The 51,653-nt window shown below is 53.8% G+C and overlaps 13 protein-coding genes across 13 annotated transcripts; 6 read left to right on the top strand and 7 right to left on the bottom strand.

Moving 5' to 3' along the window:
• Positions 1-3,074: 3,074 nt before the first annotated feature.
• On the bottom strand, positions 3,075-3,664 carry D7B24_002865 (uncharacterized protein; the record flags this gene model as incomplete). Its single annotated transcript, XM_028637062.1, has 4 exons — positions 3,075-3,148; positions 3,399-3,415; positions 3,488-3,594; positions 3,647-3,664. The coding sequence occupies 4 exons, from the start codon at positions 3,662-3,664 to the stop codon at positions 3,075-3,077; spliced, it is 216 nt and encodes a 71-aa protein (XP_028490977.1).
• A 7,454-nt stretch (positions 3,665-11,118) lies between these two features.
• D7B24_002864 (uncharacterized protein) lies at positions 11,119-12,420 on the top strand (the record flags this gene model as incomplete). The annotated part of the gene is made up of 3 exons (XM_028637061.1): positions 11,119-11,227; positions 11,276-11,483; positions 11,592-12,420. 3 exons carry the CDS (start codon positions 11,119-11,121, stop codon positions 12,418-12,420), a joined length of 1,146 nt encoding a protein of 381 aa, XP_028490976.1.
• Positions 12,421-12,467: 47 nt separating this feature from the next.
• D7B24_002863 (uncharacterized protein) lies at positions 12,468-13,841 on the bottom strand (the record flags this gene model as incomplete). Its single annotated transcript, XM_028637060.1, has 1 exon — positions 12,468-13,841. One exon carries the CDS (start codon positions 13,839-13,841, stop codon positions 12,468-12,470), a length of 1,374 nt encoding a protein of 457 aa, XP_028490975.1.
• Positions 13,842-16,442: 2,601 nt separating this feature from the next.
• On the top strand, positions 16,443-16,878 carry D7B24_002862 (uncharacterized protein; the record flags this gene model as incomplete). The annotated part of the gene is made up of 2 exons (XM_028637059.1): positions 16,443-16,572; positions 16,622-16,878. 2 exons carry the CDS (start codon positions 16,443-16,445, stop codon positions 16,876-16,878), a joined length of 387 nt encoding a protein of 128 aa, XP_028490974.1.
• A 2,878-nt stretch (positions 16,879-19,756) lies between these two features.
• On the top strand, positions 19,757-22,209 carry D7B24_002861 (uncharacterized protein; the record flags this gene model as incomplete). Its single annotated transcript, XM_028637058.1, has 4 exons — positions 19,757-19,909; positions 19,963-20,629; positions 20,729-20,931; positions 21,091-22,209. 4 exons carry the CDS (start codon positions 19,757-19,759, stop codon positions 22,207-22,209), a joined length of 2,142 nt encoding a protein of 713 aa, XP_028490973.1.
• Positions 22,210-23,597: 1,388 nt separating this feature from the next.
• Positions 23,598-25,787, bottom strand: D7B24_002860 (uncharacterized protein; the record flags this gene model as incomplete). Its single annotated transcript, XM_028637057.1, has 1 exon — positions 23,598-25,787. The coding sequence occupies one exon, from the start codon at positions 25,785-25,787 to the stop codon at positions 23,598-23,600; it is 2,190 nt and encodes a 729-aa protein (XP_028490972.1).
• A 381-nt stretch (positions 25,788-26,168) lies between these two features.
• D7B24_002859 (uncharacterized protein) lies at positions 26,169-27,323 on the bottom strand (the record flags this gene model as incomplete). Its single annotated transcript, XM_028637056.1, has 5 exons — positions 26,169-26,356; positions 26,425-26,649; positions 26,709-26,810; positions 26,867-27,179; positions 27,273-27,323. 5 exons carry the CDS (start codon positions 27,321-27,323, stop codon positions 26,169-26,171), a joined length of 879 nt encoding a protein of 292 aa, XP_028490971.1.
• A 2,473-nt stretch (positions 27,324-29,796) lies between these two features.
• D7B24_002858 (uncharacterized protein) lies at positions 29,797-30,933 on the top strand (the record flags this gene model as incomplete). Its single annotated transcript, XM_028637055.1, has 1 exon — positions 29,797-30,933. The coding sequence occupies one exon, from the start codon at positions 29,797-29,799 to the stop codon at positions 30,931-30,933; it is 1,137 nt and encodes a 378-aa protein (XP_028490970.1).
• Positions 30,934-31,174: 241 nt separating this feature from the next.
• On the bottom strand, positions 31,175-31,609 carry D7B24_002857 (uncharacterized protein; the record flags this gene model as incomplete). Its single annotated transcript, XM_028637054.1, has 1 exon — positions 31,175-31,609. One exon carries the CDS (start codon positions 31,607-31,609, stop codon positions 31,175-31,177), a length of 435 nt encoding a protein of 144 aa, XP_028490969.1.
• Positions 31,610-33,533: 1,924 nt separating this feature from the next.
• D7B24_002856 (uncharacterized protein) lies at positions 33,534-36,928 on the top strand (the record flags this gene model as incomplete). Its single annotated transcript, XM_028637053.1, has 8 exons — positions 33,534-33,555; positions 33,620-33,710; positions 33,767-34,097; positions 34,162-34,379; positions 34,567-34,877; positions 35,127-35,443; positions 36,513-36,743; positions 36,794-36,928. 8 exons carry the CDS (start codon positions 33,534-33,536, stop codon positions 36,926-36,928), a joined length of 1,656 nt encoding a protein of 551 aa, XP_028490968.1.
• Positions 36,929-43,659: 6,731 nt separating this feature from the next.
• Positions 43,660-44,557, top strand: D7B24_002855 (uncharacterized protein; the record flags this gene model as incomplete). Its single annotated transcript, XM_028637052.1, has 2 exons — positions 43,660-44,350; positions 44,397-44,557. 2 exons carry the CDS (start codon positions 43,660-43,662, stop codon positions 44,555-44,557), a joined length of 852 nt encoding a protein of 283 aa, XP_028490967.1.
• Positions 44,558-45,759: 1,202 nt separating this feature from the next.
• On the bottom strand, positions 45,760-46,573 carry D7B24_002854 (uncharacterized protein; the record flags this gene model as incomplete). Its single annotated transcript, XM_028637051.1, has 3 exons — positions 45,760-46,119; positions 46,183-46,454; positions 46,540-46,573. 3 exons carry the CDS (start codon positions 46,571-46,573, stop codon positions 45,760-45,762), a joined length of 666 nt encoding a protein of 221 aa, XP_028490966.1.
• A 3,536-nt stretch (positions 46,574-50,109) lies between these two features.
• Positions 50,110-50,865, bottom strand: D7B24_002853 (uncharacterized protein; the record flags this gene model as incomplete). Its single annotated transcript, XM_028637050.1, has 2 exons — positions 50,110-50,390; positions 50,457-50,865. The coding sequence occupies 2 exons, from the start codon at positions 50,863-50,865 to the stop codon at positions 50,110-50,112; spliced, it is 690 nt and encodes a 229-aa protein (XP_028490965.1).
• Between the last annotated feature and the right edge of the window lie 788 nt (positions 50,866-51,653).

The raw sequence follows: 51,653 nt of genomic DNA, 5'->3' as shown, positions 1-51,653 counted from the left end.
TAAGATGCGGAGTACGCTCTCACCGGTGCTGGAAGCGTGCCTTGGCTCCCTCACCGGTCGTGCCGGGTAAAGACGCAGAGCCCTGTCACCTCATCTGTTGTTCGTCCTCATCTTGATCTCGTGATCTCAGGGATTGAGGTGCCGAGGCTAACTGAAAAGCAAACATGCGAGGTATGCGAGTACCCTTTTCTCACAATGTAGCTAGCCGTTGCGCAAATACTTTGAGCCATCGTCTAGAGAACTCGACCTGATTCCCTCGGCTTTCCTCTCAGGGGTCAAGAATGCCGAATAGTGAACATGTGCGGAAACGCCAGCTACCTACATCTCCAGCCATGATCAATGTCGAGAGACAATGCGTTGATGTTACCCTGTGGGTCGGATAGTGGACTGCACATGTCAAGTTGCCTTATTGCTCCCCGCTCATGACGTCCATTGAAGAAACGTCGGCTGTTGAATGGGCGTCGCAGTGCATCAGAAACATGTCGTGCGCAATCGCGCCCCCGTAACATCATCTGTCACCCACATCCAATGGGGCGTACACGGTGCCTGGTCATTGGCAAGCTGAGGACTACGGACCGCAGCCTCCCAAGTGCCAGTTTGCTTTCTGTTTTATAGCTTACAGCCGCCCGAGACTGCTATTCACCAAAGACACAAAGCCAAGGCATGCCTTCACAGGAAAACGTGGCCGCCCCCACGGACAGAGTCATCGCACACCACCTGTACATGTTATCATGGCCAAGCCGAACCCCCACGCTGAAACACGCTGGTCACGGAAGGACGCGTTTGATCGAGTACGGTCACAAGAGGAGGCCAAGCTTTCACGCGGTTCCATTGCAAATTTCGCATTCCTGGTGTGATGTAGCGGGCACACCAATCGAGAGTCTGGAGAGTTCGTGATGCATGTGGTAACCGATAGGGCAAAGCACCACGATAAATGGCGAACGAAGCAACCAATGGTTAAAGTTCACTCCCTCCCATCCGACCAGGCCAGCCCCTCCCGATCCAACATGGGCATGGTGCCGCCCGCGTGCCGACCGCTCTCGTTTAACCTTGTAACCCCGTCCATGGTGTCCGCTGGGAGCTGCAACGGCCCGCGCACGGGTGGGTTTTCTTTCGCGCCAGGGCGGGCAGGGCACGCCATGACCGTATGGAACATGATTTCAAGGCTACCCACATGATGGGTCCCTGCGACCGAGAGCTCTACGTTACTGTAAAAGACCCAAGGCGCAGCGCCCTCCCCTGCCATCCCCTCACCTTCGGAAGTTATGCAAGAAAAGTACTGTGTCGCCAGTGGTCACGCTGTAAGCGAAATGGCTTGTCCTGCGAACGCCCATGACACCGCCAACCCGGGTACTGGCGCTGTCTGTGGATGGACGCCGATGGAGGGTGGGGACAGACTTGGACGCGCAGTGTGAGAAATGGCAGTCCGCGAGTTGCTGATGAACACTGGACATCTCATATGGCCATTGTACGACGTGATGGACGAGTTACGATACTCTGGAGCCCACAAGGTACCTACACAGGGAATGGGGGCTACTAGTCTGTTTACCGTGACATTCAGTCGCGCGGGGGTTTCCGTAGGGCACAGAGGGCGACGAATTGCATTAGTCCTCAAGCGGGAAATCTTGTCAATACCCTTCAGCCTGCCGACCTTAGCCATACGGGTACTTTGGGCGTGACGGCTTTTCCTTTGGATCTACAGTCCTCGTTCACTACACGTGCCATCCCGCTACAACCCGGTCAACCAACCACTGTGACGCAGATCATCATCAGCTCACCAAACCAGGCATGGCCGCGTCTGCGAAGGTTCGCCAGTCGCGGCTTTCGGGAAGATGACACTCAGTTGCCCTGCCCAGATAACAGACTTGAGAAAGTGTCCGAAAGGCGGTGACCAAAGTAGCCAAACGCCGGTCTTCGTGATCACCTCGCGCAAACGAGAGGGTGTGCTGGACCCGTTCGCGCGCTGGCGTGCCGGCCTACAGAAACGACGTTCTGCAGGAAGACGGCTGCTCACAGGCCCAGGATTCCCTTTTTCCTTGACTTACGTAGGGCATCAACAACCACACCGGCCGGCTGATTGTTGGGCAGCTCCCCTCCCCCGCTTCATCTGTCGTGGCCGACGACGAACAGTGATGGGCACTCGCATGAAGGGTGCATCCAAAAAGAAAACCATCATGAGATCTTGATCCCTCGTTGGTGATTGATTGATGGCTGCAGCTCTTGGCTGTTGCTTGCTGCTCTGTTTGCGCATGCCACTGATTTCTATGTGCCTGTGGAGGCCGTAAATGCAAAATCCCTTTCCCCCGTTTCCCAATCCAGCCTTGAAAGGTTCAACGATATGTGACCTGTCCGATCTCTTTGGCAGACACAACCATGGCGATGAAAGTGTGGTTTCCTGATAGCAGGAGAGCAATAAAAAAAAGACAGGGAAAAAAACGCTCTGAACGCCTCGACCCTTTCCTGACCACCGAAGCCCCCCAAAAAGCAAGACTATCCAAGACGAAAACTCCCCTGGCCCCTGAGAGAAAGGTAAAAACAGCAGAACCACGAAAGCAAAGTATTCCTCATGGCTGGCCCATTCCCCACAAACTTAACAAAATGAAACAGAAGTACAAGCTGTCTCGCAACAGCGTTGAGTTCCCCTGGTGCCGTTCCCTTGTGCTTCCCTACTGGTCCTCACAGCATCGCAAATGACTTCGCCGGGAACCTGTGCCTCACTCGCACCTATTGCCCCGAAGAGATGACGAGCGGAAAAGGCGACAGGTGCCAGTCCTGCAGCATGAGAAGGGGCCATTCTTTGGATTCTTTGGATACGCACGACGGGGCAATCATTCGTGAAGAACGGCGCCGGTACGACCGCACCAGATAGAAGCGCGGCGGGGGAGTATGCGATGATGCGAGGAATGACAGACTGGTGACATACCCCCCCGTAGTGTCAACCTGTGACTGCTAACGCCAGGCTAATGTGCCGAGACGGTGCTGGGGATGAAGGCCGTGTCTAGTCTTTTCCGACTTTCTTTTTTTGTCGCCAATTTTCGCATTTGATCTTTTTTAGGCGTTGTTTAGGGGCCGCTCTAGAGGCCGATGGTCTGGTTGTTACGGCGGATCATCTTCTCCCAAGGCTGAGTCTGTCGGGGTTTGCAGTGGCCTAGAGACTTCTGTTAGTCCTGTACACCCACAGTGATAAAGATGGCGACAGTGGGCGACTTCGGGATGTGGGGGGACTGTGTTCGCTATCCATCGAAGCATTGACTTCGTTCAGTGCACCTGCAGGTGGGGTGGGGGGGCTTGAAATTTGGGGTGATGGTAGAGTTTGATGGGCACTATGGCTGGGGAGAGGGATTCATGTCGTGCTGGAGGAATGACTGAACAGGGGTTAGAGAGGAGGATGGACGTACTACACTGTTCGTCACCCCTGTGTGAGACGGGTCAGTCAAAGCTTCCAAGAGGAGCAGAGCCAACACGGGGAGGGGGAAAGGATCTTTACCTGTACTCATAATGACTGACACTCAGAGGGCACCTCAACTGTGTCCTAAGATATTCCGGGCACCATCTCGACACGATCCAGCGGAAGTGGCCGCAGTGGAACTCCCTCTGTATCCTCATCAGCAACCCCCCTTCTAGGTGGAGGATCAAAATGTCCTACCTGGATCCAGTCACACATGTTGTTCGGTGCTCGTGTGTTGTTGTAGTAAATTCTGTTGACGTGTTTCTGCTCTTGTCGTCTCGTGCCTCCAAATAGAGGCGTCCCGGCAAAGGCAAGCGTTTTGGTGAGCGATAGAAGTGCTAGCTGGTCGTCCTGGCGGGGGGCGTGGCGGCCTGTTGATATGAGGAGAGGGGCGTTTGTTCTTCAGCTGCAGATGTTTTGCTGGTGCAAGCGCAAGTGGTAAGACTGCTAGAAATCACGCCGCCGTCAGTGAGGGAAGCAGCGGATATTTGTTTCGGGTGTTGTAGTTTGAAAAGAAACGTTCGCAAGGTGCCGGCATGATGCAAGGAGGGAGGGTGGGCGGCCAGTACTTATTTAAGCTTCAGTCTGCGCAAGTATGCTGGTTCACTGCACAGGCGGCGGAGGGCGCGTGGGAGGCAGCGTACCTACCTAGTCGGTGGGCAGAAAAACGGACTCGTGGTCGGGACTTGACATGGAGCTTGGGAAACGCCAGGATCCCTAGGTGACGGCCCCGGTGCCTGGATCATGCACAAACGGACGGAACTCACGCACTCGACTAACTACTTGGGTCGGTTGACGGCGGGACATTGGGAGGCGATGCTGCGTACTGTGTAAGATCTGCCGTCAACTTGGCCACTGCACTGGCCCCAAAGCGTCGGACAGTTCTAGCTCTCTCTCTCTTTTGCTTTGCGCTCCTCGGGGGTGGCAAGTATGGGAGGGAGAGCGAGAGGACATGGGGGTTGGGGATAGGCAGCCGATGTCTGGTGTGAGCTGGATGGAGAAAAGGCTCAGTAAACCAGGGGGATACTTTGGTACATCTCGGTCCATAGCTCGTCTACCCTTCGGTTCCGTGAAAGGGCAAGCACCACAAACAAGTGGCACACACATGATGGATCGGGCAGGAAGAGCATCGACTTCCAGGTACTTGCGGCACGTCGAAGCGGGCCTCGGGAGACGTCTGAGGAACTGAGAGAGACTCAGTCAGGGCCAGCAAGGTGGAGTGGAGGGGCTCCGTCAATTGGCGTGCAAGCAGGGGTGGCAGAACGCCCAGATGGCGGACAAGGGGGGGGGGGGTAGACTGGTGTTTTAGGGGCTTCCCGTTTAGCAACCAGCTCGTTCTCAGCTTGCGATTCGACGGACCCAAAGATTGAGATGAGAGACTACGGACTCAACTGACAAGTCGATGGAGTCAGGAGCCGGGGGGCAAAATGCCACCTCCCGAAACCCTGGGACGCTGGTGCCCGGAGAGTAACACGGACAGCGAGAGGTTACTGATCCACCAGACCAGAACTCTTGGGTCTCTTTCTTACTGTGCTCCGGTATCCAGGTAGTCTGGGCAGTCCTCCGTGGCGGTCACTTGGTATCTGCCCTCACTGGCGAGACGTGCCAGACAGGGCGGTCGGTTCTCCAATGCCTGTGGAGAGTCTGGCACATGACCAACAGCCAGGGTGCATCGATCTGCACGCACAGCCTGGCAGCTGGCTGGGTGAGCGCACGTTCACGCGGTCCTGGGTGGCTGGCCTATTCAGTTAGCCTCCCAGAGGGACTGAACCTGATACATTGACAGAGTTGGGGCGGGATGCGGTGTGTGCATCTCCCAACCTGGAGGGCCGGCCTGGCTCATCGTGGACGACAAGTCGGCGACCAAAGGTAGTATCTAGTGGTCTGGCGCGCAAGGATGGGGGCATGGACGGCATCTACCGACATGGCCAGGGGGGGCGTGGCTTGTGACAAATGAAGGGAATGGAGGGAGAGATGAGAAAGTGATGTGCTTCGGGCCCTTCAGCGCCCCCGCATCACGGCCTTCTCGAAGTCGTAGCGAAGTTTTGGCGTGTCGAGCGTTCGATATCTCGACTGACTCGAGCCAGGGGCGTTGTTTGGTCGGCTGTCCAGCCAGACTTGTCAGCATGTCTCGCTCCCGGTCTCTGCCTCGGGTTGTTCTACACAGGTAGCTGAGGTGAGGTACCTGTTCTTTATTGCTCCGACAGTCCGTCGCCGTCATAGTGTCTTGCATGAATAAGCCCAATATGGGTTCGAAACGGTTCTCACGGACTTGCTATTGCATTGTGGAGGTAAACGTTACTAAAAATCGATCCGGGGCCTTTCACGCCGAGATTATGCAGATCGTCCTTTTCGCGTAACACATGCAAGTTTTCACGCGCGGGGCCTTTCAATTCCTAACCCTCCCAAAGTCGAGGCGACCTCAAGCAACGTGGGATGAAAATGCGACCACCCTTTCGCTAAGTTACTAAGTACGTCACCAGAAACCTGGGCAGATTTATTTTAAAGGGCCATTACGAACGCCCGGACATGATGCTATCTGTTACCTTTCCTAACATCCAACAGCATCCGGGCACTACATGGTACATTGCCCACAGCGAGTGAATGACGGAGGTGGATCACCCACTCCCCCCTCTTCGGCGTCGCCATGAGACCCCTGGCCGACTCAGCGTTTCTCGAAGACGCAAAGAAGACTGCCAGGCGACTATCAGCGGGGCCGCGTCTCCCAAAAGCCGGCCCCAATTTCACAATGGCCCCATCCAAGTACGGCGCCATGTATCGTTGCAGGCCTTTTCTCGCCGTTCTTCCATCTGCGGGGCAGCAAAAAATACTGAAGAGACGACGGGCTGGGGTTTCTGCTCCTTAGTACTGCCCGAAATGGCAACGAAACCGCACCCATCATTTCGAGCATCGCGCCAACCAGGACGCTGCGTCGCCTTTAGATAAGAAAGACTCGAAACGAGCGTGGACCCAGGAGACTGGCCACTCGTCTGCTCCGTTCTTGGCGCGAGAGCGTCAGTTGGCGGAAGAAAGGAGAATCGATATTCAGCCATGCCGTGGCTCTCTCCGGCCGGTGTACCTGTTAGCAGCAAAGTTTTCCGTCTAGATGACAGTGAACCTAGACTGGACTGTCATCACAACTGGGGGCCAGGAGGCCCGAAGACCCAAAATACCGGTGTGCCATCAAGAAGCAGCTCGCATCCTTTACACGTTGCACCGTCCATGATTCTCCATGTCCTGGCCATCCATCCCATCCTACGCCTTGGGATGGACAGGTTTGACCCACCGAGCTGCAGCACTGGGCATGGATGGCATGGCTCCTCCCTCATCGACCGGTGTGCATGGGGCATGTGTACCAAAGGTGGTTCGGTCCCTGGTTCCTGGGGTGAAGCTGTACCGAGTAGCCTCCTTAACTACTGACTCGTCCCAAACCAACGGCTCGGGTCGTAGGGAACGGAACGGAACGGACTCGGGTGGAACGGGGCTTTCAAGTCCACATGGCACAGTCGAGAGTGCTACAGCGGCCTCAATTCTAGTACCACGAGATGGTGAACCACGGTGTTGGGGTGGTGACTGCTGCCGGTTAGCCTTGAAGTGAAATTCCGGCTGCATCACATCACGTTCAGCAAGGTACAGACAGATCGTCAGGAGTTTTCGGAGCGACAAAGGCCAATATCCCCCGTTCGCCCCGCGCTCCCACCACCGTCGTCGGCATATCGGCCAAAAAGCACCTGTAGATCAGCTGGTTGTGTTTGTGGTCAAGGGTCGCGTCATGTCCTGGCTATCAAACTGACGCTGCACCGTCGTCACCAGCCTGTCCTGCTGAAGATGCTAATCCGCCGGCCACCTTGCTTGATCAGGGACCTAGTGCAACACCCAAGTCCAGTCACCGCTGGTACCGGTCCAGGTGTTTCTCCATTCCCCAGGGCGTCCAGGACGCCAGGCCCCGGAAGATCTACACCGCCGCTGCTCAATTTGCTGTGCTTCTCGCCAGCAGAGGATCTCTCTCAGGCCATGAAATGCCTCAGATGTTCCCTCCACCTGCTAGAAGCGCGCTGCACCATGGCTTGGCGATCGAAATGCGGGCAGACCAGGCAACATATCGTTTCTGCTGCCCTGCGGGCGTCACACAAATTTCCCTGGGCCTCATCGAGTTCCCGATCAAGAGGGCGTCCCCACACTCGGTCTGGCTTTTTCCAGGGAAGTCAATCTGGGGCCTTGAACTTGGTACCACCTCGACAGTTGAAGGATATACATGGCAGAGAAATCCCAGCAATCAGGATGACGAGCCCCTAGTCCAATCGTGCCACCGCGCGATGGTCTTTTGCACTGGACTGACGTCGCCTCGTTAGCAGGGACGCAAGCAATGATCTGATGATTCCTGTTCGCAGCTACCTGCCGTTCCAGTCATCTTGTCCGACCGTACCGGTCAACCTGAATGACCTACTGTCAGTGTCAGTGGAAGAGTCTTGGCAACAAGGGGATGTGGGTGGATGAGTGGGTTTCTCTTCCGCCAGACGACCCAAACCAGCGCACTGGGTCGTTCCGCTCCACTACATCATCATCGCTAGCGTCCAGCCAGGACGGCGACGGTAGCCAAAGGGGATAGGTAGAGTTCCCTTGTCCCCCAGCCATGTCTCGCCCTTTCCTGTCAGGTTGCTCGTCATTCTTCCCTGCAGCGCCAATCGCAAATTGGATTCGTACGGGGTCAAAGGATTGCCCAAACCCCGAGCGAGGAACGGGGGCTTTTCTGTGGCCCATGTCCAGCTCTGAGCGTTGACATGGCCCCCGACGAAGCGAGAATGGAAAGGCCAATAGCTGCCGTCCCAGGCCAGTTTGGGTTTTCCAGTGGCACGGTTCTGGGTGGGCTAGCGCTGGGCCAAGATCTGGGAGGGCTTTTCCCAGTGTCTCGCGTTGTGATTCGAAAGTCCAACCCTTCATCCACTCCCCCGTTTGACCTGCAGCCCTCGCGCTGTTGGGAAGCAGTCCGCGGAGAATGCGCGTGCCTTTTCTTTGCTGTCTCGGCCAGCACCGTTCGGACGGACCGTATCAACCGTAGCTGTGTGGGTTATCGCTCTTAGGTTGTTTCTCCCTGACGACCTGTCAGTCGGTCTGGGAGCTGGCCTCCTCGCTGGCTGTCCAGTGTCGCCGAATCTGGTGTGATCGGCAGTCGAGGGAGTCCCGGCTGCGCCTATAACCCACTCCCCCCCTAAAAATGCCCCTCGCTTTGTCGAATTGCCGCCGCAGCCGTTTGGGGGTGCATGGAAAGCCACCATTTGCGCGTGGTGAAGCACGCACGTTTGGTGCCACGCGTGGGGGACACAAAACGACAATCAACCAGCAAAAGCCACAAATTTACTCGAGCACTGAAAAGTCGCGTGGTCATCCAGGTGCAGGTAGGCAGCTTGAGGCAGGTCGGCAGGTAGGTGCCTGAGGGGGGTCTGCGCTTTGCTTGCTGGGGGCCACGTGAGATCGGCGACCCTGACCCCAAGGCAATCAAGTCACCCATGTCGTGTTGCAACACCATGACTGATGGCTGGGGTAGGAAGCGAAACTCTGTTTTGGTTGTGTGGTGGGCGAGACACATGAACGCGAGTTCATACCCATCAGGCCAGCCAGTCAGGGGTTAAGGGCGTCCGTCCGCTCTCGATTCCAGCCAAGAGAACAACTCGGGTCCCGCGGCGGCAGATGCGAGGCGGGAGCTCTCGCGCACTGCAGAACGGCTATTTTTGTGCTGCTGCTTGTTTTTCTGACACAAACTGACTATGCCTTGACGTTGGCGCAGCGTGTCGATCATTTACGCTACCTCGTGGAGAGCTTCACAATACATTGACCTCAAGACAATATACACTGAACAATGTAAGAAATCATAATCAAGTCCTGCTTCTGACTCGACACGACACAAGTCTGTGGTTCGACAGAGGTGGCACTGCCTCACTCGCCTGCTTTGCCTGCCGGCGGCACGGTGAACCTTGATGGTGAAGGAAGGTCTGTCTCCCTATCTATTGTTGTTTGTGCTCTTCATATCATTCATCAGCGGGTCCTGATCTCAGTAATTGTCCGTTCGCTTGTCTAAACGTTCGGCATAACCACGCATGTTCACTTGCACTGCAGCGTCAACCAACGGTCGGGTCTTTGTCGAACCCAGCAGACGATCCTAGATGGAGGGTTGCATTGTGGTGGCTACGCACATGTGACACGGCGACTCATTTTCCCTGTCTAACTTGGATTATGACTCGTTCCAACCCTTACGGGACCACACGCCCTGGAGATTGCCAGCTACTGCACGATCTTTCTGAAGCCCGCCCATCTGGAACACACTGGCAGGCCACTTCTTCAACGGCAGACCCTCCGCAGCGGCCGGTCTTTCCGGGCGTTCCGCAAATCAGTCAAATGATGGTCAGCGCCATACGGCACACCAATCAGCAGGGAGGCCTCTCGTCGGGCTCGAAAATTAGGTTTGACAGATGCCCGATTCGACCTTGCGCTTTGATATCAAACGGCTCGCTTCTCGTACCGAAGCATCGGCCATGTGCTGGAAACAGTCACTTGCAGAGGCATGATCTCCCTAGTAACATGAGAGGATTTCTGCCCTTCAGTGGAGACCGAGAGAAGTTCTCCCCGGATCAAATTTATTGAATCAGGGAGTCCTGGTCAACCTCAAACTATAATGACACTGCTTTTTTTGAAGACGGGACACCAAATGGAACGTTGACCGCGCAGTTGCACAGTATCACTCATGTCTTGCATCAGTGGCCCCTCCCTTATGGCCCCAGATTGCATGTAGTCCGGTGGGCAGAATTTTGAGGCCAATATATTAAGCTATAGCCTTAAGAGTGGGCTAGCCTTATGTTAGGGATGAGAAATTGGTTAAAGTACAGGCCGCGCAACATCTCGGGGGGCGACCTGAGCCAACATGGAGAGTTCTGTCGAGATTTTTCCACTATGTTCCCGATGACCTCTTTGCCATTTTAGCGACATGTCAACGCGGTCCTGGACACCATGTTACATCTTCAGCCACAGGGGTAATCAGGAACCCGAGTGATCTCGCTACAACGGTAGCCCGCGACCGTGGGCTCAGGTAATTGAGGAAGGATCATCGGTTGGGCAGACTCTCTATTCTGAAACCTCTATCAACCTCTCACGGTTGAGCCTGAGCTGATTGTCTCACCGGAGAAGCAATAATCGTACGTCCAATATCACTCTGCTCATTATAGAATGCTGTCGGTACGTTCGCTTGCTCTAACCTCTAACCGCATGAGGTCGATGGTACAACGTGAAGAGTCTAGCGCAGTCTCACTATTAAGCAAGCTATGTCTGATGTGCTGAAGTGCCTGCTTTGAGGTTTGTGCACAGGAATTTGAAAACTACAGTCTATACTGTGGCATCTCAGTGATGATGGATAGGAGTATTCTCATTGGCTCCGCCAAGCGTTGATCGACAGCTGACATGACGAATATGTGTTGCATGAAAGCAGGCTGGTGCTGACAACAGAGAATGCGGGGTGCTGGTGGAGAGCAGAGACGACTGCTGCCTCACACCAACATCAACACGCCTGCACAAACAACAGCATCTCATACGTCTATGTAACCTGCGTGTGTCGCGGTTGATTCTCGCGCTTTGGATAAGAGACCGCACAGAACGTAGAGGGCTCACTGTAGACACACATTATGTCATCAGCCATAGATGACATTCTCGCCAAGTACACCCTGCAACCTCACGAAGCAGATACGTCCGGGAAGCTCCTCGGGGCGTCTTTCACGGTCGTGGGAAATCAAAGTCTGTCCATACTGAACCGGTTCGCGAGTTCATTCTGATTTCTCGCAGATGTATTGTACACAGGTGGGTCGGGTCGCCAAAACTTCCCTCAAACTGCAGTCCCTTGGACTGCGAGGTCCTTCTCTTGGATCGCGTCAATGACGAAGCTTGTCACGACCACATGTCTCTTGCATCTCGTGGAGCAGGGCAAAGTCGAACTTGATGTCGATGTGAGGCACATAGTCCCTCGGCTGGGCAAGATGCAGATCCTTAAGGGGTTCGACAGCGATGGAACCCCCAAACTCGAAGGCAACTCAAACGCTATTACTTTGAGGCATGTTCGGCATGGCCATTGATACAGCCACTTTAGCTAATCGCAAGCCAGAATGTTGCTCACTCATACTGTCGGTCTAGGCTATGATCTTGCCGACCCCGATCTTGTTCGATGGTCGCAGTACATCGGTCGTAAAGACACTAATCTCGACTGGAGCCTGGACGGCTTCGACACCCCATTCAAGTTTGCACCTGGTGAAGGCTGGTACTACGGCACGGCTGTGGACTGGGCTGGGCAGCTACTTGAAGCACTGACGGGCAACACCATTGAGGCTTACATGCAAGATCATGTTCTTGACCCTCTCGAAATGCGCGACACTGGATTCTGGCCTGGCAAGCTAGACCACGTCCAGGACCGTGCTGTTGCCTGGTCATGTCGAGGCGACGACAAGACGAGCCTCAGCCCTGGACCCAAGCTCACGCCGACAACTCACGAGATTGTGAGTGGAGGGGCGGGGTTGTACTCAACGGCAGACGACTACGGACGCTTTCTTCAAGGGCTGCTATCGGGAGCGTTGGTCAGTGAAACTACTTTGAGGGATATGTTCACGCCACAGCTCGACGTGAGACAGTCAGACATGCTCAACGCAATCGCAGGCCAGTTCCACGACATGTTCGCCCCAGAGTTCCCCGCCAATATGCGACTCGACCACGGCCTCGGCGGCATCATAAACATGGCGGACGTGGGTGGGAAGCGACGGAAGGGTAGCCTCTCGTGGTGCGGCATGTGCAATGGACGCTGGTGGATCGATCGGGAGGCGGGTATCGCAGCCGTTCTTGTTGTCAATGTTCTGCCACTTGGAGATCCGGTCGTGAACAAGCTCCTCGACGAGCTGGAACGGGCGGTGTACGGGGGCTTGCTTCATGCAAAACAGAGTTAAAGATTATTTTTCTTTTCTTTTTTCTTTTTCGGTGGCCATGGACTACTTCATTCTGGTGGTGGCTCTACAGACTCCAACACGTTGATCAGGACCTGCCTGCACTGTGTTCTGTACTGGTACACCATGCGCTGGTTTCGAGTGGCGTTCGTGTCTTTGTCTAGTTCAAAGTCTGACTGCTCCAGCTTTTCCAGCTCCTGCATGGCTTTTGCTTGAATAATGGCCATGGTCTGTTCCAAGATGGGCCTGAACTCGTCGGGAAGCTTGCCCGTCAACACGGCCTTCAGGCGTTCTTCGTCAGTATCCTTGGCGTCTGATGGAACGCTGATGGTATTTCGCTGCTCGGGTGTTGTCTGGAGGAGGAACAACTGCCAAATGAGGGCATCTTGCACGTGGCGAAAGGCGGGCAGCACTGAGGCCTGGTCGATATCGGGCAGAGTCAGCTGCCGATGGGCCGCCAGAGAGCTTGGATCAGCGACCGGGCGGAGAGAGAAGAAGAAGGAGCGCGGCTTGGCAGAGTCTGCGAGTGACGAGGCCGTTTCGTCGGCCGTTCGAAGTTGCAGGTGCACAAAGTCATTGTGAACGGTCGGCGATTCGGGGATGAGGAAGCCGTATGCCAGCATGAGCTCGGCGTTGGTCTTTGAGCCGTAGTTATTGAAGACTTGGGCGCCAGAATCGTATGCGTCGAGCGTTTTGAGGACTGTGGTGCTCGTACCTGGAGCAACATCCCACGAAATCCTAGCCGAATGCGAGTGGTTTCCAACATCGAACAGGGGCATCAGAATATGAAAGTCATCAATCGCACACCCTTCGGGCAGAGGCAGACTCTCGTGATTAGGAACCACCCGAGAAGGCCTGAAGCTGCGACTGGTAAAAATGCTGTAGGCCCAGTTGTAGAGGAGGCGTGTGTAGTCATTCGCATTCGGCAAGGCTTCGAGCAGCGGAGTAGCCTGTTTGTATTCGGCCTTGAGCCGGGCCTTGATCTCGGCAACAGCAGTGTAAATGTTGGTGTCCTCCAATAACTCAATGTCATCAGAAGGCCACAGTGGCGGTAGACTCCATGAAGATAACTGGTCCGGCTGAGGAAGCGTGCAAATGTAGGGATACCAAAAGGACTCGCGCCCTAAGAGGTACTGTTTGATAAGAAAGAAGCGGGCGACGACATGCGGGGGTACAGTTTCGACAAACTCTCTTGGCAGAGGCTGTGCGTCATCGTGGGATTCATGCCCGTGGCTTTTGAGGTCGAGGGCGTTCAGAAACGATAGTGCGAGACTGAAGGGACAGGTGACGATAGTCTCACCAGGGCGAAGTTGCTGCCCGACTCTCACACGAAAAGAATTGCCAGTATCGTTGTCGTTGAAGATTTCAATAGCGGGATGGAGCTCCGCGCCATGAGAGCTGGCCCAGGAAGTGAGCGCCTCCATGGAACCGATGATATCAACCTTGCGTGAGCTTCGAAGGCTATGAGATGGTGGGGTAGTGAAGTGTGTGGGTGTGAGAATTGAAGATTGTGAGTTGGTGTGGGTTGTGACGTAACTGCAAAGTGGGGGGGTTCCTACAGTGCGTGCTCTCCCCTTTCTTCCCTATCATGCACCGTAAACTTCTGTGCTTGGGCTCTCGCACAGTCTGGTGGGATATCTCATTTTGACAGTGCGCAATGTCTGATAAATGATCCTGCTAAGACATCGACTTTCTACTGAAGTAGAGAAAATTGAGGACTCTGAATCACTGTATCTGCGCTACTGCAGCAAGGCTTTCCGGACTATTGCTCCATCTTTGGATTCATGTAGCCCGCTGTTCTGTGCAAAAGCCTTCCTTTGACTGGGCGAAAGCACACAACTTCGCGCCTTTCGGTTCATTCGGCTTCAACACCGGGGATGAAAGGGCAGACAAGCCGAACGACGGCATAGGCTTTTGGGCTTGCCAGCCTTATCGGTTCACCTTGACGTTGCTCTCATCTCGATGACGGACTCAATACATGGGGCGTCAGATTCTATGCCCTGCCCAAGAAGCAACGATTGTTACTCAAGTGTGCCCATGTGACTGGCTGCACCATACGTCAATCCGATCCATCCTCTTTCGACGCCTTCTTTCTGCTCAAGGCCAAATCTGGTTCATATGGTTTCATATCTTGCAAGGATGCCGACTGTGGCTTCAGAGAACTTACAGTTATGAAGACTTAGAATATTGCATTGGTTAGCAAGCCTGCAGCATCACCACCCATTCGATGTACTAACCGCCCATAACTTGTGGCCGGCTACAATCCTACTGGTTAGAGTTGCCACCATTTCGATCTGATTAGGGAACATACAGCGAGCTGGAACGGGTAAATTGAAGCGGCGAATCGGTCCCGGTTGTGGCGGACGCTCAGTATTAAACATGTGAAAGGGCTACTTGAGCAGGGGACTAGGGTGTGACTTATCAAGCAAAAGGACAGGGAAGATGTTCAACAGCATCGAGATCGTCTTGTTGTATGAGATTAACCGCAGCCCTTCGAAGTTTGTGAATTGGGTTGTTTAAGGCCATCAAAGAGTGGGTGTGATGCAGACTGTGTCTAGTGGATGGAAGAAGGTTCTTCATTATTTTAATGGGCGGACAGGCCTAACGCTCATAGTCTTCATACCGCATAGTGGACAGGCCAACAATTTCAATGAGTCCATAGTTGTCTTTTCGAATGGCACAACCTATAAACGCTAACTCACCAAATTCACAAAGTATAGCTACAGAAATCCCATTGACAGAATTGGCGGACAGGAAAATGATGGATGCTAATGAGAAACCTAGTGGTAGTCTGGATGCGACGAAACAGAAAGACCCAGGATAACCTTGGTAGCCTTTCAACAGCTCACAGGAGATCAAATCGACCGAATGGAAGGACTACAATGAGTATCGGATCGAACACCAGCCTTTCGGCTGTGCATGACCCAAGGTAATCACATAGGTCGGCTGCTCCGCGACTGGCTCGCGACTTTAACGGTGGGTTACACAACCATGCGCCGGTTCGCCAAGTTTCGAGGTTCTGGGTATGTCTCACCGCCGCTCTCACGTCACGACCGGGTTACAATGTTACGCACACTGGGGAACCTCCGACTGGTGCCGGCGGCCGCACCTTGCCATCAACTGACGCTAGACTGCTTAGGCATCCGAACTATTTTGTTCCCAACGTAAGGGTGTAGTCGCAATATAAAGACCACCTCTTCGGTATTGGCCGGCTCCCAAGCACGGGATAGAACAGGCGAGCCTGAGCCACACAGTCGGAACACGCGCTTACGCATGCAGGAGGCGCTTACATCCCTTTTCCGACGTCCCGTAACCTGGCCCAGCTCCAGGTCGTCGTCAAGTGATGAACCTCTCACTAAGAGTTTGCCAAAGATGGCAACCTTCAGGTCCACCGGTCGTTCTCGAAAGCAATGTTGTGCGCGTCGTGGTACTCAGCCTCGGTCAAATGGCGGCTTGTCGGTGGCAATCTCGCCATAGTTGTGATCAATGTGATGAAAACTCTTCCCTTGTTTGGATACCAAGTCAACGTCAAGTTTGGATGTGGCTTACATGTGTCTTTCTTCTCCATCAATGATGACCAATGTAATGACAGGATCTCGGCCGCTTCACGTCGAGGTTCATCAAGCGTTCAAAACGCGTAAACCAGGATTCTCCATTTGGACGACTTACCCGACGGATGTCATTTTCAGCCTTCTAGTTGCGAGAAGTGCACCCCGCGGTTTTGATGTACCTCTTGGGCACTGTCAGAGGACAAAGAGACACCCAGTGGCGCAAGATCCCGTCGTCGTCATTGCTTCCATCAAGGCAGCGTCTAGACCACCTCGTGACAATTGCCCAACATTTTGTCAGTCCACAGCATCTCGTTGGTGATGGGGCGGCGCATCCGTGCTGTTGAACCAGAAGGGATACGGCGACAGGTATAAAGGGGGGCCCTCCGCCGGTGATGCTGTTCTGATTTCTTGAACACCATCACCAACAGACAGACAGAACTCAAAAAGCCATCTCAATAACCCAAGCCTTTCATTATGCACTTCGCTACCATCACCACCACTGCCATGGCAGTCTTTGTCGGGCTCGCCTCTGCTGGCATCCAAGCCCGCCAGGCACAGCCCACATGCAACCCTGGCCAGTTCATCTGCGGCTTCGAGCTTAACAGTCAGTAACGACATGCCTACAAGGACTCAGTTTGACTGACATTCTCCAGCTCTCGGACGTCCCCTTTCGCAGCGTGAAGACGCAATCCGCCGCAAGCAACTCGAGCCTACCCAGGTCCGCCTCGACGGCCTCTTCCGTTGCGTGACCCCCAGTGCATCAGCCCCTAACGGCATCGAGTACGTATTCGGTTGCCGCAACACTGCTGGCGTTGAGGCCCAGGGCCAGTGCAACCCGCAGTTCTCAAAGACTCCTACGGACCCAAACGCGTACTGCCGCAACGGCCCCCCCAACCCGGCTGCGAAGTAGGCGTCTTTCGTTTGGAAGTCCACTCTTGCCGTGCGGTTCCAAGATCAACAACAATCGCACGAGAGGTAATCCGGCCGAGGTTCTTTTCCCTTCTGATTTGTTCGCACTCATCACGCTGGCCAGCTTGTCATTCATTTGAGTCACGTCGTCGGTTAGTCCACTGAAACACGAATATAACTCTGATTTGGATCCAAACATGAAGAAACAAAGAAGTGAACTATGGGATGCGTGATAAAAAAGGCGAGGCCTACGTCTTGCAAACACTTGTCGACATCATTTTTCTATGTTGCCAAGTTTTCGTGCGTGCCGTCAAGCCTAGAGACCACGAACTCCATCTCTCCCTCATCTGATTTTGTCTATCCCTTTAGTGCCCGAATTCGGCCTCAGTACTTCATATGATCGACAGCCGAGTGGCAGAAAATAAAATTCGCCAATCGTGTTAAAGGATATAGCGCGCAGTACATCTAGATGCCTGTACGTTACCTATATTTCACAGATGTGCTCGCCCTCATTCCTGTACTGAACATGTAGCTGCTGAGGTCCACATCAAAGCTCTTCAGACAGGCGGTGATTAGTGTATGTACTGAAGAAAAGCTTGGGCACTAAAGGGATAACTTGTTAGGTTCAAGAAATGTAATTTTGCGCTGTAGACACAGCCCTGTTGCACATCTAAGTACACTGCAGCGAAAGCAATGGTGCCTCAGTTAAAGCGTTCGAGTCCTTGTGAGCCCCGAGTGTAAGACAAATGTCAGTGTACGGAGGTTGGTTTTGAAGAGCTGCTTGATGACTTCGACAAGCTGTTCAGAATGGCGAACCCAGACCAGTGGCCACTCTAGACGCGGCATGTCTCGAGGCTGGGACCGTATGCCTACATAGCTTACACGCTTACCTCGTGAAAGCTCGAGTCTTTTGCCTCGCATGTCCTCGTACGGCAAAGAGGCGCGGAACATCAATGACGCAGCTATCAGCAGACTGCGTCACCATACAGACCTGCCATCCAGCCTTCACATCTGATAGTCTGTTGTGCTCAAAGCATCTTAGTCCATGTGGGGTTGTGTTTGTGGATGGGTCCCTCACACCTTGCTGGGTTCCATCGAGCTACAACTGACAGGCCGGAACCCTCCCGGGTCGCACTGCCAGTCAGGTAAAGGGCGGAAGCGATAAGCTTTAGATGCTGAGAAACATACTGATACAAGACTGGAATTCTTTTGGGCAGTGGCGAGTTTGGTAGCGTTTCCGGGCTAACAAGGATTGGAACGACCACATGGGCAGCCTCCTGACATATGTCGAAGTAACACAACGGAGACAGCACAAAGCATAGCGCTTCTCCTACGGAGATATGATCTGACGAACTTGGCAAGGCAATCCCGGCGCCTGCATGGATCAGGCAGGTACAGCAGGCAAGGCAGCCATCGTATGATTTTGATCAGACCATCAGTCATCACGTGGGAATGCATCCAAGGCACATTGTGCTCGAATGTAGGTCTCGCATCGGGCTAAAGGATACGAACAAGGCAAAGAAGATATAAGGAGGATCTCAAGTTCAAGATAAACTACCCGTTGCTTGATGTTTCCCTAGACACCTGGCATCTGACAGAAGACTTGAGGCATCTTAGTGGTGATTGATCTGGTGGGGGGGGGGGTAGGGGGTTTGGTTACCAACAGCGGAGCACAGGCACACCCAGCTGCTGTACCCCGCCGAAGGCAGCACTAAACCCCCCCCCACAAGCTGTCACCCAACCCGTCAGCTCGTTGCAGCACGTCAACCCCGCCGAGCTGGGAGGCAGCTCAGCTTCGATAATAGCAAGTACTTCGCGTCACAGACGCCATGATGCAAAAGCCTCCCGCATTGTGCCATCTAATTACACCAAAAAGTACTGGCGTGCAGAGAATACCTTGTAGATCTCGGAAGTCCGACCACAGCCAAGTCCAAGTGGCTCAGAACACGCAGCATTGCATGTTGCCACCAACCTGGCACTACTGGCCCTGGCCCCAGGGCATGGTCGATTCTTCCACGAGACTCCGGCGGCGAATTCTTTTTCTTCTGCCATCTATCTTGATTGGCGAGGGCGACGGGACACGACAACGGCCTCCCACACCGACACTTCCCGTCGCCCTGCATGCTCGATGAAGGAGGCAGGCCGGGCAGCCACTGTCGCCAGAGGCTTCGCAGTTGAGGAAGGGGCGGGCAGCTATCACCGGCCCGGAAGGAAGGAAGCATGGCTCTTCATCAAGACTGGGGCAGCATGATTGGTAGGAGGCCGGGTTCAGCGCCAGCCAGGCCGCTTGCAGCAAGTACAAACCCAAGGAGCCGCCTGGATGCAGGCTGGCCACTTCGTTCCTACCAACGAGCGTGAAGGAAGGCCCTTCCGCGTCACCTTGTCACCACCGTAGCTTCCTTCGATGTACCGTCGCACCACACGAGATATGGCAGGCACAACAGCTCACGCCCGCGGGTGTACCTTCCGATTGATGCTCCGCCCTGGGCCCGATTCCAACCTTATGCCCTCGTAACGCGACACAGCTGGGGAGGATTAACTGGCGGTCTACGGTGCCCGAGTGGCTCGCGAGGCCTCGGGGCTGGCTTGGGAAAGGACCAAGACGAGATCATCCCGTCCCTCCTTCTCCATGCACTCACACCAAGCTCTTTCCATTTAATACTGCAAAGCCGCATTTCCCCCTCGTTGTCTGTTCAGCTTCTTTGTCTCGCCCTCTTCGCCTCCATGGTCTTGCTGAGGCATCCATTGACCGATCAGTACATCCACTGACCTGCACCTTTGCATCTTGACTCGAACAGTCCACTCTGCTGGGATATTGCAAGTTCGTGGCTAGCTTTCACCCAGAAACTCAATTCATTCTCTTCCCCGCGTCGGCCGCAATGACGCCCACACAGGGCCGCAAGTTCTCAACGGGCACCTCGGTGCACCGGAAGAGACAGATGAGCACCATGCACGAGCAGGGCAACACCTTTGGCCCAGCATTGACGGTCAGCAGCCCTACACTTAGCCCCTCTGTCATCCAGCTTACCTGTGTACCGGTTTCCGTCCTGGAATTATTCTGCTGACGTAGATGACTCTTAATCAGACTCTCTATGTTGGCATTTCGGCTGTCTTTGCCGATGATCATACTGCTGTCGTGGCCACTGCTGTCCACGATACCGTTTACCTCGTTGACTTCACCGTCAAGAATGTTGTGCTTGACGATGCCCTTCGTATGGGGGAAGATGCCATTGCTGACTACGTCATTTCTACCCTCGAAGGCTATGAGCGGGAGAACTATTCCAAGTTCATCGGTGCCGGCCTTCCCACGACCCTCAAGTACATGAGTCCTAGCCTATGCTCGCGTCTCTGGCTCGAGCTCGATATCGTCCCGGTTGTCACTCGTCCCGACGATGAGCACAAGGGGCAGAACTTTTGGGACGTCAAGCGGGTTGACGAGCAGGCGGACTCGATGGCCCGAAAGTGTATCATGAACTTCGGGCCGTCCCTGGTGCCTCTTCTGCAGGTTGGCTTCCGCGGTGTTGTTCAGACCGATGCCGGATTCCGTGTCCACCTCACCACGGTGCAGAATCACAAGGATACATGCGGTTCTGCCACCTGGGATGCCATGATGCACTACGCCACCAAGCTGCGAACCAACAACGTCAAGGTGGCCTTCTTCAGCAGCACCCCCCAAGGTGGCGGTGTTGCCCTAATGCGTCACGCTCTCGTACGTTTCTCCCGAATGATGGGCGTCGATCTGACGTGGTATGGTATGTTTGCTCCTTCCACCAACGCACCGGCTTACGTGTCCGCCTCCCCCCCCCCCCCCCCCCCCCGGCCCGGCTCTGTCACTAATCAAAACTGCAAAGTGCCCAAGCCGCGCCCTGGCGTCTTTCGCATCACCAAGAACATTCACAACATCTTGCAAGGTGTCAGCCACCCCGACCAGAGAATCAGTAGGGATGAGAAGCAGAGTATTATCGACTGGATCACCGACAATGCTAACCGATATTGGCTGTCCGAGGGTGGCCCGCTGCGCCCCCCCGAGGAGGGTGGTGCAGATGTTGTCATGGTGAGTCTCTCCCCCAACCTAACCCCCCCACTCCCTCCGGCCGGCTTGCCACCCGGGTGCGGGGAATCTAGATCTCGCCTTTAGTGGAGCAATCGGCACGCTCCCCACGATAGTTCTTGGAGCTTCAATCTGGCAACGGTGCTGACGTTCGATCCCTAGATTGATGATCCCCAAATGCCTGGCTTGATCCCTTTGATTAAGAAGATTACACCTAAACGACCGGTGTTGTACCGCTCGCACATCCAGATTCGCAACGACTTGACCACGAAGGATGGCACGCCGCAAGCTGACATTTGGGACTTCCTCTGGAGCAATATCCAACATGCCGACATGTTCATTAGCCACCCAATACCCAAATTTGTCCCCCACAATGTCCCATCGGAGAAGGTTGTTTACTTCCCCGCCACCACTGACTGGCTCGACGGCCTCAACAAGCCGTTGAACGAGTGGGACACTGGTTACTACGGCCATATCTACAACGCTGCCTGTCACAACCAGCGTATGACAGAGGTTGCTTGGCCTGCACGCAAGTACATTATCCAATGTGCCAGGTTCGATCCCTCCAAGGGCATCCCGACCGTCATTGACTCTTACGCCGAGTTCCGTCGCTTGTGCGACGAAAAGGGCGTAACTGAAGTCCCTCAGCTGGTAGTGTGTGGCAACGGCTCGGTGGATGACCCGGACGCCAGCATGATTTACGACCAAACAATGGCTCAAATCGAGGAGCACTACCCTCATTTGAAGCAAGACTGCAGTGTCATGCGCCTCGAACCTAACGACCAGCTCCTCAACACTATGCTGGCCAATGCACATGTTGTACTCCAGCTCTCCACACGCGAGGGCTTTGAAGTCAAGGTGTCCGAGGCCCTCCACGCCGGCTGTCCTGTCATCGCCACTCTCGCTGGAGGCATCCCTCTCCAAGTCAAAGACAAGGTCAACGGCTTCCTAGTGGAGCCTGGCGACTGGCAAGCTGTCGCTGGCTACCTTCTTGATCTGTTCACAGACGACGAGCTACATCAGAAGATGAGCCATGCCGCAGCCACGGGTGTCAGTGATGAGGTCGGCACGGTAGGCAATGCACTTGGTTGGTACTACCTAGCATCCAAATGGGCCGAGGTTGGCGTTAGGCCCGGCCTACGAGGAGATAGAAAATGGGTTAATGACATGGCTCGCGATGAAGCTGGCAAGCCGTACGCCGATGGCGAGAACCGTTTGCCTCGGCATTTCACCCAGGAGCCGAATCTGCCAAGTGTGGAAGGGGAATCTGTTCAGGCTTGATTGATCCCAAGCCAGTGGTGTGCAAAAGTTAGTCGGTGGACAGGTCGATGATGTCTCTTTGTACGATCAACCCGCCAAGTGCTCGGGCAGCATATCGATCAGGGTGCAATCGTCTGCCTGGTTTTGGTCTGCATTTCCTTATCTTCTGTCCCTAATGTTCCTTGTTGTTTGCTTGTTAGACACAAAGTACCAGGTTAGAAAATACATACAACATGTCTGATTTCCGCCCACGGCTTTATTGGCGCATCGTGTCGGCGTCAATTTCGAGCTCCGGGAACGCGCTGGGGACCGATGTGGCTCGCTGCAAATGACGTCTCACGGAAGTTTTGTTGTTAAAGAACATTGGATTTAGCTGTAACGTCCTGACATCAAACCGTCGGGGCAGGTTCAGTCGCCAGGCAGCGCAATTTAATGTTATGCCATTGGCTGTGGACTTCTGGAGGCCTCGTTCAATGGCCGAAAGCTCCGAGACTGTTCGGAATATAATCATGCCATTGGGACATAGCCTTCGGGATAAAGAAAATGCACACTGTGCTTTGGAACTATAACAGGTATCCATGAGTCTCGAAGCAAGCAGGCTCAAACGAAGTATCGCCTGTATTCCCAACACGATTGCTCTTCTCAAGGCCTTGATCGTGCTCACCAAAAATGTCACTCAACCCAGCACAAGCAAACTTCTTAGGTCCCTTCCACCTTGTTACATATTCAACACTTCTCGGAACACAATTGTTCCAATCATTTATCAATACCAAGATTTGCTACCAAGCCCTGCCCCGGTCTGCGTTCACAACACTTCAGAAGCGCCTCTTTCCAATCTACTTCAAGGTGCAATCTGTTCTCGTCCTCACTACAATTATCACTTATCCCCTGGGCCCCTTTGAGCAGTCCGAAGGATCTTTTACCCTTGATTCTAGCTGGCATCACAGCATGTGCCAATTTCTTTGTCTTCGGACCTCAAACGTTGACGACTATGGTTTGCTGCATTTATCAGGGTAGGTTAAGCTTCGTGCGGTTTAATAACTATGGAAGCACTGAAGATTCACAGAGACGACAGACAAGAAGAACGGCATACCTGCAGGGGAGGCGAGTGAAGATATGCGAGCTTTTCGCAGGGCCTTCTCGAGAAACCATGCCATGAGCATTCATCTCAATCTGCTTACGATTGGGAGTATCCTTTGGTATGGCGTTCGACTAGGCATGCATCTTAATTTCGCGGATCAATCGCGTTGAAAATGGCATACGCAGTAAGGAAAACAATGGGCACGATACAGTACGGGTCTGGTTGCGGATGTTGGACACTCATCCGAGAACAAGGGTGGGTTGGTTTGGAAAAGTCATCGTGTTAAATTAAACGGAAATCGTCGACGATCCATTGCAATGCCCAATTCTCAATGCTCGCAGAGATTGAAAGAACCGAATTGGTTCTCAACCGCTTCCACCATGCGTGTCCTTTCTTTCATCAGATCCAAACGGAGCTCCTTTGCCCTCTTGAGACTCATCGGGTAGTCTGAAACTTCCTCGCCAACCATATTGACAATCTCCTGGGGGAGGCCCCTAAAGTTGTACTCGGCAAGCCTCTTCTCGGCCCACCAGTCGTGCTGCTGGGGCGGCACATTCCTTGTCGAGCAGATGCGGTTGTTGGGATCCACGAGCCATAGTACGATGAACCTGCGATGCCCCGGCTTGGTGCGGTCCACCAACCCGAAAGAGCCAACAGCATGCTGCAGGGTGTTGGGGAACACGAGCATGCGGCCCTGGCGTGTCGAGACGCTGCCGAGCTCTTGGATCGCCGCCGACGAGTCAAAGCTTTCTACGCCGAAGATTTTCTCGAGGCCCTCAAATTCGCCTTGCTCGTAGGAGAAGTCCATAGCGCTATCTTCGCTCTCAACCTCTTGGCGGAACGACAGTCGCGACTCTGTAACGTTCTCGACGTCGTAGTAGTAGATGGCCGTCGCTACAATGTGCTCATTCTTCATGCCCTCGACGTGCCAGCTGCCGCCAGCGTAGTCGGGCTTTTCAGGGGTAAGCTCGATCGAAGACAGTTTGACAATGACCTGCAGGCCTCTGTCTCTGAACTCCTTCTCAATGGCGACATCGTAAGGTTTCTGCTTGGCGAACTCGTTCTCCTCCGTATCGGTGGTCGTCACCTCAATGTTGCTCGAGTTGATGATTGGCTTTTTGGAGCCCTCCTTCCACTGCTCATACGTGGTGCTCGTGCCAGGCTCGGGGTGAGGGAAGTGGCGAATGCGTTTCCATTTAGCCGTGAGGGCCTCTGAGATGATTGACTTGAACTCGTATCCGTTGCGATTCGCATGACTGTCATCCTCGACGATCGTCTTCAGCCGCGCCAGCAGAAGAGTGCCTGGCACCGTTTCTGGATTTGCCGGCCAGTTGACTTCCTCGTCCGAGTCATCTTCGTCAATCTCGTCGGGATCCCTCTCAAAGTCCGCACGGTCTGGCTGCGAGAGATAGGCCTTCACGCGTTCCCAGAGCTCGGGAAATGCCGCGTCATTGACTGATCGGGCCTCCAGATTCGTGTATTCCGCCCAATCCGGGAATTCGGGCTCCGTGCTGGCGCCGTACGTGAGGATCCGTGGCGGAGCGCGGCCGCTGTGACTTCGGACGAGAGCCTGGTTGAACCAGGGCACGGAAAGACCAATGAGCTTCTCGATGGTATGGTACAAGCTTTTATGCTTCTCCGGGTGGAGGTTGTTGATGTAGGACGTAATGTGGACGTCTGTCCCAGTGTCGCCCTTGAACTCAACCTCGCAGGGCAGCCACTGAAAAAAGCTAGACCAGAACCTGCCATCGATGTTGCGATCGGCGCCAACGATAGGGGCCACCTCGCCGAGGCCGGTCGAGGCGAGGAGGTCATTCAGATCAACGCGACCCCCCTGGCTGAGGACTCGAGTGATGCCGTAGCGTAGCGCAAAGAGAGAAGGGTGGACGAGGTTCAGAACCTGGTCGTTTGAGCCAGGGTGATAGTCCTTTTGCTTCTCGGGGACGTTCAACAGCGGCGCAACCCCGGCTTTCAACTCGTCCGTGAGTTCGGGGCTGACGACGTCGTCGCCCTTGACGCATCGGCTGGCCGTGTCGTAGACCAGAACCGCACCAGTGGCCTCAAACGCGGCTGCCTTGTCGCGGAGCTCTTCAACGCACCAGTCCCAGGCCTTTTGGCTGATGAGCTCGTCGATGGCGCTGGCCTCGGCGAACCACTTGCTGGTGATGTCGTCGTCAAAGATCTTGACTTGCCAATTCGGCTTGTCCGTGATAGCGTCCATGAGACGCATCATGGCTCGTTCGCGGACTGTCAGAATGTGGGCACACCAGCCGTTGATGCCATGGCTGAAGGGACCGCTTTGCCCCGGGTGGGAGTATGCGGCTTCGCCGGGCTGACATTCCTCGTCGAACATGACACTGTTGAAGCCCGGAACTCGTATAGGACCATTTCCCGAGTTGTCAAACGCATGCTTACTGACAGTATCTGAGGGAGCCATGCCGTCGAACGAGGTGAACGTACGTGGGAGGAAGAAAGGGATCCGAAAGTGTGAGAGTGTCTTGTGGAGGTAAGCCCGCATGTGTATCGTGTTGGCTGTTGAGAAACAAGACGATGGTTCCTGGTCTATACGTTGACCTTTTATGCTGAGGCGATACCCCTCGTTCTCAGGATTCTTCGCCAGTAGCCTCCAGGCTGCAGCTGTGGGTCGGGTCGTCACAAGTCAAGGATGTTGAAGCTTGAATGGTGATTGTTTGTTCACGATCAAGGCGGAGGAGCACGTGGTTCAGCGCCCGTCGTGACACCCGCCGACATCGCGAGGAGGGGAATTGTTGCCTGCGGCTGAAGGCCCGTGCAGGAGCTGAAAACGCCCCTTTTATCAGATACATTGTGTATCACCCGTTCCTGAATTATCGTTATGCCGATCTCTTATAGATGCATTATTCCTCTTTTCGGTCTCTCATCAAGCCGTAATTCCCTCTTCCTGCTCGATCTGCTCTTTTTCCAGGCACCATTTGTCCTGCAGCTTCTTGTCTAGTGTCTGCGCGTACACCTCCTTTGGCCACCATTCACCCCAACTAGTCAGGAAAATCTGTTCGGGGTCTTCCGGTAAGTCGTCGCGGTCCAGCGCGCGCAGAATATTCTCGGCGCCTTTCGCCCTTGTCAGTGCCTCGTTACGATGATCTGATCAGGTCTAAGAGGGGTCAAGCGGCACACACCTTCGGGGATGGTCTTGGCATCAGGCAGACCAGCGGGGATCATTCCTCCGCCCCGCCCCAGGCCCGTCCCTGGGATGAGACCTGGCGAAACAGCCACGACGGTGCATTGTCCGGTGAGTTGTCGCCGCCACCATTGCGCTGCCAGAAGGTTCACAAGCTTGCTCTGGCAGTAGACTGTGAACGAATTGGCTCCCGATCCGCCGAGCAGGTCTTTATCGAGCGCGCCTGGCCGTTGAGCATTAGCAGATAGTTGGGCAAGAGGGCAATTCCGGCAGAGAGCCTACTGATTTCAGGAACATTTCGCACTGCACCCGAGGAGACGAAGACGACACGTGATTGGGAAGCGACCAGCTTTTCGCGTAATTGGTGCAGGAGGTAGTGTTGTGCTTTCGCTGGTCAGCAGTTCGTCTTTCACCTTGAGGTGCAGGGAACGTATACGTACAAAGATGATTGACGATGTAAGACTCGCACCACTTGGATCCATGGGGGCCAGGCTCCTCGGCGCTGTTGGAGATGGCGGCATTGAGCAGCACGTAGTCGACCTTCTGCTGGCCCAATGTCTCGAGTGTCTGTTGAGCAAAGGTCTTCACACCCTTGAGGTCTGCGAGCTCCAGAGGCAGGACCGTGACATTGTGCTTGGACTCGTCGAATTTGAGGTCCCCAAATGCCTTCTGGGCACCCTCAGCGTTCCGCGCGCCTAGGATAACGCGGTAGGGCTGGGTTTGCTGGAGAAGCTGTTTGATAGCTTCGAACCCCTAAGAGGTGTCTGTTAGTTCGTGTCCAGGATTCTAGCATTCCCCGCCTTGCTTGGGGCCCTCCATTGTGGTCCCTCGCAGGGCACGACTCACGAGTCCAGAAGAGACGCCCGTGGCGACGATGGTTTTCGCGAGTGCAGACATGGTGGGGGAAAGACCAGAGGCTGAGATGAACGCAACAAGCTTGAATGAGCAAGCTGGACCTGGGGAAGCTCTCAGTCTTTAACATGAAGCTCAGCTGGGAATGTGGGGCTACACAGATCCATGGACGCGGACTTAAGCCCTGGAAAAGCCCCCATGAGTCCATGACGCATGCAGTTCACCAAGTAAAGCTCTGCGACGCTGACCAATACAGAAAAGCGGCACAACGGCAATCTCACGTCAGAAAAGACAGGCAGTCATTTCATTTGCAAGTAAACAGCCAGAGTAGCGGGTGAGACATGGGCGCCCTGGATTGGTGTAAGCCGACTGCATGAAGCGGTGCCCCACCAGCAACCAATGTAAAGGCGACTAGCAGATCTGTGTTGCCAAAGTCGCTGCGAATGTTAATATTCCAATTCACACATGCAAGCAATATACGTTCAGGAGGCTTTGAGCTCTGCTAGTTAGTGAAACTTGGATTTGCTCGGAGTGACTGGGCGTTACTTGTGACCTTGGAAGATGACGTTTGGAACGCAGCAGTTGTGATCACGAGAATGAATCCACTTGCGACATCGCACTACGGACAGTCCCGAGTAAAGATGGTGTGAATCCTCAGCTTCATTCATTTCGCGTTGCTGATATGCTTCCTGTAGTGACTTCCTTGGGCAATGGATATGCACAGTTCTTCTCCATTGATATCATTGTTGTCGGGGCAAAGGGCCAAATCTTCCCTTTCGCTCTTGCTCGGCCATCCATTTATCAGAGCCAGCACTCAACGACGGATCTCATGATATTCAATAGTGTCCCTGGAGGTGTATTTGCCAATAACACCCTGCCGTCCGGCCGACTCGTCGTTGCCCATGGCGAGAGAGCCTGCTTTGCGAGGACACATGCAAGCGTCGTTGTCACAAACAGAGTTGCGAATAGGGTTCCATCGATCGCAACTGACAGGATCCTGGTCGCGGCTCTCGATATTGTTCTTGCACTGCCAGTGCTTGAGGTCAGCCTCTCCGTATTTGGTCTGACGCATCTTGATGATGTCGTTTGATATGTTTAGGTCTGCTTGAAAGGGTTGAAGTTTGTTGCTACTCTGATACTTGGTTCTTGAGAGTATTTTCTTGTGGTTTTGGTGTTAAACTTGAGAGTAATTTCTTTGTTATTTGGTACTAATCTTCAGAAACCAGAAGTCAAAGATACGATTTTATACATCCTAGCGAAATCTTGGTAGCTTGGGTGAATGGCTAGAGAACGCCCTTTGCTGGTGATACCGATCTGAACTGGTGAATGGAGGACCACCAATTCACACTCTGAGCCCGCATGAATGTCTGGCATCTTGTGGTACGTCAGGTCTGGAATATAGTAATCACAGCTTACTGAGTTATGATTGTTCTTGTTTTGGTGTTCAGTACTTGGTCTGCACTCAGACTTGCAGCAGGCCGCATCAATCAGGTGAATTGCTTGACTCAATCGAAATTCAGTCCCTGTCTTCTATGGCAAGCACCTGGGCCCCGATTTGACGAGAAATCGACACACACAGCCGTTGTAATGACTGGAAATAACTGATGGAATAGTCACTGTCACGGGTTAGACCCGTTGAAGTTGCGTAGGTCTGGGGTCTGTAATTCTATGAATGCGTCCCAGTTGAATCAACGCCATATCCTTTTTTCTCAACTGGGCAGCTGCCGTAAGGCACTTACGACTGTATTAGGGCTGTCCCTAAGCCCCTCTAGAGCCGGCCACAACAGTCACTTACGTATTTGATGTTTTACCGAAAGACATAGTACAATGGCAATTATGGGAGCAATAAGTTGACAGGAATTGTGTCGGTTGGGTAGTCAGAATTCATACTTGGGGGATTTCCATTGACTCTCTCTACTGAAAAATGGCCAGCAGCCATGGCTCAGCAACATCGTCTAGGCATTGCTTTACGTTGCTCACTAAGATTCACCTCGCTGTAATCATCCTGATCTGCCAAGGTACGTCTTAGTACACCACAAGCACTTCGTTTATGAGACTCTAAAAGCTTCGTACTAACTGTAGAGCCTGAGCCAGAGTCAGCCAAACTGTCTTACCATTGGCATGATATCTTCGCATCCGACGGATACTTAACACACCACTACAGGCTTCGCTGACTTCCGTCGGCTGTTCTTGAGATCGACCTGCATGCTTCTCAATCGGAATGCGGGGTCTCTGCAAACTCTCCAGGAAATAATCCTTTTCGTGGGGTAATCCAGCGGTTAATAGGCTGATTCGTGGCGATTGGCGAGCAGATTCGCCGTATTGGGGCATGATGCCCCCAATACTACTCAGCTCGGTCCATCTATGAACGAGACAGATCTTCCGAGCGATCAAGGTGGGAGAGTGTAACTAGGTAAGTGCTCGGGATCCAGAAGTTTAAAAACACTGATATCCGTCTAGCTGGGCCGAAGTGTTCATGACTCGGCTCGAGCCGAATTCCCCATCCATTGTCGTCAACATGAAACGTTCGCTGACCTTTCTCATCCTCTGCCTGGCATTGCTTTGTCTCGGCAAGAAATCATGTCGGTCTGACGACGATTGTAGCCTGAACGGCGTTTGTTCCTGCAATATGGGCTGCGTCTGTGATCCAGGCTGGCGAGGTGTTGACTGTAGTGAGTTGGATCTCCAGCCTGTCGAGAGGTACACAGGCTACAACTACACCAACATCACCATGGACTATTACTATCGCGACGGAGGCGGAAACTCCTCTTGGGGCGGCCAAATTATCCAGGATCGAGAGGATAAGAAGCTCTTCCACCTGGTCATCGCCCAATTTCCCTACGGCTGCGGCCTGTCTGGATGGCGGCCTTTCAGCACGGTGATCAGAGCTGAGTCTCGAACTGGTCCTCGAGGTCCGTATCACTTTGCACAGGAGCTGTTCAGCACCTTCCATCACAACCCAACGACGATATGGAGCCCCGCCGACGAAATGTACCTCATGTTCTTCATCGGATTTCCTTGGGAAGTTCCCGACACCTGCAAGTCGACGAAGAGGAACAACACGATTTCCGTTTCTAGTTCGCCCGACTTGCGTACTTGGGGCGAGTCCTACCCTTTAGTCGTGAATGTCACGAACCCTGCTGGTTGGCCTCTCTGGACGCCAGAAAATCCAACATCGGAAATTCTCTTGGCCGCTGAAAAGAACAACATCTACCATTCTGACAGGTGGAATGGACCGTACGAGCTCGAGGTAGAACCCGGCAACATTGAAGTTCACCCCAGTCTCCGCAGCGAAGACCCGTTCTTGTGGCGCGATAAACGGGGTCATTGGCACATCCTTCAGCACCACATGATCGATATCCCTGAGGCAAAAGGCCCTCACGTTGGGGCTCATGCCTATGCCAGAGAGTGGGAGGGTCCGTGGACATATAACAACATCACGCTGGCGTACAACACGACAGTGGAGTTTACAGACGGAACAAAGACAGACTACTACCGTCGAGAAAGACCCAAGCTGTTCTTCAGCGATGATGGGGAGATGACGCCGCTCTACCTTGTGAACGGTGTTCAGGAATTCAATTCAAGAGCCTCTTACACTCTGATCCAGCCTATTGGAGCCGCATCTAAAGAGTTTGAGAAATCTTTAGGTTTTTGAACTAGGTTCCGGGAGACATGAATCAACTCTGCGGGAAATTGCACGCTGGCGAGCACATCCACCTGCATTTTCAAGTCAGCAGTCTTTCAACATACTTGAACGCGAACCAAGCTAGCATCATATGGGAGGCGCAGTGGAAATTGCAGATGCAAAATTCAAGCTGTCCGTGGCAGGGTTATGTGATCTTAAACCCGTTCGTTGACTTGATGCTGAGATACGCCCCCCCAATTCTTCCCCTTCGTCAATCTGGATCCCGTCCGGCCCAGGGAGAACCTCTGACAGATATCCACCTATTTGGACTGTTGGCTTCTGCGAATGCGAAGGACCGTAGGCGCTCCTGATAAGTCGTCGCCCCCGGCAAGCTCTCCTGCCCATCTCCCCACACTGCTGCTAGCATCAACGTGGCGCGCAACGTGTATGTCGCGTCGTTGCCAGCATTGTGAAGCTCATGCGGCCCGTAGGGACAGCCAAGCGCCGTCAGGGGCCCTGCGAGGGAATATCCGCTCGTGGCACGTTCGCGTGCGAGGACTTCTCTGCTGAGAGTGTGCGTGTCTAGGATGGCGGCGACAGTCTTTTCCTTGTACATGTTGAACCCGATCCTTTTGAGGGTAGCCAGGTCGCCGTCAGTTGAATGGCCAACGACAATGACCTTGCGGAAATTGCGAGCGTCGGCCATCTTCTCCCCGTGCTATCGTGCTATACGATACGCACCACGTTCGTGATGACATGAAACACCTGCCCAGCAGCTATGCGTACTGTCTCAGCAAACTCACACTCCTGAAAGTCAGTCACATCGCATCCCTCAAAGCCCCTGGATGCATTCAGAGTTGATTACTGATGGGTTCTGATCTGTCGCTTGCGTGGTAGGCCTCCAGCTGCTTGGTTGAAAACGTGTCTGGTGTCAATAGAGGCAACTCCGACTTCCCTGATTTTGGGTTGATCTCTCTTGTGATCCAGGATAGCTTGCCGGCAGCTGTGTGATACTTCAAGGTCCAGCGATACAATGACGGCATCAAGAAATGAGCAAGTCGCCGCTGGCTCAGTCAGTCTCAGTTGCAAGAGCAACTGTTCCAGACCTTCTTGAGCCCCCCTCTCCTTCCTCTCCTTAGGCGCAGGGCAGGCAGGCAAGCGGGCTGCAAGAAAGATCAGACGTACTGAACCCTTCACCCCAGCAGCTCTACCCAAAGTGACTGCACAACACTGCTGCGAGACAACTACTAGATCTAGAATTATAGGAGCCATTGATAAACAGGTCAGTATACCATGCCCCATCTCAAAGGACGGCCTTTTGCCTGGAATGAAGTTCTGAAGTCGTTGCAGTAGTGCAAGGCCGGATAGCTGGGTAGTGGGAATCGTTGTGGGGAGAGGGACTCGGTAGGTCTCATTTTTATTGCAACCCGCTTGCCAGGTAGAGTAGCATTCACCAAGTATTTCCATAGCGCTATAGCAGCTGGCAAAACGAATATCGCCAGTTATCACGAGGGTGTTCTCATAGACCTCCAACCACTTATCAATCCCGTCGCCCACCGGAGACAAAATCTTGGAAACCAAAAACATACAACACCAGGTATTCGCTGGTGGTCACCCACCCAACTACTAATCCGGCCCTCACATGGATCATGGTTCGGAGAAATGTCCTCCAAGTATGGCAAACTTTTCTTCCGAGCATGGTAGAAGGGTCATGGACCTGCGGCCGGGTACAGTGTGTGTTTTGACTTCCGGCACGGCTGGTGCCGATGACATCCAATGATCGTGTGCAAAAATCCCAGCGGCAATGCATGGAGCCCGCCGCTTTGAATGCCATGCTCAATATCCTAGGGACATTCTGAACCCCCGCCCATCAATGAACCCCCTGTTCAATTTAGGAAATTGCCTCGATCCCCAACTAGCCATTGAAGTCGCGCTTTTGACTACCTTATTTTGCATGGTGAAGGAAGATAGAAAGTCACGTGATCTCTCACATATTTCCCAAGGAAATGTTGATCTCTGACATTTCCTCAGCTTGACCTACACGAATGAACGCACACTTCTAGGCTTATCACGTGACCACGTCCTAACCTTGGCCGACTCGTCCATCGACGGAGTAGATCTCCACCGTTCAGTGTCACTTTATGGAGCGGACAGATGAGCCCTCATCTGCTTGTTTCAATCCTCCTCATCAGCAGCCATAGCAACCTTGAAAATCTGACCGGGTGAATGAATGACTTGATCTCTTTTCCTATGGCAGCACAGAATTTCAGAGGGCTGACTGATAAACCTGCAAAAAGCCAGGGTGGGGAGCGATGCATATTGCATGTACGGTATTATGCATACATAGCGTCCCTTATCTTGCATACTGGCTTAGCTGGGCTATGTGGAAACCGCAACCATACCGTTTCAGCACTAAACGTCACCGTCTGGACACCGTCTACATATCAGATGATATGTAACCCACCCCACCCTGACAAATCACAATGTGCTTTGTCACCTCATAGCGAGAGGTTTATATGTAAAACATTTAGGATCAGAGCCATCATCGATCTTTTTGTAGCAAGAAATTTGAAATGTCTTATGCATAAGGAGGGGGGACAGAAACAGTAAAACGACTTCATCTCCGACGTATGCAATGGGCACGATACTTGAGTGAAACCTCAAAGATATTGTTAATGCATAGTGGTTGTGTCTCACTTCAGTTAGGCAAGCTTAGCCCAGTTCCAGGCAGAGCCAATCGCCGACAGGGCATCAGTTACTCACGTCACAAGGAAGCAAAGGCAGAGCTCGTATCAAAAGTGGCAAATGTAAGGTCGCCTTGAGTGCTCCGAAGACCATGAGTGAATGCTGAGCCAATCTGCAGCTTTTTCCGCAATGTGCTAGACTTGGACCCGGATGACATCTGGCTTCGGCTCTGTGACGGAAATCCCGAATCAATAGGATACTGCCAGGCCTTTCTTCACGATTATGTCGTCAACTCATTGGAGAAACGGGTCAGTCTTGGACCAGAAGAGTACGAGCTTGCGAGGACTGTGACTTGCACCAAGACGATATTGGAAGTTTGGAAGGGCTTGGTAAGGCATGCCGACGATCACGTTCTACAGGCAAAAAGGAGAAGTGATCCAAAGAAGTCGGCGCACTGGACGCTGTCGGTGTCAGAGCGTTGCACAGGACCAGTGTCCAAGATCAGCCTGGTGAGTCGCCGAGGTGCCGTCCGCAGCGCTTTATCCCACACTTGCTGAGGTCAGAGTTCGCTAGTGGATCCGAGAGGGACTGACAGACTCGCTGGGATTACAACGCGACCAAACGTTCGAGAAGGTGGAGATGACCGAGAAAGATGTCTTGTTGATTTTGACGACATTGTGGCAACGGGCAGACGATATACCCTGCACCGCATCTGAACGCGTTGCCTTCCACTTTGTGGTTCTGATGATGGCCATCGGAGGCTTTCGTCAGGGGACATTGACGCGCTTTCTGTATAGCCAAGTCAGACTGGATCTGGTGCAGGATCCATCCTGCAAAGCTCCCCACCGACTGGTAGCTACGCCTACTGTGTTGCACAACAAACAGCAACACAAGAAGGTGATGAATAGTCAAGACCACAAGTCAGGCCGCTCTTTTCAGAAAATGGCACTTGTAGCCTGCTGACTTGTGATTTTCCAGACTGTCATTTAGCGTGACATCCATGCCTTGCCTTCTTACCGACCTCTCGAGCTTGATCATCAGCAAGGCTCTCAAGGATAAAGCATTCAGCGGAAAGTATGGCTCCGCTCTCGAGATGCTGTCGGTACCAAATCTGCAAGGACAACATCTTATACCACTGCCGTGGGATAAATCCATGCTGGAACGCCCCATATTCGAGATATCGCCCCAAAAGTACCATCAAATATGGCAGCGCACTCTGCTCGTGCTAGGCTGCCGAAGAATGGATCGCCCCTACTCCTTGCGCGTAGGCGCGGCTGGACGAGTGGATGGTAAGACATGCAACGCCCTACAATGACCACCAAGAAGGTCAAGCTGAACACATTCAGGATCCTTGACGTCCGCAGTACGTAGTCACATCATCTCGAATACGGAGGCTGTGTTCCGAAAGAGCTATCAGCCAGTTCATACAAAAGAGAACCTGGCTGCTATCGCCTTTTCTACTGTTGCGGGAGACAATGAGCTTCTTTTCGAAACTCTTCGACAGTCCCTACTCACACGTGATGATAACGCGCCTATAGACCCGCATCCAGAGGATTACGCAAAGTGGAATCAGCGGAGCGATATACAAGAGCTCGACAAGCAACTTGCCGAGGTCCCACGTACAACGGCAGCTGACAAAGAGAACGCACAGAGGATTGCATCTCGGCGTGGCCATATTGTGGCGACACTGTCGAAACTCCAAGTTATGCAACGTCGTGAGGAATACTTTCTTGAGGCCGACAGGTTAAGAGGCCAGGGACGTTCAACAGAGCACCTCGTCAGCAGAACGATGCGTCCGAAAGCCGGACGCTATACTGTCAGTTCAGCAGCCGCGACGATTATCAGCCGCTACATGGTACGATGTTCGGGAATCGACATGCTGGCCACGACAAAATACATTGACCTCCTTGTCGCTTTCCTCTCTAACAGATTCTCGGAGGTCGAGCACCTCGAAAGCACTGCGATGACAATACTCACGAGTCATGGCATCGATAAACAGGCAGACAAGCAGCTTTTCTTGCAGCCGCCGACGATTGAGCCGCCATTGCCAGTGGAGAAAGGACACATAGGAGTCAACATGGCTACTGAATATCGGTGTCTGTTCGGTTGTAAACCACTGAGCAGCAGATATGCTCTGAACAGACACGTGGCAAGCATTCATAGAGACACATTTTCAACACCGTTCCACTGCCCCGAATGCTTGTCGCAAGATAAGAAAGAAATCATCATCAATGGGCTGTCCGAATGGATCATCCATGCTACGAGATACCACGGGAAACGCAACGCACCATATTGCCCTCAGAAATCGTCGCTGGCTAGCTCAGGGCGATCTCGCCGCATCAGATCATCCCAAAAGGCGGAATGCAAGCTTTGCCAGGGACAGTTCGCTGCCGGCAATGGGTATTCAAGGCATATGAACTCGGCGCACCTGCATCAAGGCCTCTTCGATGAGCCTTTTTCCTGCCCGGAATGCAAAATCGCGGGGGTAGAAGCTTGGATCGAAGGGATTGAGTGCTGGCGCGAACACACTTGGGAAGTGCATGGTTACAAGGGCCAGACAGGGCACAGGAAGTCTGATGAAGAATCTGAGGCAGCTGGGCTGGGCGGGATGGGTATGGGGAAGAAGAACATACGGGTGTAATCCCAATGGCGCTATTGCAAAAGACACCATCTGTGGTACCTTTTTGCCGAATTTGAAATCGAACAACATGCGGGCGCTTAAAAGCCGAACACGAAGCGGGGTCCCGCGCTTGACTCCCCTTACGCAAAATGGCAACAGGCAATGAGGTCCGCCCTCTGTATTTATGTGTAATATATAATACAAAGTGGGATGTCTGCGAAAGAAGTAACAGTTTTCGCACGACGAATAAGCCGCCCTACGAAGTTGCGGTCGCGTTCGCTTTGACAACATGTCGAAACGTCAGCAGATAACTCCGCTCCCCCTGAAGCCGTACGACCTAGAGGAGATCCGCAAAAGTCGGAAGCGTGCAGCCACCAAGTTTTCCAAGCGCCGCAAGACGTTCTTGCGCAGGGCGCATGATCTGTCGCAAGATTGTCAGGCCAAGGTGTACACCTTCATCGAATACAATCGCCGCACATGGGTCTTTACGAGCGAGCCGGATCAAGCGTCATTTCCGCCTACAAAGGATGAGATTGTGAGCCGAGATGCTTCCGAAACAGGCCATACTTGACTGACTGCTCATAGCTTCGAATCTACCCGCTTCCGGAGATATTCATACCTAGCATGTTCTCCACCTTGCCTCAGGTTCACAACGACAAGCATGACGTGGTAGATTCCGCGCTGTCAGACAGGTTTGATACTCATGTCGCTGATCAATGAGCACCAAGCAATCGTAGGGATTGCAGGCGAATGCCGCCAATCGTTCGACAGAGGCAGTTTGTATGGCGGGCCGGGCAATCGAGTGAGGACCAGACCGATAAGTCCATCGAATTGCAGAACTGCGGCGTAGGAGGCACGCGACAAGAGGAACAAGAGAACTCGCACACAGCAAGGACCCCCCCTCGTATCTTCCCTCCTCACTGAGGTATGACGTGCAGTCGAGGCCCACTGTCACCGCTGCCGACAACTATGCGGGAGTCGGGTTGACTGGTCTTCCATGGCGGGCGCGGTGCTGGAGGATCTGCCTTACCACTCGTCCAAGATATGCCAGGCTCTCCGTTCTTCTTTGATCCCTGTTACTACGAGTTTTGAGTTGAAATCAGCGCCATCGCAAATGGGCTATCGTCGGGGCCGCTCTGCATGCTGGCTTCCGATATCCTTCAAAGGCTCGTAATTATACGATGGTTGTCGTTGGAACTTGGGATTCTAGGATGTGTTGGGTGCTTCACAGAGGAAACCTCAGTAATAAAGATCTTAAACCTGGGCCACGAGCTCTGTGGCACGTGAATGACACTTACACAGACATGTGTTGATCAACATCGTGCCTGGTCGCAGTTGTCTCTTCATGAGGCCCTCTGGAACTCCTCGGAGACTGGCCTTGACATCCAGAGTAGCCCACCTTCAACGTCACTCCAAGCACCATATTCGTGCCTCTGACCATCACTACCCGAAGCGCTAGGGGCCTGCCGTCGTTCTCCCCTGCTCGTGAGTCGATGAGAACAGTGACGTGACGGCCACGACTAGCGGAGGGACAAACTGAGGGAAGCGTGGCTTACTCATCGTAGAAGTCTATCTATAAATACAAAGGCTTTCCCTTCCACTTTACACAATTCATCATCCTCTCAGCACAGCTCCTCCTTCCACTCACCCTGTGCAACGACCAGAATACACGCCATGAGCCTTTGGAACACTTTGAACTCTCCAGGCGAGAGGCCTCCAGTCCCTAATCGAACAACTACCGCAACGGATAAGCAAGTTGTGCAACCACACATCGGATCCGTCAAGGTTACTTCCGTGCAGTCTTCAGACAACCCCGACCATGACCATCGTTCAGTCGGTCAAGCGGTCTTGTTCGCCAAGGAAGCGGGGCAAACGACGACCAGTCGAAAAGTCAGCAGGCTGACCCCCGACGTGGCGACGCCTGCCGCTCTCCCATGTGGCCTGCTCGAAATTGGCAAGACCGTAGCCACTCTCAGTGACGCATCTCTCCAAGCTGATCTTCCGGCTTCTTACAAACCAAAAAAAGCACGTAAGCGATGCCCCATGAAGCCTCATAACGCAACGATGGAGAAGGGTCCGTAGTGACAAGTTTTCCCCACCAGCGTTGTCACGGTCGAAGCCGGGCATTACCCAATCTCGTCCCAAAAAACGCGCCAGAGAATCACCGTTCGAGCCGAAGCCGAAGAGAACCACCATCACAAAGGCTGCCAAGCTCAGTAATCGCCAGGATTTTGAGGTAGAAGACTTTCAGGGGTTCACTCGGCAGCCAGACGGATCCATGACTTGCTTGGCGATCTGGGCTCCTACAGAAATACCACTTAGTGATGTAGTTGGTCCAAGAGCAATGGAGATTTGCGAAGAGGCCATTGTGTCTAAATTTGGCGCGGAGGAATGGGCGAAGCAGAAAGCTGTTTGTTTCGGCGAGGCTCCAAACCGCACCATGTAAGCAGCCCCATCAAGTCTGATTCGGGTGCGGTAGATGGTTTTCAATAGTGTACTTGTTTTGGATTTAATGTACGAGCTCGTTTGTTTGCACACACTCTTCCTTTATCTTATATTGTCAGGAGACTTTCCGACCGGTCAGTTTCACATCTGCACGCTCCCTACTCAAGCCTCACTCTCGGCTGTCTTTATCATAGCTCTTAGCCTTCGGGCATATCCTTACGATTGATCATCAGCCGAAAGTTGTCTTGGTTCTACCAACATCTCGCCGGCCTGCCGTGCATCTGCATGTGGCTTGTCAGGAGGCACGTATGGAGCCACCGAACAGGGGGGCTGGTTAGGGGGGAGGGACTGCGAAAGCGCATATATAAGGGCTGCGGAGGGCCAGAATTTTTATAGATGTAGTCCTATCCCCTGCCTAACAATTGACTGTGGATACCACTTGCGGAAGACCTCTTCACTATACTTATCCCCAACGCTCTGGCAGGACTCGTGCCCGGCATACCCACTTAGAAGCTGAGAGGACCACAGGGAGCTGTGTCAGTGCCCGTTATCCGTAGTGTTAATCTGGAGTTGATGCCGAACAACCAGCTGCGTGGGTAGCCCAAAACACTGTGGCCGTCCACCAGCGCTGGATCGTCGAGTTGTAGCCATTCCATGACGGGGTGTCGTTGCATGAACCGCACTAACGCAAGGACTGCCACACGTACGTTGGCAAGATATACTGAGCGAAGGTTGGGACAGTCCAAGTGATCGAGAGGGATGACGGTCAGTCCATTGTGGCGGCAAAAATTCATTTGGAGGTCTTGCAAAGCGGGAAACAAGGAAAAGAAGGACTGGAACATTGCAGGAGTAGTGTTTGCCATGTTCATCGATTGGATGTCGAGCTTGGTCACGGAACCCAGCGCCGCGTGCAGAGGGGCGATGGACTCAAGGTTCAGTGTGCCTTCAATCTTCACGTCCTGGATGCGGGCGTAGTTAGGAAGCACTGTCAGAATCTCACTCGCGAGTCGATCGACTGCGTTTCTCCGGCACGGGGATAGCCAGATCTGTTGGCACAGTCGGGTGAGTTGGACGTTTTTCTTCGGTTTCCGCGCATGGGAACAGGCATGGGAGATTGTGATCCGCTCGAGCTGTGGCAGAGAACTCAAAATCTGGTTCAGTCGATGGATGTCCCCATGGCGACTTCTAGACCCCTCGTCCGCTACGAAGTGACGATAGCGTCGGAAGGCCTGTAAAGCTTTTTCCTTCTTCGACGGAGATTGCGACACAAAAGGGTGCGCTTCGTACACCTGGAGCGGGTGAAGCTGCCACGCTTTGTAGTCGCACTTCGGCCACTCGCCATGATACACCGTGAGAGCTCGTGTGAGCGGACTTGTTTGTTTGATGTGCGCCAGACCCGACAGTGCCGAAAGGGTGTTGAGTACGCAGAGGTGACGCGAAGCCTCGGACAAGCAGGCATGGTTGAAGTGACTGGAAGTCAGTGCCAAATTGAGAAGGCTTCGCGAGTCTAGATACGAGACGAACTCGCGGATGATCTCATAGGGCATCCCTTCCATGGTGAAGGTGGGCGGACGCAGGCTGGCCCAATTCAGCGAAGGCGCAGGCGCAGGCGCACAGTAGCGTAGATATGGCCGTTGTTTTTCTTCTCCTGTTGAGGCTCATCCTGGATTATCGCAATCCTGATTAAAGCATGGCATGATTATGGATTTTGAGTTTCTCATGGACTGTAGTGGGAACCTGTCAGAGTTTATTGTCGACTACGTAGGCAGTCACAGTGGACGGATGGGGTCGCGGTGTGTCAATGAGATGCGTCATTCAGCGGGCGATGGTGGGTGCACAGCGGCGCACCCTGGGTCAGATCCGACCTGAGGCTTCCCCGCTGAGCGAACACACTATAGCCGCGCGGTTGCGCAACCTGGCATGAGATGACCACAGTACCGTAGAGACTCAAGCCGCTGCGGAACGTTGGAATAAATCAGATTATTGACCATTGATTCATGGCTTTCTAATTTGCACTGATCCTATCTCTCCCAATCAACGCATGGCCGATGCCGGACAGGCTGGACAGGCTGCATGGGCTGGACCAGCTGGACCGGCCCCCTCAGGCGAGAAGTAGTCTCTGGGCAGAACAATGCATTGGCTCCATTTCATGGTGGATTAAATACTGCGTTGCGATGTCCGCTTGCAATCTCTGTGGAAGATGACGTTTGCCTTGATTGAGTATTCTGACTGCTGATTGTGCCACGCAAGCCGCATCCGAAGGAGAAGCACGTCTCACCCCGCTCACCACGTACGGCAAACGAGTTATGCGGACAAGCGGCTAACAGCTTGCAAGATCCATTTTGGGTGTAGATAACCTGAAGCCCATCGACCTTCGCACCCAGTCTTCATACTCAAGAAAGACCTCTTCCACAACGCTGATGACCTCCGCTATCTCCCTGGTTTGCTCCCGAAGCACCTGTCGTTGGTAACCTCCCTGTTCGCGCAGGATTTCCAGGCGTCCGTGATTACTGCGCTGCTTGTCGCGCAATGCGTGTACTGAGATCCCTCCCGACTTACTTTCCCATCCTCACCATGCGTGTTGACCTGGTCATCGCGGAGAGATCCGTTTTACCTACGTCATCAGAAGATGGGGGAGAAACCCAATTATGGCCACGCCCGTTGGCGTTGCCTCCACGGTGCTCCTCTCAGAAGCCTCGGGACTGTTCCGAAGCGGCGTTGGATGCAAAGATCAAGGGTCTTCGCGACGAGAACGACAGATTGAAGCAAGAGATGTATGCGAAGTCTGGCCTTTTGTTTGAAAGCAGGGCATTGGTATAGTAACCCGAAGAGCTGGGTCGTAAGCGAAAGGCACATCAAAAGACTCGAGCGCGTCGAGGATGTGAAGAGCAGCGGTGAACCGGCCGGCATGGCAGGCATACTCCAAAACAGACACTTGTATGCCATGATGTGGCACCTCCTGCGTGGGGCTGGCACCACAGCGGATCAGCTCGGATATCATCTCGTCATCGGCGAACGGCGAGCGTATGGCGTACGAAAACGGCGTGTAGCCGCAGCTGTCTCTGATGTCGATACCATGCTGGTCAATCAAAAGGGCAGCCACCTTCTGGAGGCCCATGGCCGCCGACACATGAAGAGGCTTGATGTCGGTCAGACGCGGCGAAGCGCCATGGGTGCCAGAAACGAGGCCGAGGATGCGAGGGGTCAGCATACCAAGTGGATGAAAGCCGTGCTGTAACAGGTGGAGAACCACGGTATCTCGACCTTCCTCGACGAGAAGCTCGAGACAGGAGATTGTGAAAGAGTCAGGATACATATCTCTCACTCGAGATTGCGCCGAGAGGAAGTGATCCCGGTAGACCTGCTGGTAGGCGTAGATGTTCAAATTCTCTGAAGGAGACAGCTTGGTGCCTTTCCAACTTCGCGCCTGCCATCATGGCCTTGTTCAGAACCGAAGTGGCGACATCGTCTTCTTGGCAACGCGCTGCCCAGATGGTGGACGAGGCACGCGAGTATTGAACGTTGTTTGCATAGAATAAAGGGGTATAGGCATGTAGCAGTTGCTTGCAGCTTCGTAGGAGCGCCGAGATGGACTTTTGGTCGCAGCGGCTGATGATGCCGTTGAGGAGCTCGGGAGGGAGGCAACACAAAGACCCATGTTGGACGACCGTGCAGTCAGAAGTGAGCTCACGGGAGCCAGTGGGTGCCATGCCGGTCGTAGCGAATGCCATGCCGGTCGTAGCGTATGCTGTGTGTGTCTTCCGTGCCATGGACGACAAGGTCAGCGTTGTGCTCGTGGGTGAAGATAGGGTGGGTGAAGATGGGGTGGGTGAAGAAGAGCTCGAGAGGGAAGGATAGGTCGGTGAGCCATCCTGGCGACAGGCATGCACTGAAAAGGGAGACCAAGTTCTCTTCATATACACACATGCGCCACTTAGCCTCTGGGCTGGCCGGCGGCCACGGCTGGCAACCACATGGTGGCACAGCAGGAAATTATGGCCAGGCCCAGATGCGTCGCGACCTGATCAGAGGGACAGGTTCGTCCAGGAAGAGTACGTCGACGAGTACGCCCAGGACGAGTACGTCCAACGCGAGCCGTGGGACAGACGCGGCGTTCATTGGCTAAGGATGCAGGCACAAAGGGGTAAACAGGGGGGGGTGGAAGAGTGGCAAGTAGAAAGGGTGGGAAAGGGGGAACTCATGGGAACTGTGACGCGCTTCTGTGACACCGGCTTTGTGAAGCCGCTTCTGTCTCCGCCTAGACCAACAGGCCACAAGAAATAGACCACAAGAAATAGACCACAAGAAATAGACCACAAGAAATAGACCACAAGAAATAGACCACAAGAAATAGACCACAAGAAATAGACCACAAGAAATAGACCACAACAGTGATCATGCCCTCTTGCCTGTCGCGCGGGACCGATATGATCCGAGTCGGCCTCGCGACTTCTGCCTCGACCTGTGCTGCCGCCGAGCCTCTGCCGCCTCCCTCTTCTTTCCGACGATGCTCCTTGCCGAGATACGTCACAACATGGCCACATCACGCCAACCCTCGAATCATCATTCAGGTCGCGGCCTGGCTACTCCGCACGGGTGCCTTGGGAGATGCCGTGCTTGCGTCTCGTGCTCCTTGACTCCAACCCTCGCTTCACGCGATGCCAGACGATCCCTCACGCAGGCAGGCGACACGCCATGGCCTGTAGGGCCTAGACTGCATGCCATCTACACCTTCCCTGTTTTTCAACATTCATGCGCATACCTTGGGTGTGTTGAGGGACTGTACGGCAAGTGGGAAGCCAATGTTATAAATCTGGACACGCTCCACCAGTCTGCCGTCTTCATCGCGCCCGCCATCTCTGCTCGACTATACATCGATCCAATACAAGAGCCTCTCAATGATACCCTATACAGGAGCCTCACAACATCGTTCTTCTCCCTTCCACTGCCCTTCGCTTTATGGTGACTTGGGTCCGTCCATATCCTTTCTCACGTCCTTCCACCACATGGTTACTCTATCGCCGCCTCTCCACCCTGCCTCCCTGGACATGGGCACGGCCGCCGATCCACTTGGAGAATGTGCAGCCGAGGCAGTGCAACTTGCCGTGGCAGCCTTGATTCATATGCACGGTGCTGGACATGCTGGGAACGCCGTCGACCCTTCTCAACGCTGCCTTTCGCCAAACATCTTCCAGGACGACGTGACGCAAGTCTCGGAGGCATGTTACGATGGAGATCCGACATTGTCCGCGGCCCAGGAGCTGTATGATGCATCATGGGACAGCCTTATCCCCCCCGACACTCCTTTCGGCCTCACAGACTTCATACCAGATGGGGTGTGTAGCGACATGGCATCTTCTGTCAGTAACATTTGTCTGTGCAACGACGGGTGCGACGCTTGCCTGTGCAACGACGGGTGCGACATTTGCCTGCGCAGCGGCGGATGCGACGATACGGTGTCGCAGGGGGCCTGCTGGGAGCAAAGCATAGACTTCACCGACTTTACCCCGCCCGATGTCTGTCTTGCCGAACAGACTCTGGATCTGGATCTGGTCATGGAGCCCTTGGACGCAACGTCCCTAGAGGAGGCGTTTGCTGAGCTTGGCGCAGAACGGCGCCCTGCGCAGGCCTCGAGCTCGTCTGCCTCGCCAACATTGCCAGTCAGCGCACCGGCGACGTCAGCCGAGCGTGGTCCGCGTTGTAGCGCTGTTGCCGTCCCTTTCTCCAACGACAGCTGCGACAGCTGCGCCCCGTTGTCGCTGCCGTCACCGCCGCCAGCGACTCAAGCAAGACGACCGCTACCGACCGAGGGAAGACGACCGCTACCGACTCAAGCAAGACGACCGCTACCGACACAGGGAAGACCTCGCGAGGCACGGCAGCACGACCAAGCCGCAGTGTTGAGTCAACGCGTAGGACGAACGATGGGAGGGAAGCAGCAGCCAAAGACGGGGCAGAGGAAACCGGGCAGAGGAGAAGTCAAGAAACAACAGGGAGATGTCCAAAAACGACAACGCGCATCAATCCGACGACGTACGCCACAGCAGTGTGAAGCCGGTCAGGAGTATTTTCTGGCATCAGCAGTCGCACTCCAGAGGGACGACCTCGAGCTAGTGTTCAAACCTCAGCGGAGAAGCCAGGTCTGGGTGTCCGGCGCCGGCACGGAAAGGGTCAAGCTTGAACCCCAAAGTATCACAGAGACACCGCGCTGGATGGACGTCCACCCGGGCGGCGCCGCTAGCTATGCTGTCCGGCTGTGTTGGAGCGCAGATCAAAACGTTCTCTGCGGCCAGGACCAGATTCGCGGAAAGAGGCTGGCGATCAGTCGTGAAATGGCACAAGATCTGCTGCTAGCTGTCGGGGAAAGTCATCCGTTAGATTATGAGGCTGTCAAGCTGTTGAGTGGAAGCATCACGACACGACGGGTCACACGGACGTAGGTGCGTCCGCATGGAACTACAAGAGATTGCTGGCGGCCGCACATTGGCTTGACTGAACTTGGCATTGGACTGAGCTTAGTATTAGCCCGAACTTGGTACTGGACTGAACTTGGTATGCTGGGCGAAGGTCACCAGAAGTGGGTGTCATCTGGTGAAGCTTTCTTCAGGGCAGAGACGTAGAGCTGTGCATGAAGAACCACCGCAAGAGTCGCTGTATTTCCTCCAGCATCCTTCTCCGTGTTCGTCGTCCGACATGTATGCAATGCCTGTTATTTGTTCGTATCCTGCGGAGTGTCTGGAATGGTCCTGTGTTTTCACACGGGTGCGAAAACAGCTGAACCGACATCCACATCCATCAGAAAAGCACTCTCTCCTTCACAGGGATGAGTCAATCGACTGGGAAGAAGCTACCAATGAGCAGCATCCGTCGAGCCTGCGCCGCTGGCTCCTTTATATGCTCGTTTCTCTGCAGCTGGCTGACATGCCAATGTGCCCGACGGGAACGGCCACACGATGGCAAGACAACGACAAACAATCAAGATGGTCACGGGAGGCAACCGCATTGGGAAAAGGGGCCAAAAGAGGCTTCTTGCGCTATGACGAGTATCTCTCCTTCCTAGCTATGTCTATCTCTCTTTCCTAGCCATGTCTATCTCTCTTTCCTAGCTATGTCGACTCCTCGCTCTGGCTGTCCTCGCCGCCGGTGCCATGGATGCTCCCACCGTGACTGTAGCTCGGGAACGTGAAATTGCTCTCTTCAACCCGTTCGTGATGCTCCAGGCATTCGGTCAACCATTGATGGCTGACTATCCAGAGCGGCTCCCGGTCGGGTCGTGGATCATGCATGAGGACGTGCTGGACGAGCGAGTCGTGCCGATTGAGTTCCTTTTCGGTGACGCAGAAGTGCGTCAAGACATCTGGCCGTACGCCAGTCCTGTGAGTGCCACCTAGCCTGACAATGGCGCTGCGCACACTGTCGTAGCTGTTACCTCCTTCGGGCAGAGGAAAGCTGCTCGTGAACGCGATCTTGCAGCCTGTGAGCGGGGCATATTTTGGATTCCGCCGCGTATTCATGAGATACTATAACACGGGCAGAAACTTGCCTTGGTCGTATGATCTTTGAAGCCATTCGAAAGGAACGATAGCCGCCTTCAGCTGCATGGCGCGGAAGGCATCCTTGTGCAAATCTCGAATTCTGTGGTCCGTAGAACATAAAACTTGTGTCGTTTCGTGAACCCGCTCATGGTAGCCACCGCCGAGCCTGTAAATCCAGCTCTTGACCTCTTGCAGAGAGATTCCATCAGGCAGTGGGCAGCTCACGGCGATATTCAGTGCCGGAAACATCTTCGGCTGGTGCGGGGCTGTTGGGCTGTTAGCAGGGTATGGTTTGACAGTCGGGCAGTCTTTGGCGCGCATTCGCGACGCGCCCTCGTCTTGTAGACAGACCGCTGTTGCGGAAGCAAACATTCTCCAGGCCCATTTTCCTTTATCCTTTCTCCGCAGGCCAACTACGCAGAAGCCCGTTCCGACCATAACCTCTAGAAATGGCTAGCAGGAAGTCAGTCGTGATCTTCCAAGATGGTTCAGTGGCTTGCGCATGGGGACAAATGGTGAAAAGCGAAAGGCGAATTGAGCGATTAGACCCAGACGCCGAGTGGACCAAAGCACGCATTGGCCGACGGCCAAGAGGCCCACCCCGTCGTAACAGGACTGGGCGGCGACAGTGAGCGAGGCACCACTTGTCACAAGCACAGACCACGTGCTGTCTGATTCGACTTCGGGTCGAAGGAGTGGTGGAAGGCATTGTTCGGAAATTGCTTGTCAAAGTCAGGCTTGCAATACGTGTTTTCTTATTTCTTTTGTTTTTTATGGCATGTGGTGAGGTGCAGATGGTACGTGCCTTGCAGTCAACTGGCCAGAAGCACATACAGACATTCGTAGCGTAGCACAGAGCAGGACCGTCCACGCGTCATGAGTGCCCCACTTCTGCTTCTCGTCCACGAGGCGACAGGCGAATGCTTCACAGGTCCGGTCAAGGTCGTGATTGCCTGTCCACTTCCGCAACATGTGAGCATGCAACTCACAAAGCTTTGGATTCAGTCGCTTGGCGGGACCTATCAGAAGCATGTTGGCTCGACAACGACGCACGTTTGCATTGAGCCGAGCCAGTACTATTCCTCAAGCCACGATGTCAGAACGGCAAGGGCGAGGAACATCGTCCTTGTCAGTCTGGGCTGGCTTCAAGATTCTTACGCCCTTGGCAGGTTCGTGGATGGTTGCGATTACGACCTTGCTGCGTTGTGCGCGCATGCCACTCCGTTGCGTGGGTGTGTGGTTGCCTTCACATCCAGCTATCCGCGACCTCGCGGCGTTTCTGGCTTCAAGCTTGTCAAAGACAACATCGCCAGCCTGGGAGGGCTGTGCGATCAAGAGGGTGAGCCCACCCACACTCTGACACACCTTTGCGCGACCGAGGAGGAGATTCATCGTCAGGGCATTTACGTGAGAACTGTCCTTCAGCGGGCGAGAAGCGACGAGGACAAGGCATTCTATCTCGTCAACCACCAGTGGCTTATGGAATGCCTGAGGCAGGGAAGAAGGGTAGAAGAGGACCTCGATATCCTGCCGCTGGCCTGGTGATGAATATGGTGACTCGCGAAGCAGACGCGGAGAGGGCCAGGTGGAGGGAAAAGCAGGAAGACGGGACATAGAGACGGGGCAAACCGAGGATGGCTGAGGATCGGGACATCACCCGCCGAGAACAGAAAGAAAAGACAAGAGGAACAGAAAATTCTGAACGATGGAGGCCTAAGGTCAAGTTGACCAGGTACCATGCGCCTCTGTGTGTTTAGCACCCACACTGCTGTGTGTGAATCTGCTGAAGGTCTAGTCCTCGAAATAGGGACGACCAGATTCACATGCAACCAAGAGTGCTGGTACGTAAGAGTGCTGGTACGTCAGGTCAGCTTCAGAGCAGGATCACGAACGTTTCTCTATAAAAGGCGGCTGCGCCCAGCGCACACCAGCTTCCAGATAGAACTTGTTTTTCTACTTCATACCCTCGCCAATCAACCTCTGTGATTTCGTCATGCCGCCCGACCTGCCAAGCTTTCCCACGCCCGGTTTGATCAACCCAACTTTAACGACGATGAACCACGAGCGTGGCTCGCAACCCAGTCCGGCTCAAACAACCTCGTCGACCGAGGGGACAAAGAACAAAGAGGCAGGCAAAGAATACCAAGGCGTCTCAACAGCGTCAGAAAATGCACAGACCGTGCCTGACATAGCATTCCAATCCGCCTTCGCATGCAGGACATCTCTCCCATCCCAGAATGCGAGGAGACACCCTGATGTCTTTCAATCGAGCACTATCCAACAACCACTGAACTATCCGGATTCCTGGCCAAGCGAAAGGGACCTTCGGAACATCGGCATCGAAGAGATAAACGGAGACTGGATCGGTCATGACTTCTCGCTCCCCGCGGCCACTCTTCCTGGCGCAGGGGAAAGTGTTTACTGCGAAGGAGAGCAGAAGCTTATTGACGACTGCAACCGCTGCACACTCGCCTGCCGGAACTTTAACAGCGTTATGGAGTGCGTATCCGGCGTAGTACCCACCACGCTGGTGCAACCGATACAGCAGTTTCTGTGTGAGCAGATCATCTATCCATCATCCGGGGGGCTCTCGAACGCAACGAATCGAGATGCTCGACATCGTGTACCAAGCTTCACAGTCGAGGCCCCATTCCATTGCAGGTACGGATATAACATCACGATTGGAGAACATGTCACAATCGGACAGCGATGTTACTTTGACGATGGCGCACGAGTAACGATCGGCGCGAATTCCACAATTGCACGTGGCGTCCGAATCATCACAACAGATGACCCTGGCCAGTGTGATAGACGTCTAGGTGTTCACAGGCTGGCGAAGAGCAGGCCCGTCATAATCGAATCGTCCTGCTCCATCGGGGCCGGGGTGCTCATCTGCCCCGGTGTGCGCATCGGTGCAGGAAGCATCGTTCTACCTGGGACCATTGTCACATCGGTAGTGTCTCTCCTCGAAGAAATAAGGTCTCTCATTGACTGTCTACAGGACATCGCGCCTGCAGCTTTGGCTTTCGGAAATCCCCAGCAGTCTGTCGGTGTGCCCCCGCAGGTACCAGAAGCGCCCTGCTAAAGCGGGTGGGTGAAAGCTCTCCCGCCAGTGGCGCTTAGAAAATGCCCATCACTGGGTGAAGAAGTCTTCGGGGATAGGAATCGGGTGCGTAAAGTGAGGATGATGAGTATCCCGCTACTGCTGCTGCTGCTGCTGATAGTAGCCATCATGGACGCGGGATATCAGTCAAGCCCTAGAGGCGAAGACAAGCACTGTAGTCTCTAATTATGAAGGAGCTCACGTCGAGGCCGGCACCTCCCGTCCGCAAGATCAACGAGACATTCATGTTTGCCAAGACTCTTTGCGGAAAGGAAAGGCGACGTCGCCGGGGAGAAGCATTTCAATCAATACACTGGAGTTGTCACTGCTAGCCATGTACGTTGTAGACCGCTTCCACGCGGTCCTTGCTCGTCAAGTCGATCAAAGGAAACGACAATTTCCGACGAACTGCGTAGCGCTCCGTACGCTCAGTTTCGCCATGGTCTTCATGGATGGGAGCCAGAGCATCTTCGCTTCGTCCACGGATATGTCCGCCTTGACTCCGGCCCGGACATCACTCCATTTGATCCACATGAGGTCAAATTACTGGCGCGGTTTCATGATTGAGCACCGTCACGTCAAAGGAAGCTGCATATGCGGCGATGGCCATATCCAGCTTGAGTATTATGGCGTAATTGCATACCAATATATGTACATCATGCGCATCCTCACAATGGTCTGGTACATTGCCAGGATCAGGTGAAAGCACCGTACGCAACCCGTCATCGACAGATTGATACTCAAGGAAGGCAAACAGACGAGCGGTAGTCAAATGTTGCCTTATGCTTCAGCTGATGAGGTAATTGAGGAGTACGCCATCAGCTAGTCTTTTCTCTAGAATCACAACTCGGGTTGTCTGTGTCTTCGCCCTCGTCTTCATCCTCGTCCTTTTTCTCGTCTTCATCCTCGTCTTCGCTCTCGTCTTCGCTCTCGTCTTCGTCCTCCTCTTCGCTCTCGTCTTCATTCAGTCTGTCGTGTATGTACGGACCAACGTCTACTAGAGACCCCTGTTGCGAGCAGGCGTCTAGCCAATCATGGTTGACAAAGGAGACGTTGGGGAACCGCGAGAAGACAGCTTGTGGGAGCTTGTTGTAAATCGCTGGTGAGGCCACAAAATGAGTAGTATCCGTCGAAATACTAGGTAATAATACCCCTCCAAGATGACCAACTTCTTCCACGAGCTGCGCCTGGGTCAGATAGGGGGACTTGTCGGCTATGAAAATGCCACAGTTATACAAAGGCCTTCTGGGGTCGAATCGAGTAGCGGTGGTTTCTTCCTCGCTCTCCTCACTCTCTTCGTCCTCTGCCTCGCTCTCTTCTTCACTTTCGTCCTCACCTTCCTCACTCCCTTCGTCACTCTCTTCGTCACTTTCGTCCTCACTCTCGTCCACGCTCTCGTCCTCACTCTCGTCCACGCTCTCGTCCTCACTCTCGTCCTCGTTGTCATTCTCACTTTCTTCCTTAATCTCTTCCTCACTCTCTTCTTCACTCTCGCTCTCACTCTCAAACCCTCCCTCACACTCCCCAGACAGGGCCCGTCGTCCTCGAGAAAGATCGTACTCAAAGGGGTCCATCAAGCGGCCAGCTTGCAAGGAATCTAGGAGCCAGTCAAAAGAGACAATCAAATCCCGTTCCTCATGGAAACTAATTGGATGCAATCTTGGATGTTGATCCTCAGAATCGCACATCGCGGAAGTCTCCCTAATGTACTGGATGCAGTGTTCGACAACCTCGGTCGATACTCCAGCTGGCAAGAAGCATTTGATTGTACCACCGAAGGTCTGCGTCATAGTGATGATGTGCTGTCGGGGCTGGATACGGTGTGGTTGCGTCGATTGCGTCTGAACGTGTGCCAGTTGTGTCTCACGTGAGCTGTGCCCCGTCTCTTATACTGGTCTGCCACCAAATAGCTGTGGATGCGTCATCCGGCCTGCTCTACATGTCTGATTTCGCATGAAGAGTTCAGGGTTTGGTGATTCATTTCTAAGAGGTCAATTCTCGGATTCCAGGTGCTCGCTAGTCAGGGGACTTTGTCCTGTGTGTCCTCACAATCAACTTTGAATTCGAAGTAGCCTCTGTCACGTGGTGTTATGTTGTCGGAAGCGAACATGGGGCACCGACAAATGGCAGTCGTGCGACCAGCATTCCATTATGGCACTGAGGTGGGGCCGTCAGCCGGCCGGGATCGTCATCACTTGTGATCGGCCAATACACGGTGTCACCATCATTGGTCATTGGTGTTCCATACAACTACGGGGGAGTGGTGGAGTATTGCCACAGCAGACTGTATTGGGAAGCAGAGTGTACATTGTCCGCATCCATACGCTATAGAACTCCAAGAACTCCAAGAACTCCTTCCGTG

The sequence above is a fragment of the Verticillium nonalfalfae genome, assembly GCF_003724135.2.
Source record: "Verticillium nonalfalfae strain VnAa140/NRRL 66861 chromosome Unknown scaffold_174, whole genome shotgun sequence".
NCBI classification, from domain to species: Eukaryota; Fungi; Ascomycota; class Sordariomycetes; order Glomerellales; family Plectosphaerellaceae; genus Verticillium; species Verticillium nonalfalfae.
This window is presented reverse-complemented; position numbering and strand designations above follow the sequence as displayed.